Genomic DNA, 72,089 nt, shown 5'->3' on the forward strand with positions numbered 1-72,089 from the left:
AATTTTCTATTTCCCATTCAGTCATCAAAATTTCTGTTGACCTGCAAGATGATCATAAAAAAATCCAAAGAAATTCTGGAGCTCAATTAAGAACATTTTGCAACCTGGCTTTCTTTCTTCACCAAACCTCTATGCAGACATATTGTTCACAGAAAAAGCTACCAAATGTAACATTTTCTTCATCAATAGCATAGTCTCTCTTATCTCCAGCTCTCCCCAGCCATTTATTCTACCTCAAAACTCTACTAGTCCTGACATCCATGCCTTCATTCTCCAACCTGTCTCCACATCATAAGTTAAACTGTTACTAAAGAAACTTTAACCCTGCTCTCCTTCTGCCGATGATCTCCCTGCTGCGTACCTTAAGCTTGCTGCTGACCATATAGCTTACCCAGTCTCAATTCTCATTACCAGATCTATTCAAGAATCCTATGTCCAGGTCATGTGGAAAGAACATTCTTCATTATTCCCTTCCATATAGGACGTAACTCAGCTAAAATCTCTAACTTTATATCAAGTGCCATCTTGTCTCCCCTTTGTAAGGTCCTAGAAAAGTGTATTCATAAACAACTCCTTCAGAACCTCTTAAAAAAGAATCTAATAACCCAAAAGAGCATGGTCAATGCACTGCTACACTCTCTTCAACTTTTCCAACATCATTAATAAGGCTAGAGACAAGGAAATATTATCTCTTGTTTTTCTATATCTATCAAAAGCATTCGACTCAGTGTCACATGAGAAATGTCGGGCTCAAATGTCTTCACTGGGTCTTTCCAAACCAACTCTTTTATGTTTCTCTATCTACCTGTCTGAAAGATATCAATCGGTCAAATGTTTCTCTTCTTTATTCCCGTAAAATGGGTGTTCCTCAAGGCTCAATTCCCGGTCCACTGCTCTTTAACATTTTCATCAATAACCTACATACCTCCTCTGAGCAAGCCTGCCTTATTCAGTATGCAGATAACTCACCTCTCATCTGTTCATCTAACAGCCCACTACAACTACAATCCATGACACAAAATGCATTCAACTCAGTCAAACTGTGGCTACATCAAAATCAACTTTTACTTTATCCTCAAAAGACTAAACTACCACTGCAGATGCAACATATACAGCCAGATTCAATAATCCTAAACCCTATTTCCTCTTCTTTCAAATATAAAACACCTCTCCTTACCAGATTTAATCTAGACTTCCAAAAACAACTGGACACAGTTGTATCATTTCCTTTCTTTATTACTAAGTACTATTTAAACCTTAGCTGAATAACCAATCTTTCTCACAATAACATATACCTTTTTCCTACATGATAGTCTAAATGACTTCCACAGATATCCAATACTTTTTATTTTCTCATTTAAAATATTCCATTGCCGATCCAGCACCTCACTACTTCAAAATGTAACTCCTAAAATGCTAATTTCATTTTCATGAAAAGAAATGTCCATATATATCTTTATCTTCACCTAAGCATCTGCTCTTGTCTTTATTTACCTGTCCAAATGCCCTTACCCACCTAATAAAATATATTAACAAATCCTTCATCCAACATTTATTTTTTTTCAACCAAAACTAAAATCATCAGCATTAGATAAAACCATAAAATTTCTACCAAATTCTTGAAATAATAGTGAGCACCCTTCATTCTTGCTGAAACCTTTGACCCTACCAAATTCATAAGTAATGAAAACACCACCCTTCTCATTGGACATAACACTATAGATAGATACATAGATACATTGGATATAAAGAGTTTACACACCCCTGGTAAAATGCCAGGTTTTTGTGATGTAAAAAAATGAGACTACAGTAAATCATTTCAAAACTTTTCCCACCTTTAATGTGACCTATAACCTGTATAATTCAATTGAAAAACAAACACATCTGTTATGGAAAAAATATAAAAAAATAAAAAAAGTAAAATACACTATTTGCATAAGTGTGCACATCCTTAAACTAATACTTTGTTGTATGTGTACACCCTTAAACTAATACTTTTTTTAAGCATCTTTTGATTTAATTACAGAAGTCAGTCTTCTTGGGTAGGAGGCTATGAGCATGGCACATCTTGACTTGACAATATTTGCGCACTCTTCCTTACAAAAGTGCTCAAAATCTGTCATATTGTGAGGGCATCTCTTGTGACCAGCTCTCTTCAGGTCACTCCACAAATGTTCTATTGGATTTAGATCTGGGCTCTGGCTGAGCCATTCTAAAACTTTAATTTTCTTCTAGAAAAGCCATTCTTTTGTTGAGTTGGATGTACGTTTGGAGTCATTGTCGTGTTGAAAGGTGAAATTCCTCTTCATCTTCAGTTTTCTAGCAGACACCAGAAGGTTTTGGGCCAAAAGTGACTGGTATTTGGAATTGTTAATAATTCCCTCTACCTTGACTAAATCCCCAGTTCAAGCTGCAAAAAGCAACCCCAAAGCATGATACTGCCACCACCATGCTTCACCATGGGGATGGTGTTCTTTTGGTGCTGTTTCTGCACCAAACGTACCTTTTGGATTGTGGCCAGAAAGTTCAACTTTGGTCTCATCAGACCATAACACATTTTTCCAGTTGTTTTAAGGAGACTTGATGCATTGTTTTGCAAATTTTAGCTGGGCCTGGATGTTTTTCTGTGTAATACAAGGCTTCCATCTTGCAACCCTACCCCATAGTCCAGACATATGGAGAATATGGAAGATTGTTGTCACATGTTGTACACAACCAGTACTTGCCAGAAATTCCTGCAGCAACTAAAATGGTGCTGTAGGTCTCCTGGCAGCCTCCGTGACCCATTTTTGTCTTGTCTTTTCATCAGTTTTGGAGGGACGTCCCGTTCTTTGCAACATCACTGTTGTCCCATATTTTCTCCACTTTTTGATGACTGTCTTCACTGTGTTCCATGGTATATCCAATGCTGTGGAATTGTTTTTGTACCCTTCTCCTGACTGATACCTTTCAACAATGAGATCCCTTTGATGCTTTGTAAGCACTCTGCGAACCATGGCTTTTGCTGTAGCAGGCAACTGAGTAAATGTCAGAAAAATCCTACTAGGACAGCTGAACTTTATTTGGGATTAATCAGAGTCTCTTTAATTGATGGCAGATGTATACCCAAGAAGACTGAATGCTGTAATTAAATCAAAAGGTGCTTCAACAAAGTATTAGTTTCAGGGTGTACACACACACAAAGTATTAGTTTCAGGGTGTGGACACTTATGCAACCAGTGTATTGTACATTTTTTATTTTTTATATTTTTCCCCTAACAGATTTGTTTGTTTTTCAATTGAATTGTACAGGTTATAGGTCACATTAAGGGTGTGAAAAGTTTTGAAATTATTTATTGTGGTCTCATTTTTTTATATCACAAAAACCTGGCATTTTAACAGGGGTGTGTAAACTTTTTATATCTACTGTATATTGATTGACAGATAAATAGATCAGTTCTAATAAACAAAGTAATTTACCTTTAGAACCATATTCTTCCAAAATATACTGTAAATTATCGTTACATAAAATCAGATGCTTTCTTCAACTCACCTGCAACTCCACTTACATCACTATCACCATTAATAAAATAATTTTCAGTTCTTCTTGTCAGTACTAATAAATGTTGACTATGTCTTCCTTTTATACCAGAAATGCATTCTAGCATAACTTCCTGTAAAATTTCATTACATTTCAACTACAAATGTTCATAAAATCTGATAGACAGCATTATTTAACATTATAGGCTTTGAATCTTCAACTTGAAAGGAAATTTCACCATTCTTTTTACAGATAAACTTTATAACACCTTCACAAACCTATTCCTTAATGTCACCTTTCACCATTTTTTATAAAATGTTAAAGATATCTTTTTTTGCCATGCCTACATAAATTTATATACTCCATATCCCATACTATCTATAGTTGATCGTGTCTTTTACCTTTCTCAATACCATATTTATTTTAACCAAATTAATACTTTTCCCTAAGTCCTTTATTTTTTCCATTCATATATGTTTTGACTTCCCAATAAACCTTTTTTACACTGTCTCTCTCTCTCTCTCTCTATATATATATATATATATATATATATACATATATATATATATATATATATATATATATATATATATATATATATAGGTAGATAGATATATTTAATAAAGTTTAGCTCAAGATCCATAAACTTTCTTCTGCTTATATTTTACAATACCATTACTACCTTTCATTTCTGTAATAATACCCACATCTGCCATCATCATTTTAGCAAAAAAGGGTGCACCTCTTCTTTCTTAAATTGCAAGAAATAAAATTTCCTAAACAACAAATTTCACAGTGGTTTAATCTCAGTAATCATTTATTTTTCTTTCATCAAAGACCCTACTCTTTTCTTCTAAGAGTATTTAACATTTACTTATATATATTGTTATAATATTCATTATTTTTCTTCCTTTCCGATTCCATTTCCTAAAAAAATTTATATGTTTTCCTTTAAACACTACTCACCATTTAATCCATGATGCAAAAAAATTCCCTCATAGAAAAATAATCCTTACATAACTGATCCATTTCTTTTTGAAAATCGTTGAGATTAACATTTTTAAATGCATTTTTTACTCCTTTATCCTGAAACATATAGTCAGTACTTGTACCACATTCCATCCAAATAGGTTTAGGATTTCAAAAAAACAACACACACACACACAAACACACACACACACACACACACACACACACACACACACACGCACGCACGCACACACACACGCACACACACACACACACAAACACACACACACACACATATACACAGTCTGTTTCAACTACATTTTCTATAAACAGAAAAAAATCAGTCTTAGCTTTTTCTCCTCCATCTTATATGTTCATACACTTTTAGACCATATTTTCATTTTTCCACATTCCATCACTTATTTTAATTTCCTAACATCCATCCCATCTTTCTTATCTTCCTTCCTAATACTTCAATTCATATTTACCATAATAATAGTACTCATATTAACTATTAAATACATTTCAAACTCTCAAATAGTTCTACTCATCATTGAAGGATAAATCCTAATTAGTCTATGTACATCAACCCCCATCTTATATCAATAACCTTCCCTCTGCCTCCAGATACAATAAAAACTAATACTTTATTCTTTACTTTAAACAAGAATACAACCCCTGAACACCTGCCTTTTTGCAGCTTCGACATAATTTCACTTCAACATAAAGATTTAAGTTATAGTCCTTCTTGCTCATAAATAAACCGTGTATCTTGTAAACAAATCACATTGGCTTTACATGTTTTACACCATTGTAAAATGTCAAGCCACATTCCAATATTTATTAAACTATTAACATTAACTTAAGTAAACCACAAATTAGTTTCTCCTTTTTTTATGTTTGGGAAAACATTTTTAAATTGTCCATTCCTTACTCTTACCTAGGTAAATGCTTAAAATAATCAATTTAAGTTTTTAAGATAACTTCTGTTTTTCAACCACCTTCAGATTTTCATACATTTGAAACAGAAAAACATAAATCAGAAAAAAATTAACCACAAATTATTCAGTCTCATCATTTTTAAATGAATAGAATTGTTCTAATCCAATCTAATTCATTGCATTGAAAAAATTTGTTCCAAGGTAAAACACCTTTTTTAATTTTTTTGCTTTCACACAATGTAAGAACTTTGTCCTAATTAAATTCAGTATCAAAAGCCATATCACACAATTTATCTTTTCCTAAGGTAATAAATGATCATAAGCCCTTAACTACAAATTCTAATAGGAAAAATCGTATCCCATACATAGTATCTATCAACCACAAAGTCATATTTATAATAATTCTTTACAGTATACCTTGTCTTTTTTAAGCAAGTAGTACATTAGCTTTATGTAAGATCTCCTCACCCCCAACAGTATCAGCAAATGATTTGCCACCCCTTCTAATTCCCTGTCAACTATTGCCCATCTCTTTAGCACCTGCAACTGCTTCACTGTCTTCTTCCATCATTCTTTTGACCACCTCTGACCAGGAAATCTCAGACTCAACACCTGGCTCACCTTTATCCAACGTTATACATAACTGTGTGTCCATTAAACCTTCGGGCATCACCTCCATAAATACCATTCAAGCTTTCAACCATTATGCCAGCTGATTGCTTACTATGTGTATAATCTGCATTCTTCAGTCTTTTTCCTTTCGACAGAAAATAAAACACCATTTTTGACATTCTTTATACCAGATCAGCTTTCCTCTCTATTTGCCATGTCTCCTGCAAATTCCACAGCTGGAATTGATACAGGAACTCACAGGGTACATGCAATAGAGTATAGTAAGTTTACTGAAGCTTGGTGGGATTAACCTAATCAAGAAAGGATAAATAAAAACGAATAAATAAATAAAACTCAGGTCATAAGTGGTGCAGATGAACATAGTGCATCTGCCCCTCTAGCTAATGGCTCTATGTCTCTAACTGTGTTTATTTAAACTTATGAATTTCACACCTTCCTATATCTGTTTGACTATCTGAATCAGATTATTTTCCTCAGAACTCTTGAATGCCACCTACATCTGGCAATACCCTTGGTCTTCTGAAATCTGTTTGTACACTATTTCCTGCATATTTTAATAGATAAATTATTGATTACAAAGACAACTTTCAAGGATCTGAGATACATATCCTTTTTTGTCAACAAGAACCCCAATCATAAATTACCCTTGGGAAAGGTACAGTCAAGCAAATATTAAACAAGGCATGGTTCTAATAGTATTAAAGAAGGTCCATGTCACAGTTGCTGAGGACTATGTTTCCAAAAATGGAGCACACACCAGTGAATGAGAATTAAACAAAATGGGCCAACACCAGTGGAAAAGAGGGGTAAAGCCCTAACTGCAATCCAGGCACCCCAAATTTGAGATCTCAGGTGTCTGACAGGAAATATAATAAACCAGTGATTATTGTAGGAAAACTGCATGCTTTTCTGATTTGTAACATTAAATGCCTTATAATAACATTTCAGAGCTGAGGTTGCTGATGTTGGATTGTGGTATGTTCAGTGTAATACTCTTTACTGGTACTGATATACCAGTTTATTGGCACAAGTGATGCAGTTTGTAAAAAAGTAAGGGAGACAAATGATCATGCCGCAATGGCTGGTGAAGAGATACATAACTAAGCCCTGAAAATCCAAAGGATCACCCCACCAACATTCACACTCACACATACACACAGACAAAGACACAGGCACACATACATACACACACAGAAACATGCATACACACTCCAATTGATGCAATGCCAATGAAGATGAGTACAAGGGCAAGACAAAAATAAAATGAATGAAAGCAAGTGAATGGGAATATCTCAGATCACACTGCTTATGGTCATATGAGGAAAAGGAAGGAAAATTTGAATCCCGATAAAAGACACAGTGGAACTTCATAGGATTAAGGCATCAATATTAGAATTGCAGGGAAGGAAAGATTTTACATCAAAATGCAAGTGAGAATGAAGAGAAAAGAAAAATATGAAATGGAAGCTAAGGACAATGGATGTAGTTTCATTATACTGAAAAGGACCAGGTTGTTTTTTGTAGCCTAATGGCCTCACCTAAATGTACTGATGACAAGTCTGCCAGGCTGAGTGGGCAATGAAGAGTATCTAGTCCCTGTGCCCTGACCCTAATCATCACATAGGGACAGCAATGTTTGCTCTGCCCTGCTACTCATTCAGACCATGGTCATGTCCGTGAGTTCAGACCACCCCCCAAATTTTAACTGAGTTGTCAAGCATAGTTAACACAGAGAAGTAGAATGCTGAAAGTAATCCAAAGAATCCACACAAAAATGCTGAGAACAAAACTTTATGAAACGCAAAGCTTTCGGGTATGACCCTTTTTCAATACTGAATACAAACAGACAAAAAGCATCTGCTTATATACAAGCCAAAAATCACATGACCGCAGCAAAAGTCATATGACAAATTTAAAAAACTTCAAAAATTTAAAAAAAATATAGAAAATAATAAAACATACTAATATATAATAAAACATAATGCACTACTTATTTCAGATTACGTTGTAGTCTAGCAAGAATGGGTTTAATACTGACAGTACTGTTAATGCCAGGGGGGCTGTCAGCTCCCAAGCGCACTATCCATTGATATTCTTTAGTTTCAAGATAATTATTGATATCACCACACCTATTCAAGGGAACCACTAGATCTATAACCCTGAATCTAAATGTATGCATGTTCCCATTGGACTCAATGTGCTTAAATAAAGCATTATTGGCACACTGTCTCCTTATTTCTGACTTGTGTTCAATAATCCTATCCTTGAGTCTATGTGTAGTCTTACCAATGTAGTATGCAGGGCATGCAACACATGATGCCATATATACTACGTTGGTAGAAGTACAGGTGGCTCTGATGTGAAATTTATATGTATGATGTGTTTTCAAATGTATGTATGTAGCAGATCCCAGACTGTCAACCAAGTCAGAACAACAGGAGCAATGATGACATTGAAAGGTGCCAAAATGAGAACCCGAATACAGAAGTCTGTCAAAAGACGAAGCAGAGCGAGGGCGAAAGTCCTTGTAGCATAGCATACTTTTAAGGTTTCTCATATTTCTAAAGCTAAAAAATGGTTTATCACCCAACAATTTTAGAAGTTCAGGCAATGCCATTAAAATAGGCCAATATTTATAAATTGTACGTTTGGCAAGAGTAATCTTGCTACCAAAACCAGTAACATATCTAAACCTATGGTGCATATCAACATTAAGAGTTGTATTGACTCTAGTATCATAAACTATGTGTTGTGGGTTCCTAAAATAAGGTGGATATAAAGAGTATCTATTACTAGAAACATGGGGCCAGATTCAGGAAGGCTTACACGGAGTTCAAGAGTAGTGTAAGCCTCCGTGTAAGCCTCCTGATTCAGCAACAGCCCAAATCTCCGTGTAAGAGACAGCTAACACGTCTCTTACACGGAGTGGAAATGCTCAATACCTCATTTGCAGCTCCAAGATATGCAAATGAGGTATGTGAGCGATCCACGAAGCCCAAACCAGTCCATGTAACGGACGTGTTAGCTGCAGAAATGTACTCAGCTGACAACTGAGTACATTTCTACAAAATTAAAAACGGAGCTATGTCAGCTCCAAATAAAGGGTGCATTTGTTATATTAAGCATGCCAATGGCCAAATATGTGGCCATTGGCATGAAAAAGTGTTGCAAAAAAAAGTTATATAACTTTTTTTTTTCCCACGGGATTTATGTGTTTAACTGTAGCGCACACCCGCATAAGCGGGTGCGCTACCTAAAACTGAAAACCGAAGCTTATAAGCCCACAATCGTGGGATTTATGTATTACATGAAATGTCAATGGAGGGACTTGCAGAGCAAAACAATATGGCCTCCGTTTAGTGGTTGTCAAGGGGAAGCTCCGTGTAAGATATGTAACTAAGCATTACTAGGCAATCCTATGTAAATGAGGCTTACAATACTGAATCACACTGCCACATAAGTAATGAGCACTTTCTGAGTCGTGTAAGAGTTAGAGAAGGGGGAGGAACAGAGTAAGAGGTAGGTGACATCATGGGGGGGAAGGATAGAAAGAAATGTACCAGATTGGAGGGCAATGTAAGGTAAGAGATGACAGACAGACATCAGGGAGGGAGGTGTGTCCCAACAGAACACTGGGAATGTCAAGAAATTGAGGGCATACGCTATCCCTACACTCTAAGTTTCTTGATATACGTGCATCTTGGCGCTGCAGCGTGTGAGGCAGGTTCTACTTGTGGGAGCGTGTTGCAAACTGTTTACAACGGTTTGCGTGGGCGTGCACGTGTGTAAGGCGGTGTGCGCGCGTTTTAGCATGAATCAGCCTAGCTAACACCGTGTAAGGATGTGTGCGCGCGTGTAACACCGTGTAGGGATGTGTACACGCGTTTAAGTTACTGTGAGCGTGTTTAAGCCGGTGTGCACATTGCTCCCCTCAGGAAACAGAGAGGAAATAGGAAACAACCAAAATACAGGGAAACTGCCAGAAGATACTACTAAAGTTAATTGGTGGAAACAATTAGAAGCAGGCAATTACACAGGCAGACTAGAAGCCCAACCCAGCACTTAAAACACAACAAAGAGCAGTGCAGGCTGTTTCTCACAAGAGATACTGCCAGAAACTAAGCTATCAGAGTTGAAACCTGAAAAAAGCTGAACTCAGAGCAGAAATGCTAGGGGCTGCCATAGCTGTTATAATCAGACATAGGCGAATGCCGAGGGTGGTGATAATGCAGATGCTGACAGACAACCCAGAGTGAGGAGAAGGAGAAGAGTATACAGGCCTAGGGTCACCTACCATGGGTTACATGAGCTGGAGATAGTAGAGCGCTATAGAGTGGACAGAGAGCTCCTGCAGCAGATTGTTGAGCTGTGCAGGCCACGCCTCACACACAGAACCAACAGAGGGGAACCCATCCCAGTGGAAACCAAGGTATGTGCTGGCCTAAGAATACTAGCAACAGGTACCTTTCAGAGACCAACTGGCGATATGATGGGGATATCACAGGCATCAGCCTCCAGGGTACTGCACCAGTTCCTGGATGCCATGTCACCAGATGTCAGTGATCATATATATGTCCCTAGTGACCGTGAGGTTGTGTCCAGCAATATGCGTCTCTTCCAGCAAATAGCGGGATACCCTGAGGTGCTGGGTGCAATAGACTGCACGCACATACGCATCAAGGCACCAGCCGGTGAGCGGGGTAGAGTCTACATTAACCGCAAGGGATATCCCTCCATCAACTGCCAGGTCGTGTGTCATGCCCAGGGCATAATAATGAATATGTGTGCTGGCTGCCCTGGTAGCTACCACGATTCCCACATCTGGCATCTGACGCAGCTGTACCAATCATTTGCCAATGGGGACTTCCCACACGGACACCTAGTGGGGGATGCTGGTTATGCACTTGAGCCATGGCTGATGACACCCATCAGAAATGCACACACACCCGAACAGGAACGCCATAATGAGGCACACGCACAAACACGTAATATCATAGAGCGTGTGTTTGGGCTGCTCAAGTCACGGTTCCGGTGTCTGGACACGTCTGGTGGAGCTTTGCAGTACACACCAACTACATGTACCCAAATGATCATGATATGTGCTATGCTACATAATATGATCCTGCGGAAACAGCTGCAGCAGGACCAGCACAGGGCTGGGCCAAACATCCCCCCACCATTGCCAAGGCCACCACAGGCAGGGGGTGACTTGGAGGAGGAACAACCTGACCTTGTCCCAGTAGGCAGAAGGAGGCGTGCCCAGTATGCCCTGGCCTTGGCAAAGAGGCAACGATAGCACATATGCTTGGTCAGTAGGAACACTGGGACTGATACCCACTCTGACTCACTCATACAGTAACAGGGATGCCTAACATGACACAACCTGCTTCCAAATGTACAGGGAGTGTAGTATGTGCATCCGACAGAGGCAGCCCTGCAGCACCACCTGAGGCATGAATGCCATGTGTTAAGTAATGTAATACCATGTATCATATGCACACCTGAGGACCATGACTAACATCCACCCTCACCAATCATAAACCACAAAAACACAAACCCACCTCATAGCTATCACAAGGGATAGGAACCTAGATGTAATGCTACCCAATGGCAAAGGTATAAACAGCAATATGTGTGCAGTGTAAATGCACACAGTATAGGGAATGCACATATCAGTGCTGTAATAGAAAACAGGGTCAAAGCGCACATCAGCACCCTGACACTACCAGGGTCACACCTCATACAGTGATGTACATGTGCAAAAACATGGAACAAGATACAAAATGAGGGTGACTACCAATAAATGGCATGGATAACCACACACCCTGTTGTTACCACAACAAGAAGCAACATGCATTAGCCATGGTCAAACACCAATGGCTAAAACTGACTACTACTATATAGCTTGCTGCAGACCACTGTCCTAATAGCAGCAACTGCCCCAGGCCTATGTTCACAGGTTCACAGGTTCATACTAGGCTATCTGCCCTAGGGCATTTATAAGCCTAGACCAGAGTTCCGTGGAGTCTGCCGCACCTTCACTCTGACGGATAATTTGCCCATTATATTGCTGTGCCTCTGACAAGCAGTGATACTGAGGTTATCCCTGGGGCATACCTGCAATCTCCCATCCATTGATTAAGATCTCACTTGAACAAAGCCAGTGAGGTACTCAGCCTCACATGTACCAGGATGTTGTTCCACAGCATAGGGACTCTCTGGTTGAAGAATCTGTCCCTCCAGCACATCCTATTAATATCTGTGTTGAGGTTTAAATCTCCTGCCACTGTAGTTCTGATGGATGTAGAGGTCTTGAGGTGAAGCGTGTACATTAACTCAGGTTTGGACATGGCCTTGGATGTCAGGCACAGGTCACCTCTGAGCAGACGGTAAGTCACGGAATCAAGCTGGAATTCCTCCAGTCGGGCAGCATAAGAAATATGTTTGAGACCCTTTCTCCTCCTGTCGAGGAATTTGTGGGCCCATCCAATTGCCATAGGTGTCGGGTCATATACATGCTGAATGGGGCATTGCACTCAATCAATGGTCCGATGAGTGAAGAGTACAGGGCATCTATGACCTCCCTGGATCTAGATGTGAATCCCTGCATGATGAGGTGGGCAATGTAGAAGTTCTACCTAACTACCCTGGCAACGTGAGTGTCAAACAAAGGTTACTCTCAACCTGGGTGCCCAGGTCCCTGATAACCTCCTGTGTGCTTAGAGGATTGCCACCTACATGGGAACTAGTGGTAACCTTGTTCTTCCCAAAGGGTATGGCTATGCATTGTTTAGTGTGTAATGTAAGGCCATGGCTCTGGCACCAGTTATCCGTGACTATGACACCCTTCAGAAGGATGTCTGTGTCAGATGGGTGTCCAACTATGGTTCCCAGTCTGCAGTCATCTTCAAACTTTGTCAGCCATAATCCTGCTGTGTTTGCTTGTACTTCTGAAAAGTAGATGCTGAGCAATAGTGGGCCCAGGACTGAGCCCTGTGGGACACCACTTGTGACAGTTGTGGAGTGTGACATGGCACCAGCAAGTCTGAACCTGTCTGTTCTGTCACGTAGCCGGTTTGCAACCCATCCTGTGATGTATGGGTTCACATTTAAGCTGGTGATGTTTTCAATGATACCCAAGTGGGGTATTGTGTTGAAAGCCTTTGCCAGGTCAAGGTAGGCTGTGTGGAGTGCCTTGCCCTTGTCAATGGCCTTGGTGTCTGTTATGAAACAGTCAACCAAGTTTAAAAGGCATGATCTGCCCTCAACAAAGCCTAACTGGGTTGGATCTAATGTCTGCAAGTCCCCTATGTCCTCATCTATGACTTCCATTATGATCTTCTCCATAGCTTAGCAGACCCTGCTTGTCAAGCTGATGGGATGGTAGTTTCCGTGGTCGGTGGAGGCACCCCATGTGAAGTGGGTCCACCATTGACATATGCCACTCCTTGGGAACATATCCTGAGTTGAGGCTAAGATCATACAGCTGCCCTGACTGTGGGTTTAATTCTTGAGTGAGTTCATGGAGCACAAAACCAGGGACACCATCTTGTCCCATGGATGCTGCGTCCTTTCCCTTGGATAGAGCAGTTCCCACCTGAGCATTTGAGATGTTTGGGGGGCTACAATCCTCTTTCATACATATCTCTCCAGTTGTGGTGGAGGGGTGGGTGGAGAAATCTGCACTGAACCTGTCAGCCAGTATGTTGGCAATGTCTGTAGGTTCAGTGATATTTACAGCATTCTGAGCCTATTCTGAGCATATCTGGGAGTTTCCTCCCAGGTGTGTAACGTATCTATAAAAGGCCTCATTGTTGTCCCGTGAGCCCTTAGTGGGTTTACTCCCAATATTCGCCTTGGATGATTTCATGTTTGAACTCAGTGTTTCACCTATATTGAGCAGGCGTGTCTACCCTTCCACGGATATCGCTCTATCTTGTAGTACCTCCTTCCTTGTGTTGTAGTGCTTGTTTATGGCTGAGGTCCACCACACTGGACGCTTGCCTCTGGTACAACGAGTCTGTGTTTTGTTTGGGATTGCCTCATCCATGCAGTCTTGAAGGTGCTGGTAGAAGGCAGTTGTAAGTGATACAGTGGCTTGGGTAATGGTGTCTGCTGGCTTCGGGGCTTTGAAAGAGACCACAACAGTCATTAGAAGTGTGTAGTCGGCTTCTGAGAGGTTCTGCACTGTGGTCTTTTCTATCTGGGGTGGAGGTGGGATGTGGACTTCCACTGAGAGTAGGTCATGATCTGATCTCACCAATGATGGGTATACCTCTGGTGTTGAACATTGTGAGCCCATGTTTGTGATGATGAGATCTACTATGTTGTTTCCTCTTGTGGGGATGGTGACTAGTTCTTCCATGGCATGTGAGTGTATGAACTCTAGGAACCTGTGGGCTAGAGTGTTGTGGCTGTAGTACTGATCCCAGTCTATATTTGGATAGTTGGGATCACCCAGTGTGATGGTGTTTGCAGGTACATGTATCCCCGCCACTGTTTTCATGAAAGCTCTGTGAGGTACCTGAGTTTCAGAGGATGGCCTGTAACATGCTACAAACTTCAGAGCAGTCTTGCCTATGGTTAATTGCACCCGGATGGTGTACAATGCATCGTGTGTTGCCACCAACCATGAGGTGAGGGTGTCCCTGATGAATATTGCTATTGCCACCCCTCATAGTGGTAATATGTGTACTGCATAGATACGAAATATTGTGCCTCTGACTTAGTAGTGACACATTATGACCACCTTACATAATTGAATAATGTGACTATGCCTCTGTCCAGTCTGTGCCCCTGTCCACATGCAGCTTTCCAGATGTCTCTTGAAGAGAGTCAGTGAGGTACTCTGTCTAACATGAACTGGGATACTCTGCTAGAGTGTGAGATGCCTCTGAGTTATGACTCTGCCCCTTCAGCATGTCCTATACATGTATGTGCTGAGGTTCAAATCTTTAGCTCCCATGTTTCTGGTGGATGTGGATTGCTTGCAGTGGAGCATGTCTACCAAATCGTGATCGGACATGGTCTTGTATGTCAGGCATAGGTCACCTGTACGTATGTGGTATGACACTGAAAAAAGCTTGTTTTTAGTTATTCTGGAAGTATATGACATGTGTTGTAGATCCCTGATCGTCATGGTAAGGTACTTGTGGGGTCTCTCGAGCTGCTGCAAGTGCTGGTTGAGGTACATACCAAATGGGGCGTTGTATTCAAGCATGGGCCTGATAAGGGAGAAGTATAGTGGTACAATGACCTCCTATGGTCTGGATGGAATACCCTCCATGATAAGGTGGCCAAGATAGAAAGTCTGTCAAACAACTTTGGCAACATGGGTGTCAAATGAGATGTCACTATCTACATGTGTCCCCAGCTGTCTGATTTGTTTCCTGTACTCATTGGGTTGCTGTCTATGTACAGATCTGTGGGTACTGTGTTCCTCCCAAAGGGGATGGCTACACATCAGTCGCAGTCAGTGTTAGGCCATGAGTCCAGCACCAGCTATCTGTCAGTGTGACGGCAGTCTGTAGGATGTGTGTGCTGGCTGATGTATTCACTATGGTGCCCAGGTTGCAGTCATCTGTAAACTTTGTCGGCCACAACCCTCCTATGTTTGCTTTCACATCTAAAAAGTAAATACCAAATAAGAGAGGTCCCAGGACACAACCTTGTGGGACACCACTTGTGACTGGCTTCGAACCTGACAAGGCACCTGCAATGTTGACATTATGGGTTCTGTTTCTGAGCCATTTTGCAACCTATGCTGTGACATATGGTGTTATATCTCAGCTGTTGAGCTTGTCTATGATGCCTGAGTGGGGTATTGTGTCAAAGGCCTTAGCCAAGCGCAGGTAGGTTGTGTGGACTGTGTAGCCCTCATCAACGGCTCTACTGACAGTTTCAAAGTAGTCAACTTGGTGCAAAACGCAGGATCTGCACTGTACAAAGCTGAATTGGGTGTGATCAAGGGTCTGTAGGACACCAATGTCTCTGTGTGGAAGCTCCATAATGACCCTTCACAAAGCTTTGCAGACAAGGCTGTTTAAGCTTGTGTGGTGGTAGCTGCCAGGGTCTGTGGAGGCATCTCCTTTGTGGAGTGGGACCACTGTTGCCGTACGCCAGTGTTCAGGTACAGATCCTGTAGCAAGGCTAAGATTAAATAGGATCTGCATATACAGGTTTATCTCCATCTGTAGTTCACATAGCATGCAACTGGGGATACCATCAGGTCCCATTGATGCTGTGTACTGTCTTTGCTGACTGCGGCTCTCACATGGACATCCAGGATGACAGTGAGGTTACATACAGCTGTGATAACTATCATGTCTTGGGGTGAGGGAGGGTACATTGCACTGAACTGGTCTGCCAGGGTGTCAGTAATATCTGTCAGGTCCCTGGGATATAAGTTGTTGTGTACCAAATCTGAGCATATATGAGGGTTCCCACCCAGGCGTCAGACATAACTGAAGAAAGCAGTGTGGTTACCTTCATCGTCTGTGGTGATTTATGTCCCCAAGTTGAACTTGGGTGTCTTTATGTGAGAATGTAGCTTTCTACTACTGCTGATCACAGCTGCCTTACATTCTGGAGATGTAGCTCTGTCTTGCATTAGTATCCTTCATCTGTTATACAGTTTGTTTATGGCTGGGGTCCACCAGACAGGCCACTTTCCTTGGTGGTGAAGGTGTCATTCTCATTTGTGATTGCATGGTCCATGCTTACTCGGAGATGTCCGTAGAAAGTGTCTGTGCAGGAGTCACCATTGTGTGTTGTGGTTTCCACTGGCCCAGTGGGCTTAATGGATACCATCTCAGTCCGAAGAAGTGTGAAGTCAGCTTCTGAGCTGTTTGTCACTATACCCCTGGTATCATACTAGCACTGACACAGGTGTAAACAATTCCCCAGAATCCATCAAACAAAATGGACATGCAGGCTTACAGATGCCCTAAGGGGGTAGCCTAGTATGAACCCATTATGATACAGATTGTACAGGACACTACAGATAACCCCAAGGCTGTTGCAAATGATGGTAGTAAGCATGTTGTTGATTCCTGGATATGCTCCGGATCACACCGATATTACAAACAACATACCAGACACACACAGGTATGGCCAACATACACCCTGACATGTGCAGTGCAAACCCCCCCCCCATAATGCCAAATACCTTCCCCAGCAGACTGCCGCCTCCCTGACATTATGTCACCCTTACCACAGGGTACGTACCCAAAGAGCAGTGTACAACAACAGTGGGTGTTCTCAACAAAGGTGTCTCCTGAATGGATAGGAAAACAACCACCACAGAATCATGAGAGGTTTGGTCTGCACAGCTATGGAAAGGACCAGCATGTACCACAGACATAATGATATTGTGGATCTATTGACACCCGACCCTACCCAGTGTGGGTTTACAAAGTGCAGACCCCACCCCTAAACATGTGTGACTCAGTTGAAACAGTACTTGAAGTCAGTGATGAGGGCAATGTGGTCCACACAGTGTAGCGGGCGCTTGAAAAGCCTTCTGTACAATACCCTATGTGTTCCGTATAGATTTGCTCACCAGCTGATATATACACCCCAATGTCATGGGAGGGTTGCAAACCAGACCAACGACAGAACTGACATGGTCAGACATGCAGCAGCCATGTCAGACTACAAACCACATATAACAGGCATCCCACAAAGCTTGGTCCTGGGACCTTCACCATCTGGTATATATGCCCCATAGGTACAGGCCAACAAGTAAGGACTGTGCTGGAACATGTTTGTAGAGGACAACAAGCCGCCTGACATATCTGATACACCAGCTGACACAAGCATCCCATAAAAGGGCCACATAGAAACAGACAGCTGGTGCCATAGCCATGTCAGCATGTTAAATGGTGAAAACAGTATAGTCAGCCTCTGTGGATAATCCAGTAAGTGACCACCAATTCCCACATAGGTGTCGACCCATGACATTCCTAACATGTAATGCCAGAATGGGGGACACAAGGTGATAGATATCCTGCATTGGACAAAAATGTGGCTGTAGGGTTAACAGCAACAATCCATATACCAACCTAATCATGAGGGTTATGACATCTAGCTAAGGGGAGGTCATTGTGGTTTTGCAGTTATCTTTCAGCAGCATTACAAATGACCACAACAGCGCCTGTGTGGTGTACCTCAGCAGATAGATTCAGCAACTGTAAAGTCCACAACAGTACCTCACCAGGAGTATCAAAGAGCTGGAACACATGTAATGTGTCCTGATTAAACAGAATGCAGTTACACACACTGCCATGCTGGCCACCCAGACACAAGCTGTGCCTGATGTAGAAAGCCATGTCCAAGCTGTCAGCAATGCACATGCCACCTTGTACAATGTGAATGGCAGGAGATATGCACATGAGGGAGCTGAACCCCAGCACTGACATATATAGGACAGGCTGTACTGCATTATCCAAAACACAGAAGCCACCCCACACATGAGTAAACTAACACTACAGGTTGTCCATAAAGACACTGGTTGAGTCCCTCAACAGGAATCCTAATGAGTGGATGGGAGATGGGAGGTTTACCCTGGGTATCAATGTTATGTCACAGGTAGACAGAGGCACAGTATACTAAACAAGACATATGACATGTCAAACTACGCTTACAATGTGTTGATGGACAAACACATTCTCCGACTAGCATTAGGTCAAGATACCTCTTGAACACAGCCAGCAAGGTGCTCTGCCTCAAATGGACCAGGATTGTATTCCACAGCATAGGAGTCTCCGGTGATAACTCCATCCCTACAACATGTCCAACATACATCCCTGCTAAGGTGTCAGTCACCTGCACTAGTGGTTCAGGTGGATCTTCTGAGTCTGAGGTGGAGCATGTCCATTAATCTCTGTTTGGACATGGCCTCGCATGTCAGGCACATGTCACCTCTAAGCAGACGGTATGTGAGTGAATAGAGTGTGAGTGTTTTCAATCTGGCAGCATATGACAGCTGTTGTGGTTCCTTGATCCTTTAGGTGGGGACAGTCAGGGTGTCTCCAATTGCTGCAGATGTTGGGTGAGATACAGCCAGAATAGGGCATTTGACTTGATCACCGGTCTGATAACTGAAGAGTACAGGGGAACAATGACCCACTAGATCTGGATGTGAATCCCATCCTTATCAGGTGGGCAATGTAGAAGGTCTTCCTAGCCACTTTAGCAATGTGAGTCTGAGAAGAATGGCGACTGTCAACCTGGGTCCCCAGGTCCGTGATAACCTCCTCTGTGCTTAGAGGATTGCCACCAATATGGTAGCTTGGGGTCACCTTGCTTTTCCTGAAGGGTATGTCTACACATGTTGTGCACTCTGACTTCAGGCCATGGCCCTGGCACCAGCTATCAGTTACTGTGAGTCCCTTCTGAAGGATATCTGTGTGTGATGCACTGTCCACTATGGTGCCCAGTGTGCACTCATCTGCTAACATTGTCATCCAAAGTCCTCCCATGTTGGCCTGTTCTCATGGGAAGTACATGACAAACAATGGTGGCCAAGGACTGAGCCCTGTGTGACACCACCTGTGACCAGCCTGGAGTCTAACATAGTGCCAGCAACTCTAACCCTGCGGGTCCCGTCCTTAAGCCAGTTTGCAACCCATCTTGTGACATATGGGTTTACATTTCAGTTGTGAGGTCTTTCCACAATACCTGAGTGGGGTATTGTGTTGAAAGTGTTAGCAAGGCCAAGGTAGGTTGTACGGACTGCCTTTCCCCAACAATGGCCTAAGTGACCAATTTGAAGATGTCAACCCAGTACAAAAGGCATGATCTGCCCCTGACCAAGGCAAATGGGATGGGTACAATGTCTGCATGTCCCCTATATCTTTGTTTATGAGCTCAATTATGATCCTCTCCATAGATTTGCAGACTACACTTGTTAAGCTTATGGGGCAGCAATTAACAGGGTCTGTAGAGGCACTGCCTTTGTGCAGATGTGCACAACTGGACCTTAACCAGCCTGTTGTGCACACTATGGAAATGTAAATCAGTGATAGGACTGAAGCCCAGGATACTGACCACCACAGTGAAAGTACTGAAACACTACACTAGACAGTGCTACAGTGTTAGGTCAGTATGAACGGATGTTGACAATTGTGTGCAAAGTATCCCATGCAAAACCTGCAGGCACAGTATACTCCCAGTTTTGTTCACACAAAAGCATTCGGACAGTAACTACACAACATGGCACAGAACACACAACCATAAACTGGAGGTATTTGTTGAAGGTCACACTCATCCACAAATGTGATGGGCTGCAGAGTTCAACATATGTAAAGCCCACACTGGGCATGCTCACACACTTAGATAAATGAGACATCTTTCACACAACATGCCACAGGAAGGCTGAACTGGGCATGCTCACACACTTGGTCCAAATGTTACCCCTAGCAAATGTGAAAACACACCAGAGGATGGTCGTCCCCCTTTCTAGACACTGATCATGTAAGCACCCTATAAGTATATCGGAGAAAAGGATTCTCTCAGTAATCCGAATAGCGCGCCGTGCTAATGCGTCCGTCTCTAGTGTCATAACATAGTTAGGTAGGGGTTTGAATTCAGCAGGTGGCAAGTGTGTGTGAAGGGGGGTAAGTGTGTATGAAAGAAACATCCCTTTTGGCAACTGGGAAAACACACCACAGGATGATCATTCCACTTTCTAGACTCTGATGATGTCAGCACCCTATAAGTATATTGGAGCAAAGGATTCTCCCAGTAATCCGAATAGCGCGCCGTGCTAATGCGTCCGTCTCTAGTGTCATAACATAGTTAGGTAGGGGTTTGAATTCAGCAGGTGGCAAGTGTGTGTGAAGGGGGGTGTGTAAGTGTGTATGAAAGAAACATCCCTTTGGCAACTGGGAAAACACACCACAGGATGATCATTCCACTTTCTAGACTCTGATGATGTCAGCACCCTATAAGTATATTGGAGCAAAGGATTCTCCCAGTAATCCGAATAGCGCCGTGCTAATGCGTCCGTCTCTAGTGTCATAACATAGTTAGGTAGGGGTTTGAATCCAGCAGGTGGCAAGTGTGTGTGAAGGGGGTAAGTGTGTGTGTGTAAGTGTGTATGAAAGAAACATCCCTTTTGGCAACTGGGAAAACACACCACAGGATGATCATTCCACTTTCTAAACTCTGATGATGTCAGCACCCTATAAGTATATCAGGGAAAAGGACTTTCCCCAGTAATGCGAATAGCGCTGTGCTAATGCGTCCGTCTCTAGTGTCTTAACATAGTTAGGTAGGGGTTTGAATCCGGCAGATGACAAGTGTGTGTGAAGGGGGTAAGTGTGTGGGTATGAAAGAAACATCCCTTTTGGCAACTGGGAAAACACATCACAGGATGATCAGTCCACTTTCTAAACTCTGATGATGTCAGCACCCTATAAGTATATCAGGGGAAAGGACTTTCCTCAGTAATGCGAATAGCGCGCTGTGCTAATGTGTCCGTCTCTAGTGTCTTAACATAATTAGGTAGGGGTTTGAATCCGGCAAATGACAAGTGTGTGTGAAGGGGGTAAGTGTGTGGGTATGAAAGAAACATCCCTTTTGGCAACTGGGAAAACACATCACAGGATGATCATTCCACTTTCTAAACTCTGATGATGTCAGCACCCTATAAGTATATCAGGGGAAAGGACTTTCCCCAGTAATGCGAATAGCGCGCTATGCTAATGCGTCGGTCTCTAGTGTCTTAACATAGTTAGGTAGGGGTTTGAATCCGGCAGATGACAAGTGTGTGTGAAGGGGGTAAGTGTGTGGGTATGAAAGAAACATCCCTTTTGGCAACTGGGAAAACACACCACAGGATGATCAGTCCACTTTCTAAACTCTGATGATGTCAGCACCCTATAACTATATCAGGGAAAGGACATTCCCCAGTAATGCGAATAGTGCGCTGCGCTAATGCGTCGGTCTCTAGTGTCTTAACATAGTTAGGTAGGGGTTTGAATCCAGCACATGACAAGTGTGTGTGTAGGGGGGTAAGTGTGTATGATTGATATATCCCTTTTGGCAACTGGGAAAACACACTACAGGATGCACATACCCATTTCTAAACGATATCACAATTATGTATGGCTTTTGATTACAGACATGCCATGTGTGTTGTGCACACACAGAATGCCCATGTATGTGGGTTGTCCCTCACAATAATGCATGACATTGATTACACGGTTATGGCAATGAACACATGATGTATGTGTGCCAAATACACATATGTACCTGTGACTTTCAATAGTTACCATGTGTGATGCCTGCCACATGTGAATACATGGTATTTGCACAGGGTAACATTATGACCGTGGTCTTCTGTGCAGATGCTGCATGTGGGATGTGTATATACAGTGTGAGATGTAGATGCTATCAGCCTAGTAGTGAGGGATGCACACCTGGTCTGGGGCATAAGGTCTACATGTTGTTAATGTACAGGAGCTGCATGTTTTCACCTGTTGTGGGAGTGGTAAGACAGTATTCCATAGCAATGCAGTGACTGCATGCTAAGAACCATTCAGCTAGGGTGTTGTAGATACACTTATTCATTAGCATTCAGTAATTTGTCGGAATCCCTGGTGAGGGTCTGATGCCAACCAAGGTCAGGGGTCTACCAGCCTGTGTCACTTGCTCAGTGATCCCTTCCATGTTCCCTATCACGTATCCCAGTGAGCGACATCCCACATCAGCTGTGGTGGCATGGACAATGACTGAGTCATATGTGTCCATGCATCTGACTGACTTGTATGTTGTTGTTACAGTTTGGCCATGTGTTTCCATCTCATACATGTGATGTACATCAATGGGTAGGGGATAGGGTTGACTGTGTACATGTGGCAGCTGTGACATTACTACATGACACACATATTCCACAACTGTACCATAGAGGTGACTGACAACTGACCTTTGCACATGCTACCAGAGTATTGAGATTACATTGGTGATTGACAGCACATAGGGCCAATGGTGAAAAAGAGACATAGGTCCATAGGTTCATACAGGGATATCTGCCCAGGGCATGTATCCACCTAGCCAGAATGTACGTGCCTTTCAACATGCATTGTGAATCTGTCTTGCTATGCCCTTTTCCAAGGTTAGTATACTGTGCCTCTTTCTCACAGTGACACATAAGTGATACCCAGGGTAACCCTACAATGTCACATCCAGTCATTAATATCGCTCTTGAGGATAGTCACTGAGTCAGTCCGCCTAACCTCTATTGGGATAATAATCAGGAATGAAGGGTGCCTCTGAGTTGTGAATGTGCCCCTCCACCATGTCCTATGTATATCACTCCTGAAGTTTTTTAAATTTGTCATATGACTTTGGCTGCGGTCATGTGATTTTTGGCTTGTATATAAGCAGATGCTTTTTGTATGTTTGTATTCAGTATTGAAAAACGGTCATACCCGAAAGCTTTGCGTTTCATGAAGTTTTCTTCTCAGCATTTTTTTGTCAAGCATAGTCCCTTCCCCTAAGCATAGATACACACCCATATTTTCTTCCATCACTGCTGAACCCCTGAGCTATTAAATGAGCTCAGACTACCAGGGTGGTATTTAGGGCTTTATCACCCTATACCACCAGACTACTTCTACATGATATTATTGAAAATTGCCATAATGAGAGCTGACTTACAAACCACACTGCCTCACCAGTCTTACTGCCACTGTAAAAAGGGTACACGTGTGTATTCCCAGTTCTCTGAGTTGTGACAAACTCAGATGTAGTATATTCAGTGATCGGTGGTGTGAGGGGAGCGTACTAACTTAGGACTGCTGTTGGGGTCCAACCCCCCCCAAACACCAAAAATATATTAACAATTCATTTCATCTCAGTTTAATGTATTAGAATAGTCTATTGAGTGCTGGTAGGATTGTTTACAATAGAAAAGGTGCTCTACACATCAAATTTCAATAAGCTAGCTATGCCTACCTTCTGTCATGCACTGTTAAACTTATATATTACATATATAAGATTTCTGTCAATCTCCAAGTGACTGTTTAGGTCTTCTAGTTCATTTTGAAATCAGACATTTGGTCTTGCTACCTTTCAGATATGTCATGTGTTAACTCTCCTGCTATATGTGGAAATTAAGTTTATTCATCACTTTACAAGTCTTTCTATCAAAATAATTTAACACCAGTTTGTGTACAGTTGCGGCAGTTGATGTAGACAAACACTCATTATTTTAGTTCATTATATTCAGTTTTTTAATAAAGAGCCACAAACCAGATAATTAAATACAGGAGTTACCCAACATACATTACTGCACAAATGGGTGTGGCATTCTATAGCCATAGAAACAGAAATGACAGAACAATATATACAATTGTGTTTTTTAAAGTGCCTGTATACTATTTGATGGAGCCAGTTGCATACAAATGTATGGCAGTGATTTTATGCTCTTTGAATTTCGCATTGTTTGCTACCTTTTTATGGCTGGAATGTAATCGAATATACAATAACTTTTTTTTTGCACTCTTTAATACCATTTTTATCCTTTTCAGTGTAAAACGGAAGCAAGAACCAATCTTGAGTGCATAACTTAGAGATACATTCCTGTACAGGATGCCAGACTACCACATGATGAGTACACACACACACACACACACACACACACACACACACACACACACACACACACACACACACACACACACACACGCACACACGCGCACACACACACACACACAGCACACGCCAAGACACACACACTTGCTGCACACACACACACACACACACACACACACACACACACACACACACACACACATATACACACACATTCATGTCACATGCATATCTGTGAGCAACACAGTGGTTCACAGTTTAATCTATCATCATATCACACATTTCAGAGATGTGGAAGAAACCTGACAGACATGGGGAGAACATGCAGACACCTCACAAAATTTACCTAATCCCGGAAACAAACCAGTAATATTATCTCAGTGGAGCTAACATCTGTGTCGCTGGACTACCCGTCTATTACATTTAATGATAAATGAGTCTTACTACTATGAGAACATGCACTTTTTTTCCATCAGCAATACAAAATGTTGTAAAAATATAGATATTTTTATTAGTGATAATATGTTTTAGGCAACAAGAATTGTTAGTCTTTTTCACAATTGATTTTCTTCAGTTTGTTGTTCTGACCATAAAGGTATTTCAAATTCAAGGCAAACATTCTGAATTGTGTGAGGAATGTAAATATAAATTGAATAAAAACGCCAGCACAGTAATTGAATAAAACTGAAGACAATGTACTTTTAATATTAGATTTTAAGGGTTAGCAGCCTGAGTCTAGGTAAGAAAAAAAAGATCAAAACAAATAGGTAATTAACTTTTTACTCATGGAAAAGCAAGTACCATTCACTCCATGAAGCAGGTATAGTAGCATTACAACGATACAGAAAAATGCAAAGACAGTATGAAGGCAAAACTATACGAAGCAGGTAGAAGGGCTGATATGAACTGATATGAAATGTATGCTATTTTCAGCTTTGTGTATATCTAGACAATTATTGTTGATTATTTTCCAACACTATGTTGCTTCACCGTAATTTGATTATCGTCTGTGATGGTTATACTTTTGAGCAGTGATAAAGTTAAAAATCAGCATTCTTAACTAATTTGATATAATATTCAAATCATAAAGAATTTCTGCACCAGAGAAATTACAATGTATTAAAATTCAGATTAGTAGGAGTAGTCTTTCAGCAAAATGGGTTTTGGGAACAAACCAATTTGTCTAGGGACACCTTCATTGTTTGGAGGTTATGGGGGGATGATAAAAGGCGTTTAGCTTGTGATCACTGAAGGTGTTTGTACTCTCAGCCAGCCAGTGAATATTCAAAGATCATATCACAATTGTTTTATTTATTATTTTTTGTTAGCTTAGTTAGTCAGGGAGAGCAGGCAAGCATCTCAGCAGAGGAGTATGGCAAGCTGACAAGGAGCCAGTTGGCTGAAATGTGCCAGACTAAAGGACTTGTGTATGTCAACCTGACTAAAGCAGACATGATTGCAGCTTTAGGCACAGCTGCATCACAGAACAGCAACATCGAGGACAATCAGACTGGCTGTGGAGATGTAAAACTCTCAGAAAATGGACAGCTCAACCTTTCCACATAGGACTTAAAAATCCGTCGGAGCTACAGAGGCTTGAGTTGGAGGCCAAGGGTTTGGAAATAGAAGCAGCACAGAGACTGCAACATCTGGAGGCTAAGGAGAATGAGAGGCAGAGGCAACATGAAAAGGTGATCCTGACTCTTCACCAGAGTCATGGAGGTAATGGGGAAGGGAGTAACCGAACCCCAGAAGCAGCAAAGGTCAGTAAATTTCTTCTACAATTTACAGAGGGGGGATCATTTTGATAATTTCATTCATATGTTTGAGAGGGTATGTAAACAGCATAATGTTGACCGAGGGCTCTGGGTACGGTTCCTGACTCCCTTACTCCATGGTAAAGCAGTAACTGTTCTTTCCAAACTGTCTGATACTGACTTTTTAAATTTTAATGATGTAAAGAACTTTTTGCTAGAGTTTTTTAAGTTCATAGGTTCATAGGTTCATACTAGGCTATCTGCCCAAGGGCATTTATAAGCCTAGCCCATAGTTATTTGGCTTTCGCCACCCCTTTAGTTTGAATAAAACTATGCCTATTATTTTGCTGTGCCTCTGTCAAGCAGTGACACTGAAGTAATCCCTGGGGTATATCTGCGATCCCCCATCCATTGGTCAAGATTCCTCTTGAACAAGGCCAGCGAGGTGCTCTGCCTCACATGTACCGGGATTTTGTTCCACAGCATAGGGAGTCTCTGGGTGATGAATCTGTCCCTCCAGCACGTTCTATTAATAACCGTGTCAAGGTTTAAGTCTCCCGCCTTGTGGTTCTGAGGGATCTAGATTTTTTGAGGTGAAGCATATTCATCAAATCAGGGTTTGACATGGCCTTATATGTCAGGCACAGGTCACCTCTGAGCAAGCGGTATGAGACTGAATAGAGCTGGAGTTCTTTCAGTCGGGCAGCATAAGACTGATTTTTTGAGACCCTTTATCCTTTTGGTGAGGAACTTTTGGGGCCTTTCCAGCTGCTGCAGGTGTCGGGTCAGATACATTTCGAATGGGGCATTGTACTCAATCATAGGTCTAATGAGTGATGAGTACAGGGGAACGATGACCTCCCTTGATCTAGATGTGAATCCCTTCATGATCAGGTGGGCAATGTAGAAGGTTTTCCTAACTACTTTAGCAACATGAGTGTCAAACGAAAGGCTACTGTCAACCTGGGTCCCCAGATCCCTGATGACTTCTTCTGTGCTCAGTGGATTGCCACCTATATGGTAGCTAGGGGTAACCTTGTTTTTCCCGAAGGGTATGACTATGCATTTCTTGGCATTTAACTTTAGGCCATGGCTCTGGCACCAGTTATCCGTTTCTGTGAGGCCCTTCTGAAGGATATCTGTGTCAGATGTGTTTTCGACTATGGCGCCAGTTTGCAGTCATCTGCAAACTTTGTCAGCCATAACCCTCCTGTGTTTGCTTGTACTTCAGAAAAGTAGATGCGAACAAGAGTGGACCCAGGACTGAGCCCTGTGGGACACCACTTGTGACAGGCTTTGAGTCTGACATGGCTCCAGCAACTCTGACCCTGTGGGTTCTGTCACGTAGCCAGTTTGCAACCCATCTTGTGATGTATGGGTTTACATTCAAGCTGATGAGTTTTTTGATGATACCTGAGTGGGGTATTGTGTCGAAGGCCTTTGCCAGGTCAAGGTAGGCTGTATGGACTGCCTTTCCCTCATCAATGGCCTTGGTGACTGTCTTGAAAAAGTCAACCAAGTTTAAAAGGCATGATCTGCCTTTGACAAAGCCAAACTGGGTTGGATCCAAAGTCTGCAAGTTCCCTATGTCTTTATTTATGAGTTCCATTATGATCCTCTCCATGGCTTTGCAGATAAGGCTTGTCAAGCTAATGGGATGGTAATTTCCAGGGTCGGTGGAGGCACCGCCCTTGTGAAGTGGGACCACAGTCGCCATGCGCCACTCCTTGGGTACGTATCCTGAGGTGAGGCTAAGATTAAACAGCTGTCCTAACTGCAGGTTTAATTCCTCATTGAGTTCGTGGAACACACAGCCGGGGACACCATCCGGTCCCATGGATGCTGTGTTTTTTGCTTTGGAGAGAGCAGTTCTCACCTGGGCGTTGGAGATGTTTGGGGGGCTACAATCCTCTGGTATAGATATCTCTCCTTTTGGGGGGGAGGGGGGGAGAAGTTTGCAGTGAGCCTGTCAGCCAGAATGTTGGCAATGTGTGTAGGTTCAGTAATCTTCACATCATTTTGAACTAATTCTGAGCATATCTGGGAGTTTCCTCCTAGGTTTTTAACATAGCTAAAGAAGGCCTTATGATTGTCTTTTGAGTCCTTGGCGATTTTTCTCTCAAAATTTGCCTTGGATGATTTTATGAGAGCTCTTAGTTTTTTACTTATAATGATCAAAGGTGTCTTACCTTTCAAGGATTTTGCTCTATCTTGTAGTAGCTTCCTCCTTTTGTTGTAGAGCTTGTTTATGGCTGGGGTCCACCAGACTGGACGCTTGCCTTTGGTACAAAGAGTCTTAATTTTGTTTGGGATTGCCTGATCCATACAGTCCTGTAGGTGCTGGTAGAAGGCATTTGTAAGTGATTCAGCGGTTTGAGTAATGTTTACCACTGGCTCAGGGGCCTTAAAGGAGACCACACTAGTTTTTAGAAGTGTGAAGTCGTCTTTTGAGAAGTTTTTCACTGTGGTCTTTTTTATTTCAGGTGGGGGCGGGATGAGGACCTCCAGCGAGATTAGTTTATGATCTGATCTCACCAGTGAGGGGTATACTGCCGGTGTTGAACATTGTGATCCCATGTTCGTGATGATGAGATCAAGTATGTTTTCTCCTCTTGTGGGGATGGTGACTAGTTGTTCCATGGCATTTGAGTTTATGAACTCCAGGAACCTTTGGGCTAGAGTGTTTGGGCTTGAGTAGTGTTCCCAGTCTATATTAGGGTAGTTGAAGTCACCTAGTATGATGGTGTTTGGAGATACATTTATCCCCTCCATTGTTTTCAGGAAGGCCATGTGAGGTTCCTGAGTTTGAGAGGGTGGCCTGTAACATGCTACAAATTGCAGAGCAGTCTTGCCTATGGTTAATTGCACCTGGATGGTCTCCGATGCATCGTGCATTGCCACCAACCTTGAGGTGTGGGTGTCCTTTATGAATATGGACACCCCCCCTCCTTTCTTGGTGTTGTCTGGATTTTGGGGCCAGAACGCATGATATGAGGTGAAACCTGATAGTGCTAGGGTGCTCTCAGGAGCCTTGAACCAGGTTTCTGTCACAGCACAGACATCGATGTTCTCCATACTGAGAAGGGCCTCGAGTGCGTGCATCTTGAGATTGAGACTTCTGGCATTGAGCAGCATTACCCTTAGTTTTTACTTTTTGTGTTCTAGGGTGGTAGGTTTAGAATTTGAGCCTTGCCTAAAAAGGCACTATGGGGTGGCAAGAGCCTTTGCCAATATCCGGAAGCCTAGGGTGACAGGTGCAAGCCGTACCTTGAAGCAGCGTGGCTTGTCCAGCATGTCATCCCAGGCAGACAGACATTGGATCCCCTTTGAATGACACCAGAATTTAAGCCAATTATTAAAGCTGATCATCTTATTACTGTATTGTGGCATCATTCTAGGTGAAGGTAGGATACTGCTCAAGGTCAGGGTTATACCTGCCTGGGCTACATAATCAGAGAGCTCCTCAATGTCTCTTTTCATGTAGTACAAGGAGGTACGTCTCAGGTCGTTGACACCAGCGTGGACACTGACTGAGTCGTACTTGTACCTGCTGTTGAGAGACATGAGTGCTTGTGTTATGTGGCGGATTCTAGCGCCCGACAGGCAGCTTACTGTGACCTTCTCCTTACTCAGTCTGGTGAGCGGGACGTCAGTGTGTCTGACTATGGAGTCACCTATGACAAGTATGTTTGGTGTTGTATTTGGCCTTAAGGACAGTGACTGCTTTGCACACTGATTTTGTTGTTTATGTGTTGTTTGTGTGGTGTATTGAGTTTGCAGTTGCTTGGGTGTCTGCTTTGGAGGCCTCTGCTGTTTAGGTAAATTTTTACTCAGAGCCTCCGAGTATGTCTTAGTGTGTTTATGTGTTTGATTCAGTGGTGTGGTTGAGTTATGTGAGACTGGTATTGTGGTGTGTGTAGTTGCCTTCTCCTCCTGCCTGGTCTTGCCAGTCCTGAGTTGAGAGAGCTCAGCCTCCAGTCTGGCTAAATAGCTGCATCTCTCACAAGTGTTAGTGCTACGTGGGATGAGGAGAGGGTTGTCCGTGTACATGAGGCAATTGTAACATTGTCTCAGAATTCCCAGATTCACCAACTGGGCAGGAGAGGACGCCAGCATCTGACCCTTCGACATGCTAGAAAGAATTATGAGTTGGTATGAGACAGAAAAGTAGTGGGCTTAGCAGGGACGTGGGCACTCCTGGGGGGGTTTGCTAGTGAGAGATTTGTATAATATAGGAGTGCTTGACTGCAAAGAGAATGCTTATAAGACAAGGGATATGCTTATAAGACAAGTGCTGAGCTTTTTGAGAAGAAAAAGCTATTTGGAACAAGTGCTGCACTTTTTAGTGTAGGTGTAAACTGTTTCGGTTTCTAACAGAGCAGTTCTAAGGGAAAAATTGAAGAACAGACTTTCTGGAGCCAGAAAGAGTTTAACCTTGTTTAACCGGCGCTGCCCGATGCTGCTCTAGTGGCAACTCAGCGCTAAATCGCGCTAAAGCACGTTAAAGCGTGCTTGATAGCAGGGGCTGGAAAGAAGCAGGATTAGACCCAAAAGGGAAAATAAAACTACAGTTTCAAGTCAGTAACCACCTCTACAGGGGGCAGGGAAGCTGCTCAATGTTAGTCACTGCCACTGATCAACAGAGAGACCCTCCTTCAGCCCAAGCAAAAATGGCCTCTCAGAAACTTTCAAACAGTTCAGGAACAGCAAGCCTGTAACTGAACTTTTTTAACTCTCAGAAAAGTGGGAAAAAAGCAAGATTTTTTTTTTGTTTTTGTTTTTCACAGAGATAGCAGAGGTTCACAAGTAATATCAAGTTATAACAGTGCAGTAAATGACCCCACACAAGAGTGCTAGGTCAATGACAGAAAATATGCAAGTTTTAAGAAAAAAACGATTTAAAATTAAGTGCAAACAGGAAATTCAGCAAACAGCTTTTGGTTGTGCTCTAAATACAGCTACTAATACAGAAATCAAGTTTAACAAGCCAGAAAATGCTCAAGCTAGGCAGCTATGCAGAAAAACTTAGCAAATAAACAGAGAAAAATACTTAAAATCTCAAAAGTGGCTCCCTTCTTCTCTCAGTGTTTTTTCCTCTTGGAGGGTGCTTCACCAACAGCCAACAAGCCTGAAAAGCCGCCCAAACCACGAGGCAACTAGGTTTTAAGAGAGGAAGATGAAGGAGTTATGGAAATGACCCCAGTGGCCAATAAAACTACAGTTTCAAGTCAGTAACCACCTCTACGGGGGGCAGGGAAGCTGCTCAATGTTAGTCACTGCCACCGATCAACAGAGAGACCCTCCTTCAGCCCAAGCAAAAATGGCCTCACAGAAACTTTCAAACAGTTCAGGAACAGCAAGCCTGTAACTGAACTTTTTTAACTCTCAGAAAAGTGGGAAAAAAGCAAGATTTTTTTGTTTTTGTTTTTTACAGAGATAGCAGAGGTTCACAAGTAATATCAAGTTATAACAGTGCAGTAAATGACCCCACACAAGAGTGCTAGGTCAAGGACAGAAAATATGCAAGTTTTAAGAAAAAAAAAACGATTTAAAATTAAGTGCAAACAGGAAATTCAGCAAACAGCTTTTGGTTGTGCTCTAAATACAGCTACTAATACAGAAAACAAGTTTAACAAGCCAGAAAATGCTCAAGCTAGGCAGCTATGCAGAAAAACTTAGCAAATAAACAGAGAAAAAATACTTAAAATCTCAAAAGTGGCTCCCTTCTTCTCTCAGCGTTTTTTCCTCTTGGAGGGTGCTTCACCAACAGCCAACAAGCCTGAAAAGACGCCCAAACCACGAGGCAACTAGGTTTTAAGGGAGGAAGATGAAGGAGTTATGGAAATGACCCCTAGTGGCCAATAAAACTACAGTTTCAAGTCAGTAACCACCTCTACGGGGGGCAGGGAAGCTGCTCAATGTTAGTCACTGCCACTGATCAACAGAGAGACCCTCCTTCAGCCCAAGCAAAAATGGCCTCACAGAAACTTTCAAACAGTTCAGGAACAGCAAGCTTATAAAAAAATGTTTCCTGAGCATAGACATAAGGCAGATGAAAATGTGTGTGAATATGTTGCTGAACTGAGCACTTATTTTCATAGGTGGATGAGTGGATGTCAGGTCACCACTTTTGAAGGGCTGGCAGACCTTTTGGTGAGGGAACAAGCCCTTAGCACTTTGCCTGAGGACATGAGAATTTGTTTAGCTGATAGACAATGCAATACCGCAAATGAGTTGGGGAAGAAGGGAGCCCTATACCTAGGAAGCAGGGCATCACTGCACAGGAAAGGGACAGCCAGTGCTGCTCATAGGTCTAAAGAAACCCATGGTGGGCAGCTCAGACCACCCCAACAGAGTCCGTCAGTAAAAGGGGAAGCCACTAGTCCAGGTACACATCCAGGATCTATGTTTGAATGTTTTAAATGCAACCAGTGGGGACATGTAGCATATAAATATCCACAGAGGCAAGGTGGAGAACAAAAGGTGGGAGAGTCAGTAAGTGGGAATGACAAAATGCCAGCAGTAAGTTGTCTTGAGCAACAAGGGTGCCAAACTACCACAAGAGATTATATCCTGTCTTAGTGAATGGGAAAGAGCCCATGGCTAAGAGAGACACAGCCTCTGACCTAACCATTATGAAGCCTACAATCGTTACAGAGGAGTGCTATTTGCTTGGTCAGGCAGAGCTTTAGTAGGGACCCCATTCCAGATATCTTTGGCTAGTGTTCACCTTAACTGCGAGGGTGAAAAAGGAAGCCAGCAAGTAGGTGTATTTGAGGATATCCCTGCAGATGTCCTGATTGGGAATGATTTTGATAATGCAGTACCATGTGCGCATGCAGTTCCATGCAGTCACACCTGGAGACAAGCACATGGGTCTGGTAGCCTGGGGGAGACATAGACAGACTGCACATTTGCAGCCAGGACTGGTGAGGTGGTTACTTAAGGGAGGGAGCTACCCTGTAGCAGTGAGACGGAAGGTGAACCACAGGTGCTTGTGAGTACTGATGTTCCCTAGGATAGAGAGACTGCAAGTGGCAGAGGTGAGTAGTAGTACCCAGGCTGACCATGAGGCATCACTGTCAGAGGTTACCAGACTTTCTGTGGAAGGGGGGCTGGGAAGGGCTACAAAGAAAAAGTTGAGGTAAGCTCAGCTCTCAGACCGTACATTACAAGGCCTGAGGGAGGTAGCTAGTGAGGCACCTGATTCTCAAGGGAAGGGGGAATCTGTATACTGGGACAAAGGGTTACTGTTCAGAGAGTGGACCCCTGAGGGAGGGCTAGAGTGTGAGCAAATACATCAGTTGGTAGTGCCCAGAGCCTACCATCTGGCACTTCTAGACATAGCCTGTGATGTTCTCTTTGTAGGTCATATGGGCATAAAATATGCAAAGAAACATATTATGCAGAACTTCTATTGGCCTGGGATTTACAGATATGTAACAGGATACTTCAGGACCTGTGAGCAGAGCCAAAAGGTAGGCAAAGCAGGAAACAAGGTGAAAACTCCTTTGATGACTTTGCCTGTGATTGAGGAGCCATTTCAGAGGGTAGCTATGGATATTGTGAGGCCTCTGAGTACCCCAAGTTCCACATGGAAAAATTATATCCTAGTGGTAGTAGATTATGCTACCAGATCACCTGAGGCAGTGGCTCTGTCCTCCATTGACGCAGAAAAGGTGGCAAATGCTTTGTTAGACATTTTCAGCAGGGTAGGTTTTCCAAAAGAAATGCTGGCTGACAGAGGTGCCAATTTCATGTCAGACCTGCTGGCTTGTCTGTGGAAATACTTTGGGGTGAATCACCTAAAGACCACCCCCTGCCATCCCTGGACTAATGGTCTTGCTGAGAGGTTAAACTCTACACTCAAGACGATGCTACGGGCATTTGCAGACCAATTTAAGAGGGACTGGGAGAAATATTTTCCCTATTTGTTGTTGCTTACAGAGAGGTGCCCCAGGACTCCAGAGTTTTTTTACCCTTTGAATTGCTGTATGGGCATAGGGTGAGGGGACCTCTAGATTTGATTCAAGATGAGAGGGAGTGTGAGTGTGAATCCCACAAGGAGTCTGTCATTGCACATGTTTTAAACCTCAGGAAAAGGATCAGGGAACTCATGGGCTTGGCCCAGGAGAACCTGGCAGAAGCCCAAAAGCTGAAAACCATCTGGTATAACAGGAATGCTTTAGCTAGAGAGTATGCTGTAGGGCAGCAGGTAAAGGTTCTCATTCTTATCAGACACAACAATCTGAAGGCAGCTTGAGAGTGACCCTACAAGATGGTAAGGAAGGTCAGTGATGTTAACTACATGGTAGAACTGTTAGGCAGGAGCCAGGGGCACAAATTGTACCATATTAACATGATGAAACCTTAGGGAGCCCCTTGTGCTAAGTATTGGCAATAGGAGGCAGGAAGAGTCTGAAGGGAAACTATGGCTACAGGGAGCCAGCCAGAAAAATCCTGATTACTATGGTGGAGCCTAAGATTGCTGGCTTATGATGGGACAGTGCACTGTGGTACTGGGGTCAGCAATGCTAAGACAGCTGGAATCTCAAGACAGGGAATGGGGTAAGGTATTCCCAGATAGGCTCAACCCTCTCAAGCAATGTTTTTCAAGGGACACTTGAAACACTAGATTGAGTTCTCGCGTTTGTTGGGGGGGGGGGGGGGTAGTGTGAAAAACCGAAATGCTGCTAGCACAGCTAGCTGGAATTTTGTAAATAATTATATGTCACTTGAAAATATTAATATGATTTCTATCAAAGTTTGACACTGCCAGCCCAGCTATCTGGAAGTTTGTAAATAATCATATGTTATTTGTGAATACTAATATGATCCATAGGCTTGCCTTACAAATGTAAGATAACTATATGTTATGTGTATATTAAACTACAGGTGCAAAAGTGTGTCTTGAACTGTATGTTATGTACTGAGCTTCAAGAATGTAACAACAGTGTACCCTACTGGAAAATAACAGAAATAAACTATATTAATAGCAGAAGTTGGAACATACAGAGTTAACTTGCAAAACATCAGGAAAATCAGTTAAACGTGTTTTATGATGTGCTATAAAAAGATTAGTTTCAGTGCAGCAAACAGACATAATGTCTAAAGCTAGAGGTTTTCCTACTGCCTGGAAACAGAAATAATTACTAGGTTTCAAATGTGAAAGTGTTAATTGTTTTACAAGTATCAGTTCTAGGCAAACTTCCGAGAGATAAGTATTTTTCACAGAGAAATGTTAAATTCTGTTGGTATCTGTTTAGCCTGGGAACTGGAGGCAGGTGACAAATAGTCATGTCATGCAGCTGACCCAGCAGTTATGTTTTGATATTAATTTAAGAACTATCTCTCAAAGAAAGTCTGGGCATTTTGTATTTGTTTTCGATCTAGAAACATCCACTCATCCACACTTCTGCCTGCATGCTGTCTGTATGTAAGACTTAGAGAAAAGTGATTTCTCTTAGATATAGATAGAAATATAGTAAAGATTAGTTTAGATGTTTTCTGTATTTATTTGAGACTGTCCTGCAATGATGTTTTAAAATACTTCCTGTGATTCTGAACTCTGTAGTCACTGTGCTGAGTTATTGAATATTGTCTTGTTCTTTTATTATTTATTATTAAATATATTTAAACATTTTACTTGTGCCTGGTTTGTTTAGAGATATTTAAGCTCTTAGAATACTTGAATATGTATCTGGTGACACTGTATATGCCACTCCAGTAGCCTTGCTGTTGGTCACACTTACCATTTGGATAATAGTAACATTGGGAAGAGCTTTATAGTAGCTGATAAGTAGTGGTTGGTGGCAGTGATAACTACCTTATAATCCGGGCAGAAGGGGGCATAGCTAGTAAACCTGTGCCAGCCTTCCTCTGGAGTGTCTGTGTGTTTGTATATAAATCAAATCTCAAAGTGTGTGTGTGTGTGTGTGTGTGTGTGTGTGTGTGTGTGTGTGTGTGTGTGTGTGTGTGTGTGTGTATGTGTGTGCATGTGTGTGTGTGTGTGTGTGTGTGTGTGTGTGTGTGCGTGTGTGTGTGAGCTACTTGGGCAGGGACATGAAGCACAGATTTGACAGGGAGGGTGCTTGAGGTTTTGGCTTGACCACTCGGCTGAGATCTTAACCCTATAGCTGTGCCAGTGGGTAGTCTTATTGGACATCTGGAGAAAGAGGGAGAAACCAATGGCCAGACTGACTGTGATCTCTGTGTGCTCTTAAGGGAAACTGTAATTTACTGTGTGTGTACTTGTAATCCCCCCAGTGTGCACATCCCTCACTCATGCTAGTGGTGAGGATTGAGGCTCCTTTATTACTGGGTCAGTGCAGGGACATGACAGAATGTTAGAGCTAAGATGGAAGTGTAAAGAGGTTAAGTAGAGTTGTGGCAAGAAAGGGTTAAATTAGTAGGGAAGAGGGTTTGGGAGGAAGTGAGGTAGGAGCATAAGGGGTTTTATGCGAATATAGCTGGTTAAGTGATCAGATTTAGGTTTAAACTTGCTACTAGAAGCATTATATCCAGGATGACCAGTAGGTACTGGATTCAACAGGTAGGCCTTGGGTTAATAGTGGTGGCAGCAAGGAGGTAGTCATGGGTATATACTGGCCTGATACATTTTTTTGTGTGTGTGTATGTGAGTGTGTGTGTGTGTGTGTGTGTGTGTGTGTGTGTGTGTGTGTGTGTGTGTGTGTGTGTGTGTGTGCGTGTGTGTGTGTGTGTGTGTGTGTGTGTGTGTGTGTGTGTGTGTGTGTGTGTGTGTGTGTGTGTGTGTGTGTGTGTCTGTGTGTGTGTGTGTGTGTGTGTGTGTGTGTGTGTGTGTGTGTGTGTGTGTGTGTGTGTGTGTGTGTGTGTCTGTGTCAGTGTTATTATAGTTTTCTGGCTAGCAAGGTTTACATCTGTTTTATAGGGGGAAACAGCATTGTTATACTTTTAGCATTTTGCAGTTTTTCTGGTTAGCAAGGTTTCCGGATGGTTTCAAGGGAGGGTAAAGGCTTGTCTGTTTTGTTTTCATTTGTCCTAATCAGTTCTTTATGTGCTTGTGTTCACACTTAGTGATTATGACCTTTAGGGATTTCTCAACCTGTCGTATAGTCACTGGTGAGATGGCAGTTATTCATGTGTAGCCTGGGTATTGCAAGCTTTGTAGTGGCAGATTGATAATAGGGTTCATTGAGCTGCATTCTTGGGGTTGCAGCATCCCCTTGGTCACTCATCATTCACTTTGGTGGTGGAATTAAATGTTTTAGGAAGTTATTCCTTCATTACAATGCTGTTTGGTCCCTCATTGAGTTAATTGATGTTGAAGGGGTGCAACACTTGAGTGAAGCAGAAACACCAAATAATAAGGATTTTATAATGGCCTTAGTGGCATTGGGAAGGACAGGAGAGTAGGTAAGCTGTGGCTTATAACATGGGACAATTGGGTGTTAGGTTTTGTGTACTTCATGGTGGTTTGGTTGGAAAAGAATAACTCCCCGGCATTGCCACTTTTGATTTATTTTCTCACAATCTGGGAGACACAGCACTTACAGGTGCAGAATGCCTGGTTGTGGTATGGTCAGTGGTTTCATAAACAAAAGGTGGTGGATCAGTTGCTGTATGGGGAAGTTAGACACCCTGACATTTGGTTAGCCACTATTATAAATAGCTTTGGGGCTATGAGCAGAGGGGTTAAGTTAGGTGGGGAGGAGGTAGGAGGAGGTGTTGGGCCGTTAATGCCGGGCTTTGCTCATGGTTGCCATGCATGTTCTCATGCACTTTGTTCAAAGTGTGCGGGAATTCATCCAACCATGCAATGTGGCCTTAAGGAAGGTAACTTTCTCAATCCAGGTTTGCTTTTGGCTAGTATGGGTGGGTTACTTTCTTCATTTCAGGGATTTCAAAGTATTAGAGGTAGGAGGAGTTTTCATGGATGGGGAAGGAGTGTCGTTTCAAGGCAGAAGGGGAAACTGGGGGACGCATTCTCCTGTGAACATACAGGTATTGCAGCACATGCTCAAGTAATTTTCTGATTTGGCAGTTGTGGAGGAATTAATTAATGGATTTCCTGAGAGATTTTCTATTAAATTGAGGGTTGGGGGATGGCTCAATCTGTAAGAATCTGTGTTCCATGATCAAAGATTTGGTGGAGAAGGAATGGTAGGCGGGTATGTTATTGAGCCATTTTGACACCCCCCCCCCCTTGGCAGCTTAAAGGCTTGGCCTTTAGGATTGGATGCTAAGTAGTCTCCTGGTAAATTTCAGTTGATTCATCATTTATCTTATCCCAAAGGAAACTCTGTTAATGATTTTATTTCAGTAGAAGACATAAAAATTAGTTATACATCTTTGGACGATCAGGTGCAGGTCATTCAGTGGTTAAAAGATCTGTGGTTGGTGAAGGTGGCTATTGAATAGGCACTTCATTTACTACCAGTGCATTAGGAAGGGAAGATTGGCCATTATTAGGCATAGTAGTTTGAGACAAGTTTTACTTTGACAATGCTATGATGATAGGGTGTTCAGTGGCCTCTGCCACATTTGAGAAGTTTAGCACTGCACTCCATTGGATTTGGTAGCAAAGAGTCGGCACTCAGAAGGCAGTGCATTGTCTGAGTGAATTTTAAAATAGTGGGTGAGGGGTTTTAAGGATTTGAAGGGCTTGCAAGAGTTTTTGGGGATGTGTGAGGAACTGGGTGTCCTGTTGGCTATACAGAAGTTAGAGGGTCTTGCCAAGGCATTGTGCTTCTTGGGATTGCTAGTGGATGTGGGACACAGATTGTCTTGTTTACTAGGAGAGAAAATGATACATTTGAAGGACAAGATTGGGTAGGTGAAGTCCAAGGATAAGGTGCAAATCAGGGGTATCATGGATCTCTTCGGAAATTCACTTGAGTCATACATTTTGCAGTTCTGTGTCCTTTTTACTAAAAGCTTGAAGAAGTAAACATCATTGGGTGAGGGTTGTTAAACTGGTGCATGCTGATTTAGCACTGTGGTTGTCCTTTTTGTAGTATTTAATGGTGTTTCCTTTTGGCAAATGGATTGGGTTGGTCAAGGGGAATTGCTGTTGTTTACAGATGCAGTGGGACTATTGGGATGAGAGTGTTTTTTGGTTGTGAATGCTCTGCAGCCCAATTGCTCACAGGGTGGAAACATGAATAGAAGTGGGATGTAGCCTTTTTGGAATTTATGTCAGTTTGGGCAGCATCTGTTGTGTGGCAGGAGTGGTTGCTGGGAAAGAGGGTTATTTTTCATTTGGACAATATTGCAGTGGTGCAAGTTTTAAAATCTAAGACAGCAAAGTCTGAATTGCTTTTGTTAGTATTACGAAAGCTGGTTTTGCAGAGTTTGGTGATTCATTTTTTTTTACAGGTGTGCATTTGGCAGGTGTTAGGAATGGGATTGCAGACAGTTTGTCACGCTTTTAGTTTTGTAGGTTTTGGCATTTAGCTCCAGAGGCAGCGGGCGAGCTGGTGGTGTTGCCAGATGATATGTGGCAGATTGGACTAATGTAATCAGACACTTGCTGCAACACTCTCAGGTGACTTCTACAAAGCATATGTTAGGGTATTACATGATTTTGATACATTTATTTTTCAGGTGCCTGAGGAAGATGCAGATTAATTGAAATAATTGTTATTGCTATACTTGGCTTGGACATGGCTGCAAGGTAAGGCAGTTCAGTCGGTTAAGGTGGACCTGGCAGAAATCAATATTTGTGAGGGTGGTGGGGTTGCATGATTTTACTAAATCCTGCACAGTGGTTCATATGTTAAAATAAATGGGGTAGAGTTGCTGGTGTGAAGATGGATAGGTGATGGCCATTGACAAGACAGGTTCTGAAGATTTTGTTGTGGGGTTTAGCTTTGATGAATGGTGATTCAAAAGATTATACTTTGTGGATGACTTTGGTGTTCATAGGTTCATAGGTTTATACTAGGCTATCTGCCCTAAGGCATTTATAAGCCTAGCCCAAATTATTGTGGCTTACGCCACCCCTTATATGAAAAAATACTGTGCCCATTAGTTTGTTGTGCCTCTGTCCAGCAGTGACACAGAGATGATTCCTGGGGTAAACCTACGATCTCCCATCCACAGGTCTAGATTTCTCTTGAACAGAGTCAGCGAGGTGCTCTGCCTCACATGGACCGGGATTTTATTCCACAGCATAGGGAGTCTCTGAGTGATAAATCTATCCCTCCAGCACGTCCTATTTATATCCGTGCTAAGGTTTAAGTCGCTTGCTCTAGTGGTTTTGGTGGATTTGGATTTTTTGAGGTGGAGCATGTCCATTAATTCCGGGTTGGACATGGCCTTGTATGTCAGGCACATGTCACCTCTGAGCAGACGGTATGCGACTGAATAGAGCTGGAGTTTCTTCAATCTGGCAGCATATGACAGATTTTGGAGTCCCTTTATCCTTTTGGTGAGGAACTTTTGGGGTCTCTCCAATTGCTGCAGATGTCGGGTGAGATACATCCCGAATGGGGCATTGTACTCGATCATTGGTCTGATAAGTGAAGAGTACAGGGAACAATGACCTCACTAGATCTGGATGTGAATCCCTTCATGATCAGGTGGGCAATGTAGAAGGTCTTTCTAACCACTTTAGCAATGTGAGTGTCAAAAGAAAGGCCACTGTCAACCTGGGTCCCCAGGTCCCTGATAACCTCTTCTGTGCTTAGTGGATTGCCACCTATATGGTAGCTTGGGGTTACCTTGTTTTTCCCGAAGGGTATGACTATACATTTTTGGCGTTTAACTTCAGGCCATGGCTCTGGCACCAGCTATCTGTTTCTGTGAGTCCCTTCTGAAGGATATCCGTGTCCGATGCACTTTCCACTATGGCGCCCAGTTTGCAGTCGTCTGCAAACTTTGTCAGCCAAAGTCCTCCCATGTTGGCCTGTACTTCTGAGAAGTAGATGCCAAACAATAGGGGCCAAGGACCGAGCCCTGTGGGACACCACTTGTGACCGGCTTGGAGTCTGACACAGCGCCAGCAACTCTAACCCTGTGGGTTCTGTCCTTAAGCCAGTTTGCAACCCATCTTGTGACATATGGGTTTACATTTAAGCTGGTAAGTTTTTCTACAATACCCGAGTGGGGTATTGTGTCGAAAGCCTTTGCAAGGTCAAGGTAGGCTGTATGGACTGCCTTTCCCTCATCAATGGCCTTGGTGACTGTTTCGAAGAAGTCAACCAAGTTCAAAAGGCATGATCTTCCCTTGACAAAGCCAAACTGGGTCGGGTCCAATGTCTGCAAGTCCCCTATATCTTTGTTTATGAGCTCCATTATGATCCGTTATGGATGTATCATGGAGCATTTAGGGTGTCAGAGTTGCTAGGGTAACTAGTTTGGTGTGAATGTGACAACATTTTCTGTTTCAGTACATATTTGGTTTCATAGATCTAAAATTGATCATTTGTGGAGGGATATACAACTAGTGCTGAGAAGGGACAGGAGTGACTGGTTGTGTCCTGTGGGTTGGTCTAGGAAATTACTGTGGACTCATTCGGGGAGTCCTCAGGAGCTGTTTTTTCAGTCGAGAGGGGGTAAGGTGACAATGGATAATCAGTTTGTATATGTGATGAGAAGGGCTTTTCAATGTATTGGTTTTCCACTCATTCCTTTCATATGGGAAGGGCCTCAGATTTAGTGAGAGAAGGCAGATGAGTTGAAGTTATTAAGAGGGTGGGTCATTGCTCTTCAAATGCCTTTTTGTGTTATATTAGATAATTGGCTAAGGTGGTCGGCCTAATATTAAAATATGTTTTCTCCGTTCTAGGAAAGCAGACTGTCATTCTGGGTCATTCTTATATTCATTGGGTGGTAAAGTGGGATGCAGTTAGGCTGAGTGGCAGCAAATTGTATTTACATTGCTTTGGGTGGAGAGTCAAATGGAATCGTATCAGAGGCCTCAGGTGGCATCAGCTCACGGATGAATTTGCATTTATACAGTCAAGGACTGGAGTCCCTCAAGTCTTGGTGGCTCATTTGCCAGGTAATGATTTGGACATTATTCCAAAGACACAGTTAGTATATAGGATAAGTGAGTAAATGGTAATTTGAAGTGGTTATATTAGGTAAGTCTATTGTGTGGTCTGAAATAGTACCCCAGTTAATTTGGAGGAATGCTGACAGTTTTATGGCTTTAGAGTGGGCTCATTGGTTTGTTCATTTTAGTTTGGTAAGGCAACTAGTTACTTTGGGTATTCATGTGATACATTGTATTGATTTTGATGACAGGGGCCCAGTTTGCTTCAGAGAGTATGGAGTACTCCTGGACAAGTTTCTTTTGGATCTGTTTATTATACATTTAGGGTTGTTTTTAGAGGATTTTGTGAAGGTTCCATAGTAAGTGAGTGGGAATAGCCTGTGTCAGGCTGGTGGGTGGAGAAAAGAGGCAGGATTGTCCCTCTTCTGTTCCCCCTCTGGTTTGGGGCAATTGATTGAGTCTGTGGGATGAAAGTGAGTGGGGGAACAATGCTTTGATAAGAAAAAGTAAGTGAGCGGTGGTGACAACGTTGCTTATTTTGGCAGGGTGAGTGGGGATATGCTGCACTGGGGAATGGTTACATGGATGTTCGTGCTGTGGTTAATAAAGTAAAATGTTGTTCAATAAAGTTATGTTTATGAAAGTTTAATTAAGGTTGTAAAGTGTCATTTTGGTGTAGTGTATTTTATTAAAGGGTACCAGGACAAATAAGGTATGAGAACAAGTCAATTTGTCTAAGGACACCTTCAGTGTTTGGTGTTTATGAAGAGATGACAAAAGGAGTTTAGGGTCTGGGGAGAATGGGATGTTAGGGCTGGGATGGAAGTGTAAGGAGGTAAAGTAAAGTTGTGAGCAAGGAAGGGGTAAATTAAGAGGGAGGAGGGTTGTGGAGGAAGTGAGGTAGGTGTGAGGAGGGGTATAAGGGGTTTTATGTGAGTGTAGCTGGGTAAGAAATCAGATTTAGGCATAGACTTGCTACCTTCCCTCACTTGCTCTTTCTGAAAACATTGAGAAATTGTTTTTATGTCTGGAGGTTGGGTGTTTAGGTGGAGAAGAGGGGCAGGCTTTTTCCTCTTCTGTTTCCCCTTGGTGTTTAATTCAAGGAGTTTGTGGGATGAAAGTGAGCATCGGGAGGCTGATTTGATAAGTAAGAGTAAGCAAATAGTGGTGGCAATGCTGTTATTTGGGCAGGGTGAGCAGGGATACACTGCCCTGGGGAATGGTTTCATGAATGTTTATGCTGTGATTAATAAATTAAAATGTTGTTCACGAAAGTTATGTTTATGAAAGTTTAATAGAGATAGTCAAATGTCATTTTGGTGTAGTGTGTTTTATTGACTGGGACTGGGACAAATAAGTTGCAAATCCATAGCTTTGCTAAAGGCTGCAATTTATTGTTTGCTGACTTACCAAATTCCTTCTTGAAGCACTGGGTTTTCAAGTTACAGAATGGTCTCGCTAAGAAAGAGAAGATTCAGTCTGTGGTAAAAAAAAAAAAAAATCTGAAAGGAGGAGAAACATGGCAATTGCCACCCAGCTAAAAGCTATGTTGCTAGCTGACTTAAGTTTTAGTAACAGTCATTTCTTCTGTTTTGCACTGATATGCAATGTTGTCTGGATGTTATGGCATAAAGGTTCTAGTCCACATGACTACATTGTTTTGCAATGATCCCTTTACAGAGAATATGACATTTCTTTTGCAGAAATAAACTGAACCACAATGAGCAACAGAGCAAACCTCCTCAAGGCTAATTTAAATGGTTTAAGTATTTCCCTCAAAACTCCCTGGGAGTTGCAAGATAGATCCATTATGGTATATGAAGGGATTTTCATACACTTCAGACCACGTTGTAAAAACAGAAAGTACTATTTAATTATGGGCTGTGTTCTAAATGTTTGTGTTCTGATTCTCTTGAGACTACAATACAAAGTAAGTATGTAGTAATAGTAGTTGTTGCTATTTTCAAAAATTGTAGGCTAAGTGTGGGAATTTGGAAGAAAACAGTAGGTTTCTAAATAGGTGAACTCTACAGGGCTAAAGTTGAGCACTGTCCCATAACAACAGAAATGTTTTTTTTTTTATTTTTCAAGAGGTAAATGATATGTTCTTTTAAACAGTTTATTTAATTTATGCAGTTATTAACTCTTTAAATTACAGCATTATGTACTTCTTGACACCTTGATGACAGTATGTTTGGAAAACACTATGTTCAATTCTGGTATTCATGAAACAGTATGATTTTTTTCAAGTTATATGTAAGTATCTGAAAATACATGTTAATGCTTACTTTTGTGCATATTTTATAAATATTATGCATTTCTCTCTCTTTTTCTCTATTTGTTTTCATCACTCACACATTTCATAATCACAAAATACCTTCTCTCCATGATTGCTGTGTGTTGTGTAGTTTAAGATACAGATAGATGTTATCTGACATTAATTTTTTCAACAATTAAATATGTGCACTATAGCAAGTAATTCAGCAGCAGAACATAATCTGTTATGTGAAGCGTAAGTTATCCTGTCGTAAATATTATGACATACATCCAAGTTGAATAATCCTGAAAAAGTTGTTTCTACAACTATGTAAAAACTTGACAGTTATTACTTTGGCAACTTTCTTTCTTTCTTTCTTTCTTTCTTTCTTTCTTTCTTTCTTTCTTTCTTTCTTTCTTTCTTTCTTTCATTTGCTTGCATGTACAAGTACCAGCACATCATGCAAATTAATAAAAGATTAAATGATCTTCTTACACAGATAAGAACCAGTGTTGGCTGTTACCGATTATATGTGTAAGTTACCAGAACAAGTTAAGAGTTACAATTTATAAAAGGTAATGAACATATGTGCTCATCATTTGATATAATTGTATAAGTATATGTTTAATTGTTCCCTTTTGGGTACTAGACAATAAATAAATGTATGAATGAATAAAAGAATGATAAAGTTCACTGAACCTTATTTTGTGGCACATATTTCCATCTGGGTTACCTTTAGTACGTCGACAGCTCACTACATCAAATTCCACTTCACCGACACAGCAGAACAATGACAAATGAAGAGCTGAAGTTTCCCACACAGTAAGTTACCATTTGGCCATCCAGAAATGAAAAACTGCTATTAAACCGACTACACAAATGTGGAGGGAATATGCCCCCCACACCCCCCTAACTTAATTTTCCAACTTCGAGAAGGCACTACAGCGGGGGTATGGGGCAAAGTTCAGGTGGATGGCCAAACAGTAACTTAACGTGTGGGAAACTTCGGCTCTTCATTTGTCGATGTTCTGCCATGTCGGTGAAGTGGCATTCGATGAAGTGGCCTTTTGACGTACTAAGGGTAATCCATCTATCTATATCTATATCTATATATACATATACATAGAGAGAGAGATAGGGAGATAGCTAGATATATGTCATTAATTGTTTAATTTCAAATGTATTCTTTTTGTTTTTTGGTTATGAGATACTTATTGATATGAAAAATCTTTTTTATGTAAATTAATGCCTCCATCCAAAGAACTGTTGCTGGTATTTCTGCAACAGCTTGGAAATGCAATGTAATGTTTTTTTTTTTTTTTTTTTGTTGACTCTTGCCACAATCATAACAATGTGATGATAAGACTGTTGGCTGAATAATTCTATTTCTTCTGGAGAAAACATTCTTGGTAGAGATAGCATAACTAGGGAAAACACCATGTGAGTATGCTGTGCAGTCATAGAAGTCTTGAAGAGTTTTCTGGGAGGTAATGTGGTCAGTTTAGAGATGTCACTGCTGAAACTGAGCAAGTGCTGATAGTAAAACAGCTTCCAGTATGAGGTAACTATTATCACTGGGCTAAAGTGTTTGCAATATGCACCTTACAACACACCCTCTCTTTGGCATATGGATGGCTCGGTTTGCACTTATGTCGTACCCATACTGTTGCTTTTGGGGTTTGAGCAGTACTTGTGTGACATCATTTTTAAAATAAACTCATCAGGAGTCACCATCATGTATAATACTACTTAAATATGAAAGTAGTGAAAGTGGTCTGCCACCTGGATGGTACAAAGAACAACTCTCAATTTTATGCATTTCTTTATGGATATATATGTACAAACTCTTTCAAAAATATCAAATTTGTTTTTTGTGCCTGTTACATAGAATGAATGCCAAAAGGTAAATAAATGAATAGATAAAAGTTATCTGTTAGTTTACATATTATCTACAAAAGGTTCACTGAAATGTGTTCAGCAGTGCAGTTCATACAAATATACCTGAAAATCAATGAAATTGGACTGATCTCTGTGAGTGACAAAAAAAAAAAAACATATTTTAGGGCAATCCTCAGTCTCTGGTACATTCTATTTTTGGTGTGTCACGGAAAGAAAAACTAACAAAAAAGTTTATCTATTATATTGCTTAGCTTTCTGTTAAAGGTAGTAGTAATTACTTGCAATTTGTCACACAGAAAAACAAATACAAAATGAAAGACAAACACAGAAAGCAGAAAAAGAGCAGAAAAAAGTAGCAATTGTAAATTACTGAACAATCAATTAAAATATGTTTCAACTTAAAGAACCACTACTGGAAAAATAAATGAATAAATTAAATATATCTGTATTTTAAACATTTGAATTGATTGTTCACTTTGATTGGATTCTAATCTATATCATCACTGCATGTTTTGTACAAATGTGACCGTCTTTTACATTTTACCAAGTTCTTTATATTAAAAGAGAACAAAAGTGCTAATATCATTTTAGTTTTCCTCTTTATATTGTTCAGTAGTTCACAATTGCTGCTTTTTTCTGCTCTTTCTCTGGTACCTGTGCTTGTTTTTCAGTTACATTCAATTTGTGTGTCAACACCAGCATCTTCATCCTTAATGCTGCTGATTTTTATATTTTATGCATTGCCTCTTTGTTATGGTTGCCAGTGAAGAAAAGGGTTTATGTGGGGACATGGTCAAGATGGTGACCTGTTAACAGCATTGAATTTTTGCTCTGCTTCTTTCTTAATAATTCTGACAGGAACTTCACATAATAATGAAAGAAAACCTTCCAAAATATGATGGCTTTATAGATAAACGACTACTATAAAGTTTTCACAAGAAAAATAAGTTTGAAACTTCTACACACCATCTTTTCCCGTCAAGAAAAAACTAAAGGGATCTAATTGCTTCAGAATAAGCCATTCCAAACCCTGTGTACAGAATTCTATAATGAAGACAGACATGCATACAGTCAATACTCAGCAGCATCAATTAACTTTCTTTGAAGATGGACAAACTGGAAAGTAAAATTGAAACCATCAGATATTTTATTTTTTTATTTATTTAACATTTGTTTGCCAGGATAGTCCGACTGGACAACAAGTGTCTGTTTTCAGTGGAGTCCTGGGGAGAAAAACTCCATATGTTTACAGAGAGAAGAACAATTTATAAAAGAGATATTACAGAGTAGTAGCATGCAGATTGTAGACTTTACAGCTTTTAGTATACAATAAGAGAATATCCCCCTTTCCATTGAAAATACAAGTGTACAAAATATGCAATGAGAGTACATAATAACCTGGTAGAGCATTGAAAATATTTCTTAATTGAATAAGAGTATATAAATGTTAACGTTTTCCATATATACATTCAAGCAAATAAACATGTAAGAGTATGCATACATCTATATGCATACACATACATACACACATATACCTACATACACATACATATACCTACATACACATATAGACATATATACATATATATAAATAACTATATATATATATATTATAGGCGCACACACACATACACACACACACACACACACACACACACACACACACACACACACACACACACACACATACACTCATATAAAGGTTATTGCTCACACATGGTTGGGTATAGTTAAATGGTATTGTTTGTGTTGTCCAGGACAGATGGGGTGTAGAAATAGTAAGTGGACGAGGCTTCAAATATGAGTGTAAAAACAGGTAGAAGTGCTGAGTGAAGCTCTTAAACAACAGTCTTTACTAATCTTGACTATTGAAGAAACAATGAATGGTCTAGATGGAAGAATGGCTGAGGGTAAGAATAACATGGAATTTGTTCTGAAACAAAATAATTTTTCCAGGAAAAAATAGAGGAGTTGGAAACAGCTCCAGAAGGAACAATATAAGAATCTATGGCATTCCTGTGAAAGATGAAGGTGACAACGTGACCCAGTTTCTAAACCTGGCTGCCTAAAAAATTTAACCTGCTTGAAATATTTTATTTCAGTATAGAGAGGGCACACAGATCACTTTCCAACATTTCATTAAAGAAAAACCCTCCTTCACCAAAGTCAGTGATTGTAAAATTTTTATCCAGTGTGGGCAAGCTACCCAATCGAAATAAAAGAAAATAGTATAACACTTGATAATGTTTATTCATCTTCAGTTATGACAGACAGAAACACCTGTGTGCCTCTCATAAAAATAAATAAATAAATAAAATAAAAACTTAAAGAAAAACATTACAGCTCAGCTTTTGTTTCCAGCAAAGATAAAGATTCAGTTCTCAGATGGGCAGAAAACTATTACTGCCTTAGAAGGTGCCATGGAGTATATACAGAATATTAAACTGTTAGAAAAAAACTGAAAGACATGAACAGGAACACATCTGCCTTGAAGAGAAATGCAATAAGAAATGGATGGTCAGTTAAAGACAAGAACAGTAAAAAACTGAAAGGCAAATGAAACATTAACTGTTTTACTCAATTGTAGTATATTTTCAGCTATTTAAAGATATATATATATATATATATATATATATATATATATATATATATATATGTATGTATATATTTATATATATATATATGTATATATATATATATATATATATATATATATATACATATATATATATATATATATATATATATATATATATATAAAACACTCCCACCGGAGGTGACAACATATTGGACCTGGTCATCACCAACATGGGCGACCGGTGTTCCACACTGGAGGTCAACCCCTCGCTGCTTAGATCTGACCATAAACAAATCACTTTGGATATCCACATTCCGCTCCCACTCCTGGACAAGAAAACCACCGTGAAAAACTTTTCAAAAGCAAACTTCATGTTACTTATGACCGAGGTGGAATGTTTCAAAGCCCCCATGCTGCAGGATAACACTGTCCAAGCTGCAAAATCCTTTACTAATGCATTCTACAGGCACCTACAAGAATGCATGGATCATGCCATCCCAAGCAAAACCAAGACTCACTCCTCCAAAAAAAGGAAACCAGTCTGGTGGACTCCTGCCATAAACAAGCTATACAACAGAAGGATGAAACTAGTACAGAAGAGAGAAAAATCCCAAGAAGGAAAGACACTCCTAATCAGTATCAGCAAGAAACTACAATCCCTCATAAAATCAGCCAAGGACTCCAAAGATAACCATAAGGCATTCTTTAGCTATGTCAAGAATCTAAGTGGCAATGCTTAGATCAGCTTGGAGTTAGTGCAGAATGGCACAAAATACACTGAACCGACCGATATTGCCTACATCCTGGCAGACAGGTTCAGCACAAACTTCACCCCCCATTTCACCCCCAAGAGGGTCCATAACCATACCAGAAGAATGTAGAATCCCTGAAATCACAGGCACTCAGGTTAAAACAGCCCTCTCCAAAGCCAAAAACACAGCATCAGTGGAACTGGACAGTGTCCCAGGCTGCATCCTACATGAGCTCAAAGACGAACTAACCCCTCACCTAAACACACTGTTCAAACTCAGCCCTCCACAGGCTACATACCCATAGAATGGCACACAGCAGCGGTTATTCCGCTCCACAAAAGTGGAGCCACAATAGACCCCAGCAACTATCACCCTATAAGCCTGACTAGCTTGATCTGCAAGGCTATGGAGCGCATCATTATGGAACTCATTAACACAGACATTGGGAACCTCCAAACACTGGACCCTACCCAGTTCAGCTTTGTTAAGGGCAGATCATGCCTCCTAAACCTGGTGGACTTCTTTGAGACAGTTACCAAGGCTATAGATGAGGGAATGGTGGTACACACAGCCTACCTAGACCTCGCAAAGGCCTTCAACACCATTCCCCTTTCTGGTATTATAGACAAGCTCACCAGCTTGAACATAAACCCCTACGTCACAAGATGGGTTGCCAACTGGCTCATGGACAGAACCCACATGGTGATAATTGCGGGAGCTAGGTCCGACTCTAAATCAGTTACAAGTGGAGTTCCCCAGGGCTCAGTCCTAGAACCCCTCCTGTTCGGCATATACTTCTCAGAGGTACAGGCAAGCACAGGAGGACTATGGCTGACCAAGTTTGCAGACGACTGCAAACTAGGGGCTATAATTGACTCTCTGGCTGACACAGACATCCTCCAAAAGGGTCTCACTGAGATGGATACCTGGTGTCAAAATCATGGCCTCAAGCTAAATGCCAAAAAGTGCATAGTCATCCCCTTTGGAAAATCAAAGTACCCACAAACTACCACATAGGTGGTAGTTCCCTAAATACGTAAGACATAATAAGGGATCTGGGGACCCAAGTAGATAGTAATCTCACCTTTGATAATCACATTGCCAAAGTGGTTAGACAATCCTTCTACTTGGCCCACTTAATCACAAAAGGGTTCGTATCCAGATCAAAAGAGGTCATTGTGCCCCTCTACTCATCAGACCCATCATAGAGTACAACACCCTATTTGGGATGTACCTTACAAGACACCTGCAACAGCTGGAAAGACCACAGAAGTACCTCACCAAGGGGATCACTGGCCTCAAGCAGATGCCCTATGCAGCTTGACTGAAGAAATTACAGCTGTACTCGGTTGCATATCGCCTACTCAGAGGTGATCTCTGCCTGACATACAAGGCTATGTCCAACCCAGAATTTTTTTTTTTTAAATATTTTTATTCATTTCCAAAAACAAGAAAACATGAATGCAGGTTATTTATGACAATGAAGTATTTACAAATTATTTAAAAAGGTAGGCTAAAACCTCTAAACAGATATCAAACATTAAAAACAAAATAAAGTATTTACAAGGGTGTCTATTGTTGACATATAATTGACTTTCTATACAATTGTTTCCTGATTATAATCTGCTACAGTCATTATTCTCCAGTATTTCAGTTACTTTTTGCCATGCTACGTATAATGATGTAGTTCTTTCAGTTCTTCCTTTAATAGTGTTCATTTCCAATTGTGATACTGCTGACACCATATTCATGAATTGCTTAAAAGTTGGAGAAACTTTGGATTTCCAGTTTGATGTAATGTTCTTCCTTGCAATAGCTAGGAGAGTCCATAAGATTACATATTTTGTTCTTGGCACACAGTCGGGTATAGGTGCATTAAACAAAATAATAGATTTGGAAATCTGGAATTTATCATTGAATACCATTTGCAGAAAATAATTTATTTTATCCCAATATGGTTTAATCAAATGGCATTCGTAGAACATATGTTGCCAGTCTGCTTTTACTGATAAATCACATCTCCAGCAGCCAATATTTTTCTTAAACATAAGTTTCATTTTATGAGGGGTTGCATAAGATCTGTGTATGAATTGCCATGTAAAAAGTCTCCAATGTAATGAAAGTGATGTCTGCTTTGGAGAGAGAAGAATTAGTTTTTTATCTCTGTCATTTGGCACATGTCCATTAACTGAGCTATAATAATTACATATTTTGTCATTATTATGCATTTTTATTTTTTTGTTTGTTTTATAAATAGATGATAAGTATCCCTTTCCAGTAATGGGTTGGTTTGTTAGTAATATTATATGCTCTATAAGGTTAGGAACATTTTGTCTTATTGATGGTTGCATTGTTTCTTGTTTGCTTAATATATACTGTCTGAATTCTTGGACATATAACCACGAACTATCTTCCATATTTAATTTCTGTTTAATCTGGTCTATTGTCAGAGGTTTTCCAGAGTTTAGCAATTGATGCCAATATATTAATCCCTTTTCTTTAAGCATGTTGACTACTTCCATATTAAATGTTATTATATTACCTTGTGTGTACGCTACTGGATATAAAAGAAATGACCATGCTTTAATATCAGGATTGCTATTAATAAGATTTTGGAAAATTTTTAATGTATAAGTAATGTATTTGGAGCTTATATTTTTATTCTTATGTATCATCATATATTCCTTCATCAGCCATAGAAAATTGTTTGGTATGAAATCTGTATACTTATTTGCTAGTACAAATCCTGATTTTAACCAGATTCTCTCATGAACTAGCTTCCATTTTGATGTATATTTTGTATTTAGCCATAATGATATTGTTTTAATAATGGATGAATGCAAATATATTTCTATGTCTGGTAAACCTATGCCACCTATATCCCAAGTCCAACCCAGAATTGATGGACATGCTCCACCTAAAGAAAACCTTATCCTAATGAGCCACACACTCTAGGGATCTAAACATCACCACAACAATAAATGGGACGTGCTGGAGGGATAGATTTCTGTCCCAGAGACTTCCGATGCTTTGGAACAAGATCCCAATCTACATTAGGCAGAGCTCCTCGCTAACATTCTTCAAAAAAAATCTTGACAAGTGGATGGGAAACAGAAAGTTTACCTCAGGTATCACTTCAGTGGCTCTGCTGGACAGAGGCACAGGGAACTAATCTAAGGGGGTGGCGAAAGCCAACACATTCTGGCTAGGCTTATAAATGCCTTCAGGCAGATAGCCTAGTGTCTACCTATGAACCTATGAACCTATATGGTATACAAGGAGCAGGTACTAAACATGACATTTAACAAGGTAAAACAATTATATTTTTCTTTTATTTATTACTTGTTCCTTCTCTAATGTGACAACAGAAAACAACATATAGTCAGACGGCAGAGCTAAATAAATCCACACAATGACTAATTGGTCATAATTTATGTATTATAAGATGCTTTTTTTCACACTATGAAACTTGCACAATGATACTTTGCTTTAATAGCTTTTAATATGATCAAATGATGTGCCACAAAGCACAGTATTTGAAAACATAAAAAGCAACTTCTAAACAGATGATGAATAACCGATATCACTAGCAGGAAACCTAGACAGTAATAAGAATGCTTTCCTCTGTTATATAAACGCACAAATGTGTAGCTATTGTCATTTACAAAACAAAATGGTGATTAGTAACAAATGATTAAAGTACTTCTGAGACTTCTTTAGTCACATTTTAGTCAAACAAATCTGTTATTCTATTACATGCTTAAATGCTATGCCTCATTTAAAGCATGGCAGGTTATATCACTTAATATAATGCATGGAAACCAAAGAATGTTTCTACATGAGCTGCTACAAGCATTGTTCTTTTTATAATTGGGCTTTGTTATTAACTAATTTACACACCTGAGTGCTCATTTTTAGGTTAGATGAAGTAATACGAAACAACTAATGTATATCTGAGACTTCTTTAAGTCAAATTTTACTTACATATGTCTGATATTCTACTATTATATGCTTAAATGGTGCATCAGATTTAAAGAATGACAGACTACATCACTTAATACAATGCATGAAACCTATAGAATATTCCTGCATATGGGATGCTAAAAGCATTGTTTTCTTTATAATTGAACTTTGATATTAGCCAGTTTACAAATTTAAGTGAGTATTTCCTAGGTTAAATGGCTTGGTACTCCTTTAAATAAAAATCAATGCCAAATATGTTTATTCATGATTCCTGAAGGTATGTCTGCATAAGCAGACTTGTTAAAACTATGTATTTATTGAATTTAATGAAATTATTTATTTATTTATTTATTATTACCATCTGTTGACCAGAAAGTCCACTGGCTCAGAGACCCATTTTCATTGGAGGCCCAGGGAGAAAAGCTCCACAAAGCATAACAGAGACAATGTTTAACATACGCTTAAAGGTATTACAGCTATAACAGGCAGTAAAACATATTACAATTTATAATTCATAGGATTTACATTAATATGTACTAGGAATCATTACACAGGATATGATTTTACATCAGTAGAAATGGATGGACTATAATACAGTACTTTCTTTGCAGACAGTATAGTTTATAGTATTATTGTGAAGACTGGGTCTTACATCCATTAGCCAGCCTAGAAGTTGGTAAAAATGTGCTGTTTAAGGTGGTTTGCTTCTAAGGCAGGTACAAGATGGATTATTTAGATAATGTTTTTTAGAGCTAATTTGAATATTTTAGGATGGTCAGTATGGGTTATTTCAGATGGTAGGTTATTCCATAGTTTGGCAATAGAATGGGAGAACAGACATTGTTCAGCTCTTTTGTTGGGTTTTGTTACAGTAAGCATGAGTTTACAGGAAGATCTTAGTGTTCTTGTAGGGGTATAAGTATGTAGGACTGAATTGAGTGCAGGGCATTCATTAGGTTTACAGATTAGCTTGTAGGCTAAGGTTAGTTGGGTGTAGTGTAGATGGTGGAAAACTGTAGCCATTTTAGTTCAGTGATTGCATGGCAGTAATGAGTGAGGTATGGTTTTTCAGGGATTTTATTGTAGCAGGATTGTAATTTATTACTAAGGGTTGTGGGAAGATTGGCAAAAATGGCACTATCATATAGAAGGGAAGGGATGAGTATGGTATTGGCTAGTTTTGTTTTGCTATATTTATCCATATAGAGTTTGTGGCAATATAGTTTGCCTAGTTTGAAATGAGTTTTCTTTATTGCATTTAGGATATGCAGTTTGTAAGTGAGTTTGTTATCTATAGTTATCCCTAGTAGTTTGGCTGTCTTCACTAGTTCTATTTGTGTGCCGTCTTTTGCAAGGATTTTGAAGTCAGAGTCAAATGATTTTGTAGAGAAAAGCAAAAGTTTAGTTTTTTGGGGTTTAGCATAAGTTGTGCGTTAATAAGGCATGATTCAATAGAGGTAAAAGCCTGTTGTAGAACTGTGAGGAAATCAGAGAAGTTGTCGGAGGTGGATATCAGTGTTGAATTGTCAGTGTATTGGATGAGATTCTGGATTTGAGGGGCTTTGTGTAGGGCATTGGTGAAAATATTGAACAATAGTGGACCTAAAATAGATCCTTGCTGTACTCCTATATTGTTAGGTTGGTAATCAGATTGTATATTTAGCCACCTTACTGATTGTTCCCTGCTCTGTAAGTAAGAGGTAAACAATTTGAAGAATTTTGGAGAGCAGCCAAGTCTTGATATTTGATTTACTAGCTTAGTTTGTGACACTGTGTTGAGAGCCTTAGATAGGTCAAGTAAGATAACTGAGGTAGGATGCCCTGCATCTAAGGCTTTGTTGACAGTGTCAGTGAAAGAGAGTAGGGCAGTGACAGTGCTATGCCCTGGACAAAACCCATATTGGGTAGGGTATAGGAGAGCATTACTAGATAGGTGTTTAAGTAGTTGTGAATGAACACATTTTTCCAAGATTTTCAGTAGTGGGGACAGTATAGAAATAAAGACTGAAGCAGAGTGGACAAAAAACAAAAGTCTGTGGCTTAAAACAACACAAATCCAGAAAAAAGATATAAGATAGGTAGGCAAGACAAACTGCAGGTTAAAGGATAGAATTTTAAGACATTTATCAGCAATAAGATTACGAGACAAGCACAATGCACTGGCTATGCACATAGAAAGTTATAAGGGCCATAGTTTTGTTTTTCAAGCATTACAGCATATTTGTGCTGATATTAGGAAGGGAGACATTGTGAATAGCACTGAATACAATGAAACCAGATGGATCATTGAACTGGGAGCAAGTTGATACCCAGGTCTTAATGGTGTGGTGCCTTTAAAGCCAATACTCAGTAGGCGTAGACCATATATTAATCTGCATTGATTGTTTTATTGTTTTTATTCTGTGATTGGATGATTTGTTTTTTAAATAACACTGCTTTATTTGAATGTTGCATGTCTGAAGAAGGGTCTTTTACCCAAAAGTGCTAACATTCAATGTTGTTTTAATAAACGGATCAATTTAGCCTGGTGGTCTGTGGATTTATCTTTTATCTACAGTATAGAAATAAGGCAGTAGTTAGAAAGATCATGAGAGTTTCCCCCTTTATGTAATGGAGAAATGATGGATTGAATCTATAGGAGAAGAACGTAGGATTCAGAAAGAGAGAGTGTGATTTATGAGAACAGTAACTGGGTATGCTATTGTGGTAACTGCTAGTTGCAGGTATTCAGGGGGAAGATTATCTGCAGACAGTGAGCAAGGTTTACGTTGTTTTAAGAGTTTCAAGATCAAGAAGGTAGATACAGGTTGGATAGAGAAAGAGTTTGCTGGTTGAATATTAGTGTGATCTGAAGTAGGTGTGTGTTCAGTAGGTAGAGGAAGGTGTGTATTAGGGCTAGATGGGCAGTCTTTGAGTTGATTTTGAATGGTAGAGGTGAAGTGGGTATTAAACTCTTGGGAAATTTGTTGTGATGTTTTTTTCTGGTGTAGGGGATGGGATTTGGATGGTGCCTGGATTAAGTAAAGAGGAAACAGATTTCCAAATTTTTTTGGGATTGTTGTATAAGGTAGACAGTTTGGTGGAAAAATAATCTTTTTTTTATCCTGTATCACTAGATTTTTGATTTGTTAAGGAGCTGTTTGTAGTGTAGTTCATTTTGTTTTGTTCTGTATCTTAGCCATATTTTCCATGCTTTGTTTCTCAGAAAGATTGTTTGGTTTGTTTTGTAAACCAGGGGGCCTGATTAGTTTTGGTTCATTAGTATGCATTGGAGCTAGGCTGTTAAGGGTATCTAAAAAGAGTTTGTTGAAATAATCAACGGCTTCATCTAAGAGGAATATTTTTAATGGGTTCCAGTTGTAGGAGTTTAGTATACTTATAAATTTATTTAAATCAAAATAGGCAAGGTTCCTGGTGGTGCTATATGAATGTGTTTTAATTGATTAGGGTGAGTCCTATAGGTATATGCTGAGAGATGGTCACTTAGGGTATTTGATAGGGTGCCTGAGTTTGTATAGTTTTGGGGATGGGTTACAAGTATCCAGTCTAAGGTTGATTCAGAGTCTGTTGTTAGACCATGAGTTGGAGTAGTTATGAGTTGAGTAAAAACCATGAAGGTTTATGCTGTTTTCAGGAGGGGGGGGGGTGTAAGTTTAACCAGTTCATGTTGATGTCTCCTAGAATTACAGTTTCATGCAGTATATTCTGATTTATCCAAGATAAAAAGTCTTTGAGTATGTGGATATTATGGCCTGGAGGAATATAAATTACAGCTATGCATATTTGTTTGTTTCTATTTATGTGAAGGGATGTGAGTAGGAGCTCAAAGTTTTTGAAAGTGGGGAGGGGTTTTGTATAGGTTGTTATTTGTAGTGAGTTTTGATAGATTAATGCTACACCGCCACCCTTTTTATGAAGTCTGTCTGAGCAAATTATATTATATCCTGGACGGAGAATTTCAGTGTCAGAAATGTGCAGTTTTAGCTATGTTCCTGTTACTGAAATAACATTTGGGGTGCATGTAGTTAGCCAGGTTTAATTATTTCTGATATGGGGGTGTTTGCTGTGCTGGAGACTCTGGAGAGCTTGAATTCAGGAAGGATTTCTACTGTATTCACTCACAAATGTTGTGGGTGTTTCTGCATATGCAAATTCAAGATTTTAGAGTATTTTTCTACCTTAAACATCTGTTTGGTGAAAATGAATGCTTATATACATAACAAGCACTTTTAAAAAGGATTTTTTTGCATAAACATTCTATAAGACTTTTTTTATCTCAAAGAGTTGACCTTTCAACTCATTCTCTGAGATGTGACACATTAGAATGGTAAAATATAATGTGCAATCTTTAGCTTATGTGAAAACAGATAAAGCTAGCTAAAACTAAATCCATATAATCAAATATAACCTTTATTATTCATTTAATTCATAAACTATGAGTTTTAACTGCTAATTAAAGTAAATTAAAAGTTAAAGAATGTTTTCTTAAGCTGTTTGGAAATGGTTTAATATTGCTTATTGTTTTATTATTTGACAAACAATATGCAGTAATGCAGTCTCTTCTGAGAGCCTTTTGGTGTCAGATACTAGATTAAACTGTTTTATAGTTGCCTTTTTAATAATTTATAACTGAACTCAAAGATAGACTACAGCTGAAAGATTTTCTTTTAAAGTAGAATAGACACCAGGATACATACTTACAGACTAGTAAATACAGCCTAGGTATTGCACAGATTTTAGGAAGAATTCTTGAAACAAAGTTTAGCAGATCCACTTGAAAAGTGTATAGGTCTTACTTTAATGAAACATCCCATTTAAAACTTATATAGCAATGTCTACTGAGATTAAAATAGAAAACAGACTAGAACAAATAATATAAGTAGAAACAGTTAGATATAAGAGTAGTTATACACATATATATAAATTATTCTATGATGTAGCTAAATCTAAACACAGTACAGAAAGTAAACAATAATATGTTACTATTTGATTATTGATATAATAAATACAGGAAAAGAATAAAAATGTAATGAGGTGAAGTAAACATAGTAGTAACTGACCTAGTTATTACAAAATGAAATGGGTTCTATGTCACTGTCTCTTTTCCTTGATAATATAAGGAAGAGCTCTGTTTAAGATAATTTTATAACAACATTAATACATGCATATATGAAACAGCAGCATGAGCTAGATGTACGTAGTCTAATGCGATGGTTGAGATGGTTGAGAAGTAGTTTGTTTGATTTCATCAGCAAACTAGGAATGTATTATTCAACATTTGGAGGTTTTAATAATACATCATTACAGAATTTCTTACATATTTTAGGGGTTTTGTCCATAGCTGAACATTATGTACTATTATTTTTCATGTATATACAGTTTCTCATATACAAATATTAGTAATATTTATGCCATAAATGACATATTTCAAATGTTTGCTTATTAATATAAATGGTTTAAACAATCCATTAAAAAAGGTAGTCTACTTATATACTTGAAGTTATATAAAGCTGAAATGGTATTTCTACAGGAATCGCACTTTTACTTAATAAAGATGTTATTAAAATATTTCTAAAAGACTATTTGATGTTAGCACATTCTTGTTTTAGATCTAAGAGAAGTGACACTCTTATTCTGTGGAAGTATTCAACATTAATGCCTAAAGTTATTTATTACTATTTTAATAAAAATTGCATGTTATGTATTGTTGTAGTAGAATTTAATAAAAAAAATCTCTATTCTTTTGTAAACTCTTACTCAATTCCAGGGCTCAGAGCTAAAGTTGCAAAAAATTATCTAGACACTATAGCATACTATATGAAAGATTAAGTTATTATAGCTGGTGATTTTAAATGCATTGTATCTGATAAAGATACCATGGCTGATAAAAATCCTAAAATCTTATAACACTTATCAAATTTTGCAACTCTAATAAATTCCACAGATATACATGAATTAAAAACAATAAACTCTGTTCAGTTCACACATAGATAAGGAAAACAAACTAATATTGACAAGATTTTTCTTGCTAATAACCTAATTTCAAATGTCAAAAAAGTTTTGATAATATCTTGCCCACTGTGTGATTACATTCAACATTGCATTAAAATCCAATAATTTAATATATCTTAACAGATTACCAGCATATATTGTCAAAATAAAGGGTTTTAAGGAGTGGTATCTAAATGAGATTAGAAATTCATAGAAATAAATATGAAGGTGAAGCAGCTGACGTTATTCTTTGGGATTCAATGAAGGCCTATCTAAATGTTAGAACTGCAAACTGGTATGTTTGTAAAAGAAAATAATCGGATAAAGAACTAAATACACTACAAGTTAGCATTGATAAAATAAAGTTCGACTTAAACCAAAAGATACAGCTAGACAGTCAGAAAAAAATACAAAATATGCTAAAATTCTAAACCATATACTTTCAATAAATTTGGAAAAGCTAAAACTCCAAATATATTCAGTTAACCCATTGAGCTTACACAAACTTGGCATTAGGTCTAGGAATATAGATAAATAAAATTACACAAAAGAAATTTCTTCACAAATCAATAATAAAAAGGAAATGAAAACACATTATGATAATATAAACAATAATAATAATAATGACTTGGATAGTGGTGATTTAGTTAATGCATTTTTAAACAAACACATGGAATTCAAACTAGCATTCCAGAATTATACAAATTATTGCCAGATAATGTAGTTAATATATTGACAGAAGCCTTTTAGGAAATACAAACTACATCTCTAGTTTTTCCATCATTGAAATATTTTTTCATATTGCCTATATTAAAGCAAGATAAAGACCTCATACAATGTTCCTCTTATTGACCTATTTTTCTCCTAAATGATGATTATAAGTTATGTAAATTTTAGCTAATATACTTATTCTAGTATTATCACATTTGACCAATAATGATGATGATGGGTTAGTTTTAAAAAGACAAGTACAAGACAATATAATCAGATTATGCACACTAATAAGACCATGCAAATATATATATATATATATATATATATATATATATATATATATATATATATATATAAGACCTTTCAATTATTAGCTTAGATTTAGATAAAACGTATAATTCATTTAATTGGTCTTATCTTTTCAAAACATGTACAGAATATAACTTTTCAGATGAACTAATATCTTTAATCTCTAAGTTTTTACAGTAATTCTTATGCATATGTGAAAATTGGCTCTTTTCTTTTTAGTTCTTTTAAGCTTCAAAAATATATAAAGCAAGGCTGTCCATTATCACCATTGCTATTTGCACTAGCAATAAAACCTTTTGCTGACTTTGCTAAAGTGAATGAAAGTATTACAGGTATCTCAATAACTGCTGAAATTGATTCAAAAATTCAGAAAATTCATTTCTTTGCATATGAAATCCTTCTTATAATAGGAGACATAGCATCTTCATTAGAACACATAAATAATTCTATGAAGCAATTTGAAGCAATTTCAAAATTAACTTTTAACCACAGTAAAACTAAAATATTATTAATTAACAATATTTAAGATTGTTGTAGTCTTGCACGGTTGCATTGGTGTATTACGTAGCCAAGAGTCAGGTAAGTACAATGTACATCACAGAGTATTCTTACAACAAATAATTTGTTTAATTTGTGCAGTGTGCCAACATGTATATAGGGTCTGTACTGAGATGCTGAATTTCACTAATTTAATATTTCAATATATTGAACCTACTAAAGTGATCCAAATCAGAAAAAAGGGATCAAATCCCCTTGCACCCCCATAATAATTAAGTATACCAACTCTAAGATTATACAATAGCAAAGAATCAGGAAAAACCCTTACCCCACTGTTAAGAGATCTCACATTAACAGCCAGCAACTCACTGACTCAATGACACAAAATCTCTCATACATATAAGTGCATGCCTTCACACACACACACACACACACACACACACACACACACACACACACACACACACACACACACACACACACACACGCACACACACACTCTTTCATACAAATGCACATATTCACACACATATAAATACATACACAAACACACATGCAGATCATCCTTTTTACTTTATTCTACATGTTGCTGTTGTCTTTTCGCGGTTAGGGGTTGCCACAGCCGAACTCTGGTCTGCTAATGGTTAGGGGTCACCACAGCGGAACTCCGGTCTGCTAATGATTGGCAGTAGATTTTCACAAACGCCAAGGTGACAGCTTGACGTTCAACCTTCAGCAAAGGCACGCCCATTTACGCATGTCTTTCAAATGCCCACCAAACCATGGGGAGGGCATGCAGACTCCACACAGAAGGCACTCCTCACACTCCAGCCGAGAATTGAACGGGAGAACCTCTTGCTGTGAGGTAACAACACTACCGCTGCACCACTTTATTCTATATACAACAGCCAAATATGTTTGGTGTGCTGCAAAATAAATTAGAAATCAACAAAATGAATGGCTGTTCATTCCTTGTTCATGATAGGGTTTATATACTTGTTGGATAAGACATACCTTATTGAGTATTATGTTTACTTTCAGCATTTAGAACCAGGTAATGGATAATGTCATCCTTTATTGGATAATTAAGACTGATTGTATCTTCTATGCTTTATGTAGTTTCTGTTTCTGGCTCAATGTACTTTGGGTTAATCATCCTGTGATGTATAACACAGTCTGTTCACAAGGCAGTATACAACTAGTTTTATGCTGTCATGCATGATCAGAATACAGTTATTTCATTATCAGCTTCTTACTATCAGTAACACTTGTATCTAAAATCAGTACTTTGCTGAGAAAATAAGCTTTTCTATATCTGACACTACTCATGGCAGTGGTCACTTATGTGTCATCTGTGGGTGCGCCATTGCATATGATATTCTATATAATTACAAAGCCGGCATTTTCTTACAAGAACATCTATATATCAAAAAACTATGCCTGCCTGCCTACGACAGAAAACTATTTTGTGCAATTTTATGCAAGTAAATTATACAAAGTATGTTTAGTAATGTAGATGCAGGTGAACAGTGTTCTGCACGTAGCTGTACTATAAAGACAGGAATATTGCATCACTAAAATGTAAATGTTGCCAGCTGCTTGCATGTGCTGCAGTTATAAGTCTGACATCATTATGCTGTTTTATAATTGTGTCTCAGAAATATAAACAGAGGCTTTATCTTTCAGCAGGCACCATGTTTACACATTCAGAGGTTTAATTTTGCAGCAATATCTCCATGTTATAACTCATACATTAATTTTAGAAAACCATGCTTGTTTTCTGGTCTTGTGTGATGGAGAGAGCAAACCATTTTGGATTATTGTGTGCATTGTTTTCAATAAAAGTATTTGATGCAAGAGTATGAACACAAAAATTACATTTTTACTATGAGCTACAAGATTTAGCTTTTCATTGCTGGCTTGTTCCAGTACTGTTGTATTTTAACATATCCTCCCACCTATTGCCTCTTGTGACTTTAAAAGCCAGTCTCTGTTTTCCATCCCCTGTAGTAATCTACCTACCAAAGAAGCTCCCTGTTCTCTTTCATTGTTATTATCAGTTGTGTTTAAGTACTTAAAAAAAAAACATGGTATCCCTCGAAGTCTCAGAAAACCCAGTATGCAACGTATACTGGGTCAAAAACAAACCAAGCAGATTCTTTGCAGTGTGTAGGGTGTGAAGTTCACTCTTTGAAATATGTTATGCACCTAGTTCACTAATAAAATTCAAACTTTAAAATACGTACTACAAAATAATAAAATAGTAGATAGTTTGCAGTTGAGTTAAAAATGGAATATCCTTTATTGAAACACACAAACACACAATCCTAGTTGAGTATAATGAAAAGCATTAGACGTTCATTATTTTATATATAATCAGGTTATTTGCAGAAAGGAAGTAGTTACAGAGGGTGGTTCTATTAAGAGCAATAAAAGCATTAAACTCATTCCTTTAGCCAAGTTCTCCTTTCCCCTTAATACCACAGTATAAACCGAGACTGTGCTACCTTAAAAATGAAACTTAAAATCTAGAGAAAAATTAAAAAATATAAGAACAGCTTATTAAGGCTAACCTACTAATCCAAACTTTATTAATTAAAAATACAACTTATAACAAAATGGCTAACTAATTAGCTAACAAAAGGATAAACCACTAAACATCTATCAGAATAAATATTAGTAACTCATAAACTGAACCAGTTTTAACAAAACTGAACCACATTTAACAAAGATCGCTTTCATACCAACTAAATACTTCATCAGTTTTGTGTGCAAAAAATATATAATATTAGTGAACATGTGTATAAATCTACAAGTGAACACCAAAGTAGGCTGAAAACCATAGCTATAATTGCTAAGGTAGAAATACAGTGAAAAATGTTAGAAATAAATAGTGAAAAATGTTAGAAATAAAGCATGAAGGCCCTGGGGATCTGTTCAAGTGTGGCATCCAAGAAAGCACATAGTTTAAATGAGTAAAAGTATCAGAAAACAGTGCCAATGTCAATTATATTCGTGATGTCTGATATTTGTTTATAACAATATTAGCATGTATAATATTAGTATGTAATGTCAGCATTAATCAGTCCTATATCAGACTTTTAATATTCTTTTAAATAGTGGGACAGTTTTCTGGAGTTCTAGTATGCTTTTTTATGGAACAATAATAATTAATCCCCAATTTTCTAAAACAGTTCAGTTTCAGCTGACATAGTAGCTCATATTTTTCTAAAACAAGACTTAAAAGAAGAATTTCTGGCCATCTTTCTGAAATTAGAGCTAAGTGCAAGAATAATGCACTGGCTTGGCACCTACAGCTTCCCAAAAGACACACTGACTTTTAATTTCAAATCAGTGGTCATGTGCACCTTTTGGAACTGGAAGGAGACAAACCTAATCTTTTAGAAAACTGTGAACTACAATGGTGTCTCTAAATTTGAAAAACAAAATTTCTCCTCCAGACCTGCTAGGCAGGATAACTACCTGATATTCCTCCATATCCAACTTACCATTAACAAAACCCCACATCTCATCATAGCTAGCTATAGGACCCCCTCTGTGTCTGCCTTGGCCCATATATCCTACCTGACTAGTTTGGAAGCCCTAAGCATTCAGACAAACAATATTGTCTTTGAGGACTTCAACTGCTCCCCATCAACTGGGGTGCTTATACAACCCAAATATGCATACCCAGAGATTTCTGGACTTCATAAATGCAAACTCATTGGTCAAGCTAGTCCATACCCTACTAGAGGTGACATAATCCTTCTCACCAATATGGAACAGCTCAGTTCCATACCAGTTCTAGCATCCTTCCTAGTCAAACTGCACCATTTTATTTACTTTTTTATTTTTAATTTATTAACAAGTGTAGAGCACTGACCCCACTGGATCTATTGGTAAGCACAATAGATATATGACATATTACAGAGTTAATGACCACATGCAATATATACATGTTCATAGGTTCATAGGTTGGTACTAGGTTACTGGCCCTAGGGCCTATACAAGCCTAGCCATAACAATTCCCTGGATATTTCTTCCAATATTTACTTCCCTGGACCCCTGAGTAGCAGGGCAACTGATGTGTTCCCAGGGGTGAACTTCCTATCTCCCATCCAATTGTCAAGGTTCCTTTTGAAGAGGGCCAAGGAGGCAGTCTGCTTGACATGTATGGGCAGTCTATTCCAAAGTATGGGGAGTCCCTGGGTCAGGAACCTATCTCTCCAGCATGTTTTGTTCATTGTGATGACAAGGTTTACATCCCTGGAGCGTGTGGCTCTGAGGGATTGGGATTTCTTTAAGTGGAGCATGTCCAACAGCTCAGGGTTTGACATGGTCTTGCATGTTAAGCAGAGATCGCCACTGAGTAGACGATATGCCACAGAGTATAGCTGGAGTTTTTTTAGATAGTCAGCATAAGGCATCTGCTTTAGGCCTGTGATTCTTTTAGTGAGGTATTTCTGCAGACTTTCCAGCTGTTGCAGATGTCTTGTGAGGTACATACCAAACGGGGCATTGTACTCTACAATGGGTCTAATGAGGGATGAGTACAGTGGGACAATGACCTCTTTTTTCCTGAATGAAAAGCCCTTAGTGATGTGGTGTGCCACATAGAAGGATTTCCTGACTGTTGTGGTAATTTTGTTATCGAAGGTGAGACCACTGTCCACCTGTGTCCCTAAGTCTCTCATCACACTTTTGGTGTTTAGTTTACTGCCACCTATGTGGTAATTCATGGGTACATGTTTTTTTCCAAAGAGGATAACTATACATTTCTTGGCATTAAGCTTGAGCCCATGGCTCTGGCACCAAGCATCTGTTACTGTAAGGCCCTTTTGTAGAATATCCACATAATTTGGGGATTCAATAATGGCTCCCAGTTTGCAGTCATCTGTGAACTTTCTAAGTCAGCGTCCCTTAGTGTTGGCCTGTACTTCACAGAAGTAGATGCCAAACAAGAGCAGTCCCAGGACTGAACCCTGAGGTGCTCCACTTGTCACTTGTCTGGAGCTGGATTTGGAGTCGGCTACTTTTACAGTCTAGGTGCTGTCAATAAGCCAGTTGGCAACCCATCAAGTGAAGTAGGGATTTATGCCCAGCTTGGTAAGTTTATCTATGATTCCAGAGGGGGGATGGTGTCAAAGGCCTTGGCAAGGTCCAGTTAGGCTGTATGGATCAATGTGCCCTCATCCATAGCTCTGGAGACTGATTTGAAGAAGTCAATCAGGTTCAGGAGACAAGATCGTCCCTTCGTGAACCCAAACTGGGTGGGGTCCAGTTGCCAATGTCTTTGTTTATAAGTTCCATGATAATGCGTTCCATGCACTTGCAGATCAGGCTCGTCAGACTGATGGGATGGTAGTTCCTGGGATCCAAGGTGGATTTCTTCTTGTGGAGTGGGATAACTGTAGCTGTTTGCCACTCAGTGGGCAGGAAGCCTGAGGTGAGGCTATGATTAAACATGACACTTAGGTGAGGTGCCAGTTCATTTTGTAGTTCATGTAGTACACAGCCCGGGATGTCATCTGGTCCCATGGATGCTATATTCTTAGCTTTGGAGAGTGCGGTTTCTACATGTGTGGCCATGATTACCAGAATTTGGCAATCCTTTGGTATTGAGATGGGCCCTTTAGTGGGTGAGAGGGGAGTGAAGTTGGCACTAAATTGATCTGCCAGGATATTGGCAATATCCCTGGAATCAGTATATTTAATGCCATTCTGTTGTAGCTCAGTGCAGATCTGAGCATTGCCATTTAGATTCTTGACATAACTATAGAATGCCTTGTGGTTGTCTTTGGAATCTTTGACAATTTTATTTTTGTAACTAGCTTTGGAGGATTTTATGAGGGATCTCAGCTTCTTACTGAAGCTGGTAAGGGAGTTTTTTGGATCCAAGGATTTTCCTCTTTTCTGCAGCAGTTTCTTCCTTCTGTTGTATAGTTTGTTTATAGCACGGGAAAACCAGATTGGCTTCCTTTTTTTGGAGGAGAGTGTCTTGGTTCTATTTGGGATGGCACGATTCATGCGCGAGTGGATGTGGTTGTACAGTGCCTTAGTGTAGGATTCAGCAATCGAACTTTCAGCTCCCATCTGCATGGGTGTCATGAAGTTTGTCACTTCTGAATTGAGTAGCATGAAGTTGGATTTGGAGAAGTTTTTTTACGGAAGTTTCCTTATTGGGGGGTGGGGGTGGGATGTGTATGTCAAGGGTGATTAGCTTATGGGCAGACCTGGCCAATGAGGGGGTGGCCACTGGTATGGAGCATCTATATCCCATGTTGGTAATGACCAGGTTTAGGATATTGGAGTGCCTGGTGGGGCAATAGGTTAGTTGATCCAGGGCGTTGGAATTTATGAATTCCAAGAACCATTGGGAAAAGATGTTGGTACCCAAGTAGTTTTCCCAGTTAATGGCAAGGGAGTTGAAATCACCCAGTATTAGGGTGTTTGGTTGTATCTTAATATTTTCCTATATGTTTAGAAAGGTGTAGTGAGAATCTTGGGGCATGGTGGGGGATCTGTAGCAAGCTACAATTTGGATTGCAGTCTTATCTAGTGTTAGTTGCACCTGGAGAATTTCAGATGCCTTGTGTTGGGCAATGAGCCTGGAGGTGTGAGTATCCTTGGTGAATATGGACACTCCTCCACCTTTAGTGTTTTGGTCTTAGTTTGGTGGCTGAAAAGTGTGGTAAGAGTTGTAGTCTGGTATTGCAAATGTGCCCTATGGAGCCTTGAACCAGGTGTCAGTTAAAGTACAGATATCAATATTCTCCATTCTTAGGAGTGCTTCGAGAGAGTGCATTTTGAGGTTTAGACTTCTAGCATTGAGTAGCATTACCTTCAGATTTTGCATGCTTGTATCTGTTACGGTGGTGGTTTTGTCCTTTGAACCTTGCCTAAAAAAGGCACTATAGGGGTGGCAAGAGCTTTAGACAGTAACCTGAATCCCAGGGGTGACAGGTGCAGATCATCTCTGGCAAAGCATCGTGGTTGTCGATCATGTCATCCCAGGCAGACAGATACTGGATCCCCTTTGAATGACACCAGAAGCTTAGCCAATTGTTGAAGTCAGTCATATTGTCCTTATACTGTGGTATCATTCTGGGTGAGGGCAGCTGCTACTCAGGGCTAGGGTTATACCTGCCTGGGCCACATGATCCGAGAGCTCTTCCATGTCTCTTTTCATGTTGTCCAGGGAGGTACGTCTCAAGTCATTCACTCCAACATGGACAGTGACAGAGTCGTATTTGTACCTGTTGTGGAGTGACATGAGTGCATGTGTTATGTGGCAGATCCTGGCACCCGACAGGCAGCTGACTGTAATTTTCTCCTTGTTCAGCCTGGTGAATGGGACATCAGTGTGCCTGACTATAGTGTCACCTATGACTAAAGTGTTGGGTACGTTGTCTTGCCTTAGGGGCTGCTGTTGGGTGGCACACTGGTGTTGTGAGCTATGTGTCACTTTGGTTGTGACTGGTGTCGGTTTGCATTTCAGCTTCGGATGTCCTTGTTGTTTGTACAATGGGAAGATCAGAGTTGTCTGAGAGTATAGATATACAGTATAATGTTAAATACAGAGAGACTGACTAGACACAATGAATACATGCATTATATACAGACTGGATATCAGAGTCAGCATTCTCAAAGAATCACAACAAAAGGTAGAGTCAGATCAAGGTGTCCTAATGGAAGAAATAAGTCATGTTCCTCAGAAAACTGAAGCCAAATGCATCCTCCAATAACTCAATATTCAGAGATTATGCTAAAGTTAAACTACCAACACTGAATGACAGTTTCCCAAAATTCAACATTCTTTTCTACCCTGATAAACCCTCTACAAATGCAAACTTCTTCACTGCCAAGTTTTGTGCACATGTAAATAGCTGCATAGATACATCCGTCTTCCTTTAAAATAAATATAACAACACATCTAAAAGTAAACCTCTGTGGTAAAAATACAAATATAAAAAGGCTCTATAATAAAAGGAAAAAAAAAACTCACTGCATGTAAAAACAAATGTAACCCTTCAAATGTTAAAAAATTCTCTTGCCAAACTTAACAGGAGACTTTGGTCCGCAATCAAATCTATCAAAGCTAGATATGAGGTAAAAATAACCACCCAGGAAAAAATAATTATGAAGCCTTTCTTTGACAATGTTAGAAACCAGAAATAATGCTCAGAACTTTACAGGGCTAATAGTAAATGATATCACATTTACTAATCCTGTGGACATAGCCAATCCAAAAGATGATATATTTAGTTCTAACTTGATCCCTCCTTTACCTCAATACTCACAGATCACATAGCAGCATCTACAGACATACCCCCCCTTCAAAACTCCCAGGATCAAATCCTGAAAACACTATCTAAGGCCAAGAATACTACTTCTACGGGTCCTGCTAACATGCCAGGACGCCTACTGTCACTATGAAACAGGACCTGTCAAATCTCCTGCAGAGGCTCTTCACTATCAGCCTCCATCAGGGTTTGAGTCTGATAAATGGAGGACAGCAACCATCATCCAGCTCTACAAAAGAGGGGCATCAAATAACCTGGGCAACTGTAAACCTATAAGTCTAACCAGCCTAATCTATAAGGCTATGGAAAGGATCATTATGAAATTAATAAATAAGGACATAGGCCTACAAGTGCTTAACTCTAGCCTGTTCGGTTTTGTTAACACCTGCCTACTTAATCTGGTCAACTTATTGGAAAAGGTTAGAGAAGCATTGTATGAAGCAAAATCTTTGCACAATGCACATCTAGAGCTCACAAGTGATATACCTCAGGGTACTCTTTTTTTCTTGGGTGTCCCTTTTTTGGCACCTACTTCTGGCAGGACAAAGATAATGCTAAGGGATTATACCTTACCAAGTCTGCTGATAACTCTTTAGAAGATACCAAGATCCATCAGGAAGGCCTTTCTCAAACATATCGTTGGTGTCAGGCCATGCAACTTAAATCTGACCCAGCATTGCGGAACCTGAAAACCCATGTGGACAATGAGCTGTCATTCAATCACAATAAACTCAGTGTTGTAAGAAAGTAATTTTTCTTTGTGCATCTTATTAATAAGGGTACAGTTTCATGGTCCAGTGAGGTAATCATTCAAGTTGTAAGAAAAAAACAAAAAACAACTCCTTGCATGCAAAAATATATCTAACTCTCAAGAAGCCAGCAGTGTTCTTGCTATATTAAACAAGGAACTCCAAATCCCAATCAAATTAGCCAAAGCCAGAAATGAAGTACAAATAGCCACCCCAGTGAATGACAATCACAGTAAATATTTTAGCAATGTTAGAAATGTCAGAAACAATGCCCAAAATGTGCATATCTAATAATAAATTATGTCATATATGCAAAGACAGAGGATATAGCCAGAGGTGATAATCAATATACTAGTGGACAAATTTGGCTCCAACTTCACTCCCTCTTCCCTCCAGTATTCTCATGTTAAATACCCACATGTATTCCCCTAAACCTTGTGTAAGCAGGCTTTCATGGGACTATCTTAGGTCAAGGATACTACATCTATGGGGCTGGATAACTTAGCTGTCTGCCTACTGGCTAGCTTGAAACATGAGTTATCAGACAATCTACCAATATTATTCAACATTAGCCTTAAAATACACTTTCTGCTGGATAAACGGAGGATAGCAACAGTCATTTCCTTGCAAAAACATGGATCTACAACAGACCTGGGTAATTACAGACCCATAACTCTGACCAACTTCATCTGTATACTTATGAAAGGATCATTATGTAACTAATAAACAGAGATGTAGGTGACCTACAGATGCTCAACCCAGCCTAGTTCATATTTATCAAGGGGAGATCTTGTTTACTTGATCTGACTGACTTATTTGAAAAAGTCACCAAGATAATGGAGAAGGGACAAATCAGGGCACATTAGCTATCTGCACCTTGCAGAGGTTATCAGCTCCATCCCACACTCAAGCATCATAGAAAAACTCTCCCAGCTATCACAGTGGCTCACAAACGGAACACAGGAAGTACGGATTGTTGAATCTTCATGCTGCAAAGACCTGTCACTAGAGGACAGCCTCCGGGTTCAATCTTTGGGCCACTTTGCTTTGTCATTTACATCTAGGAGGGCAAAAATAATGTTAAGGTGTTGGAGCTGACCAAGTTTACAGATGTTTGCAAACTTAATTATGTTATAAATGGATTAGAGTTAGTCATGATCCTCCTAAGTGATGTGTTTCAAACAAATTGTTGGTGCCAAAACCATGGACTGAAGCTAAATGCCAATAAATGTATAATCATATCATTTGGCAAGCACAACTCCCTTTGTAAATGCACAATTGACAGCATCATCCATGGAAACTGATCCCGTAGTTGGAGAGCTGGGAACATCTGTTGACAATGAACTGTCCTTTGGTCACAGTATATCCATTATTGCAAATAAAAAGAAAAAGAGAACGGCAGGTACTCCACAACAATCAAAGCAAACCTCTAAATGTTAAAATTCAAACTCTTTATTGCACGAAGTTAACACTTTCGCGTCTCCAACAATGCTTCCTCAGACTTTAAAATACAAAGACATTCCTATTCCCTTTAAATACTATATCACTCCAGAGAGAACCAATAAAAAATAAAGTAAAAATACACTACTAAAATACTTAAAGTCACACTGCTCATATATAGCATATATTATATTGCACTTTATTATACAGCATGTAATGAATTTTTCTGTATTAAAA

Source organism: Protopterus annectens, chromosome 2.part0 (genome assembly GCF_019279795.1).
Source record: "Protopterus annectens isolate FY-2018-M chromosome 2.part0, PAN1.0, whole genome shotgun sequence".
Taxonomy (NCBI): domain Eukaryota; kingdom Metazoa; phylum Chordata; order Ceratodontiformes; family Protopteridae; genus Protopterus; species Protopterus annectens.